A 71,576-nucleotide genomic window follows, 5' to 3' on the forward strand; every position below is an offset into this window, starting at 1 on the left:
ACCGAGTGATTATAAATAACAGGGGCCTAGCATGTGCATGACCCATAGTTTTCACTCAACAAAATATTAGTTCCTTTCCCTTTTTCTCCTATATCACTTCCTTTCCTCTTTCACAATTTCTCTCAGCGTCTCTGTTCTGTCTCTCCCAGTTGTCTCCTCCCCTCCTCTGTTCTGTCTCCAACCTCCATTTACTCCCTCTTATTTCCACCCTCACCCCCCAATTCCTGCCACAGGCTGGTGGCTGGGCCCAGGCTGTGCAGACAACAACAGCAGGGCTGGAAGGGCTGTCTCGGCTTCTCATTAGAGGCCCAAGAATGTGTGGAGTCATGAGGGACAATGGGAGCCAGCAGCAGGAAGAATGGGGCCTCTGTCAGGGCAGGAGAAGTTTCCCAAATCCTCAGCTCAGCTGAATGGGAGTACCTGGGGGCCAGGGAGGGGTGGAAACTCCCAGAGGTGGAGAGGTGGCCACAGGTGGTAGGCATGGGGGACCTGGCAGGGCTCTCTGGGGTCACTAGCATGGGAATTCTTAGCATCTGTTGGCTTTTCCAGGAAGAGCTCAGACCTCAAAGGTGACTGTCTCTTTCCCTGGAGTGGCCTGTCCTGGGGAACAGGACCAGGGAAGCCAGAGAGAGGTCATACCAGTGACCCTGTGGGGTGGCCTATATGCACTGCTCCTTGAGCTGCCTGAACCCCACCCAGTCCTCACCCTCAGCAGAGCTGCAGAAGGCTCAGAGGCAGCCACAGAGGAGACAGGAATTGGGGGGTTGGGGGGGGTAGGTCCTAGCTTGAGAGGGTGAATCCTTGGGGTTCTCACCAAGTGGTGGCCTTTCACTAGAAAGCAGATTCTCAAGACTGGAGGAAGCAGAAAAGGAGGTGAGGCCTAGTGACCTCTTTCCCTTACTCCACATTCCACGGACCTCTTGGACAGGCTAATACCTGAGACTTGATAGCTGTTCTTGCCCCTCACCCCCCAGTCCTTCTGGCCCCAGAAAGATCGTGGAGAGTGGCTGCCCCGCTCTGGAGCTTCCTTGGGCTTGTCAGGTGGGCTGGGGCCGGCAGGCAGGCTGAGCCTTTCCTGTGCTCAGGGCCGGGAAGCCAGGATTGGATCCCAGCTGCGGCCAGGAATCCGAGGGAAGGACCAGACCGGTCTGAGGATCTTCGAAATAGAAGGCGGGCCGAGCGCAGGAGCAGAGAATGTGGAGGGACACAGAGTGGGGGGCGGGGGGAGCGTGGAGAGGAGCTAGGCCCGCAAAGATGGGGAGGGGCAGCCAGGCAGAAGAGGGGGCCCCCAGGGAGCCGCCTCAGGTCTCCTGCCAAAAATTAAACCATAAAAACGCTGGAGGGGAGCAGCAGGGGAAGGAAGGAGAGAAAAGAGATGGGGAGGGAGGGAGGAGACAAAACAGCCCCTCCACACCAATAGCCCAGCAGGGGGACGTGAGTAATACACGGCGGGTTCAGAGGGAGTGAGATCAAAAGCGAGTAGATACAAGAGGTTTGTGCTTCACCAACCAGACAGCCAGAGGCTCAATGAGACCTTTGTTACCCAGGCCCAAGTCAGGGTTGAAGGAATACCTGACCTCCCCTGCCTGCCTGGCCTGCCCTCACCCACCGGCTACCGGCTGGGGGAGGGGCGGCCAGGTCTTCACTAGTGAGTCACGTTGAGTTGGGCACAGCTCAGACCAGGCCAGTGGTGGGCGGGAAGAGGGAGGAGGCCTGCCCTCTCGGGGCTGGGCCTGGAGCTTCTGGGGGTAAGTGGAGGAGTGAGTGGCTGCCTGGAAGTCAGGAAGTGGCTCTGCGGGAATGTGAGGGAGACCGCGAGGGAGAGGGGCCCTCGCTGGGCCCACCAGGTGAGCAGCCCCTTGGACCCCCGCCCAGAGCCCCGTGTCCCTTGGGAGGGGACTGTGGTCATTCTGCTTGGAGCCCACGGTTTTCTACAAGTCCTGGGTCTGGGGTTTGGGGACCCATGGGAGAGGAAGGGAAGGAAAACCAAAGGCTTCCGGGGTTGGGGGCCAATGACCCAAAGTTCAGGTGGGAGGTTTGGCCCTAAGTTTGGGCAAGACTGGGGTGTGCTGTGTGGTGTTGCTGGGGGGTGTGCATGGCCCAGTTGAAGGAGGTTGCTCCAGCCAGGGTCCTGCAGAGATCCAGGGCCTCTGAGCGTGGGGGGAGGGCTCAGGTGGGGATTGCAGCTGCTCCGTGGCAGAGCTGGGGCCTGATCTGGTCCTAAGGCCTCTTACCGTTCTGTTGGGGGTCCCTGAGAGAGGTCAAGGCCATGCGCAGGGATCTGAATCCCTTGGGGCTTCCCTGAACTCCTTTTCTCCGAGGCTGATGCATGCCCACAACTGACGCATCACGGGAGAGGGAGTGAAGAGACAGTACTTGTGCTTAGAGCACATCTTTTCCAGGGTCCTGAGACCTTGGTTCACCTCGACTCAGCCCTTCACCCTAGTCCTAGAGATGCCTGTACCAACCACCATATCCTGCCGATGAGGGAGGCGGAGCGCCCAGAGCCCCCGCCACCACATCGCCCAGGGATGGCGCCAAAGCTGGCTGCCCTCAGCTGGTGGGGATTTCAAGGTCAGGCCCTTTTCCTGCCTCCACTTAGGTCTGAAGACAGAGATCCTTCCGACCACTCCCGCCCTTGTGTCATGCAAGAATGGGTGCAGTTGGTAGCCACCTGGACTAGTCTAGGAAGTGCAGGCCAGCCCCCAGCCTTGGGGATGCTCAGGAAACTCGTTCACCCCTCTAAGCCCAGGCCTTCCTCGGCCCTCTTTGCTTCCTGTGGCTGGACTAGAAAGGGTTAAGCTTTGTAAGGAGAGAGCCTAATATGGGGCTGGTCTTGGGCACCGGCAGCAGTAGCTTTGAAAAGATCCGGCCTTATTCTCTAGAGGAGGAGGTAGTTAAGGACCCTGGGCGGGGGGCTGGAGGCTAATTAAGGAAATTTGAGGAGGTCCTTTATGGCCAGGAAGCCACCCCTCCTCATACCCCGGAGTGAGGCCCATTGTGCGGGGCTTTTGTAGGGCAAGAACTGGAAACTCATTACTGCGATGGCTTTAATGCTTCAGGGGCCCAGGCAGGTGGTGGGGGATGGTAAGAGAATGTGACCTGGGGGGCCGGGTACTTCCAGGGAGGCAGTGTGGGTGTGTGGGTGGGGTTGGTGGAAAGGTGAGTGAGGGCTCCCCAGGTACCCCCAGCTCCCTGCGTCCTTTTGAGATTCCTGCCGCTGGACCCCCTCAGCTCTGCTGTGGCCTATGGCTTTTCATTCCTATGTGATTACTGTTCCAAACTCATGTAGGGCTAAAAGCCATGGGCTACAGTGAGGGGCGCGCTCCTACTCCTGCAGCACCTGCATCTCCCCCCAGGACCAGGCTAGGAGGCAGCCACAAAGGGGGCACCAAAGGGGGTTCCGCTTGGGGGCTGTGCATGCAGGGGATCTGGTAACCTGGGATCGAGGCTAGGTTGTGTGACCTTGACCAAGTCACTTCCCCTCTCTGGACTTGGTCTCTCACTCTGAGATGAAGAGGCTGGATGAGTGATTCCAGAAGGAAATTCCCTTAGGATGGAGGGAAACATTCAGGGGGTGCTGGGATTTCTGAGTTGGTTCCTTTCCCCTTGCCAAGTTAGCGAGGCGTGTCTTGTATCAGAGCTTTGGTGGCTGGAGTCAGGGGCATTGGAACACACGGCACAGCACTCAGGCCTTTGCTCAGTGCCTCCCGTACAGCCTCTGCTTCTTGGCCTTGCTCACGTCTCTGTGGTCAGCTCGGAATCCTCAACCTTTTTCTGTGTGAGAGAGACCTCGGGACTTCTCAGTGGCTGAAATGAGACAGCTCAGGCAACAGAGTGAAACTAGGAAGGCAGCTGCTCCCCATGGGCTGCAAGTTGGAGCCCAGGGTCCCCAGCCTCTGGTCTGCTGCCCAGTCCAGGCATTTGCCTCCCTCCTTCTGGGTCTGTGAATGGTACCTGCTCTCCCTATTCCTTCGTGCCTGCCACTCATCTGGCCGAGCTCCCCATGCCTATTTCTGCTCTCACATTTAAATCTGCCTAACTCCATCCCAGCCATCCTGGAAGACTCTAGCAGATGCAAATAAGGCAGTCTGGCTAGAGCAGCAGAGGAGCAACCCTCGCCTCCCCTTTCCTTCCAGCCCCTGGTCTGCCTAAGACCACTGAAGAATCAGAGGGTACTATATTTGGTATTGAGAATCAGAAGGCAAGTTACTTAGAATGTCTCAGAGCTCTTAATTTCCCCTGCCAACATTTACCAGGCATGATTCTATCTATCTCACCTGTACTAACTCATCTAATCCTGGAAACAGCCCTATGAAAAGGATACTATCATTATCTCATTTTACTTATGGGAAATCTGAGGCACAAGGGAGCTAAGAAACTGGCCCAAGTTCATATGGTTAGAAAGAGGCGGGGCTGGAATTCAAATCTGTGCTCTTGCCACATCATGCTGGGTGTTGGGAGAGCCAAAAGGCAGATGCATGGGAAAGTGCTGTTCTCACACCAGGGCCTCTTCTCACCAGGTCTCTATTGGATGTACGTCCACAAATGGCCCTGTGGTCCAACTCTAATCACCCTTTGTCCATCACAGGTTTTCCTTTTCCAGCAGGAGCAGAGCGGGGAAAATGAAAACAATAGGAGAAGCAAAGAGAAAGCCTGAGCCAGCTGGGTTTTTGCTGGGGCTCATCCAAGCCACTTCCCCTCTTGCCCCAGCTTAGATGGTGCAAGAACAGGGATGAGAATTTGCCAGGGTTTCCCACTTTCCCTCTGGGTTCTCTTGGCCAGAGATCAGAGGTGGCTGGTACCTTCCCCCACCTCCCTCCTTGTCCCGCTGCCCACCCCTGCTCAGAATGAGCCTATCCTATTTCTACGAGGACATCCAGGCACCTGATTTGCTCCCCCTAGCTCCCCATGTCCTAATTGACAAGTCAGGTTGAAGCAGTGCCCCCTTCCTTCTACAGCTGAGTCCCTCCCAGGAATCCTGTTGCACAATTTGCCAGGAAGGCCCCGGCACTGGGCTGGGCCTGGGAAGAAGGGGACAGATGACCCCTTCAAGGATTATTATGCCTCTGTGAAGCTCCAGCAAGGCAAGGCTCTCAGTAGGGGTTGCTGGGTAAATGTTTGTTGAATAAACTGTGAACTGGGAGAACAGGTGGGTGGGGTAAAAGCAGTCAGCTGCCGCAAGCAGGGGCACAAGACCAAGCCCACAGCTCACCTGAGACAGTCCCACCTTGCTGCGCCTGGGCCTGGGGTGCTTCTGGGGTTAAAAAGTTGCAGCTCCTTTCTCTTCTTTGACTCTTGGCCACTGCCACTGGGGCAGGCCTGGAGGAGATGTGCAGTTATATATTTCATATAATTGTTGAACTGAATTGAATAGGCAAGCTGGCCTCATGCCCCCTCCCGGAGGATTCACAGATCAGAGGGCTGCGTATATCCTGTCACCTGCCTGCAGACAGCTGAAACCTAAAATATTCTGAGCCATCTAAGTCTTTTTCACAGTCTTCAGAGATACCCAGCATAAGGCCTCCCTTGGGAGAGTGGGCCCGTGTTTAACACCGCCGTGATTCAAGGGAATCTCTCTGGTTGTATTCGTCCCATGGAAATGGAGTTGGACTGCTAAAACTCTGCTTTCTAAATGCAAAGACTATGGAAAAAAATCTCTCTCCCATCTTCAGAAGGGGATGGCATTAACGTTTGACTTCTGGGGCCCTTATAGCACTGATGGTCTGGACCACCACGTCACCATGTCAAGCTGATGACCCCAGTCATGCTTGTGATGACCCTTGTGATGGGCCAGCCTCAGACAAGCAGGCCTGGAAGACCCTGGAAGACATTACAAGTGTTGGGACAAGCCTGGAACTCTCTGACATTTCAATGTAAAGACATTTCAAGACTTTTAGTGTTTTGACCCCTTGAGCTCCCAAGGCCCCCAAGTGCCCCAGAACCACTGGTAAATTCGAGGCTGCCCTTGTAGTTTTGAAAGGTGGGGGGAGTTTCCCTCTTTCTCCATAAGTGGGCAAGCAAGGAAAGGGGGGACGATTGGCTTAGGCAAGCCATCAAAGGCAGAGGGGACCTTGGCTCCAGATTCCCGGCACTCAGTAAGCCAGAGGCTGGAACTCAGTCTCAAGCAGGCCAAGAAGGAGTTAATCTCCAAGGAGAACTGGGCTTCTCCCAGACTGGAGGCCTATGCCCAGTTTTGCTGCTGCCAACCCTGGGAAGAAGGCCTGGGATCTGTAGTTTGTGCCACCACCCACCCCTGGCCTGCCTGTTTATCAACACAGTGTTGGAGACTACAGTTCCCAGAAACCTACCGAGGCCAGGCTTTGGGGAAAGGGGTGGGGTGTGAGGCTCCGAGGAGGCCCGAGGGAGAGGGAGAGGGGAGGAGGTGGGGAGAGAAAACCCAATTCACTTCCTTTTTAATTCTTTCTCCTGGTGTGTCTGCTCCACCGCCCGAGCTAATCCCCCAAATCCGGTCTCCTAAGCCGCAGCTGCTTCCCTTCGCAGTGATGAATGGCTCGGGGAGGGAAGGTGAATTCATATTTTAATTACTGAGGCGCGGTGCTAAGGGGAGCTGGGGAGGAGGCGGGGGCTCAGCATTGTCCTAGAGGCTGAGGGCACCCCTCCTCTCTGGGTCACTTCTCTTTTGCCCTTTGCCTGAGGTGGCGGTGGGGCAGAGTGAAGATGGGAGGGCCTTGCTGGAAGCTACTCTGCTTCGGGAGGTGAGGGGATTGGGGTGGGGGGCAGGGGAAGGAATATGTCCCATTTTTGTCTGTCAGAGAGTTCCAGGCTTGTCCCAACACTTGTAAATATCTCCCTATCCTTCCAACCCCTACTGCCGCCCACTTTGATGAAGGACGTTGCCAAAATTTGAGACACCTAGGAGTTTGTGGTCTGCAAGCCTGGAGCCCCGGCTTCTTCCTTACCTTAGTTTCTAGCCAGCCCTGACTCCCTTCTTCCTCTTGGTTCTTCCACCATTCAAGCAGTCTCTGACCCACTGCCCCATTTTTGCTGAAGGGGCTAGAATCGGAGGACCCTGGAGGGTGTCTGCAGGGTCCTCTAAGAGTGGAGAAGTGGGGGTGAGAGGCTTGGGGAGGGGGCAGCAGGGAGGCTGGGGAAACTCCTGGTGGCTGGGGATGATGCTCTGTGGCTTGGCAGCGCTTCTGCTTGGCCCCCACAAAGCTGACCAGCAGAGGATCTTCAATGCCCCCGTACCCCACACCATCTCGGACCTGAGCTGGGGCCAGGCCAGAGAGGAGGATGCGAAAGAAACCTGGGCCAACAGCTTGCAGTCAGATGCAGCCAACCGTGGGATAGCAGCCGTCTGTCCAGTGTTCACCTCCCTTTCCTTCCTATTCTGGGTTTTGGGGGGCTGTTTTTCAAATCCTTAGCCCCTCCTGGGCATGGAAATTAAGGTTAGAGGGGAAAGCTGCAGAGTGGGAGGGGAAGTTTCCATAGCGAGCACGGACCATGGATGAGCTGGGGGGCGAGTGAGGAGTGCCCCCAGTCAGTCCACTGGCTTCACTGAGACTCCCAGACTGTTCATTTCAAACATTCATACCCCTTTCCCCTCAAGTAGAAACAGTTAGAGGAGGTTCTTCAGGATCTGACTTCTCCAGGGAGCCCCCCAGCTAGTGTGAAGAGAGTAAGGCAGGGAGCACAGAGCAGAGAGAGGAGCAGAGACCACAGCCCAGGCAAAGGGGGTCCCCAGGTTCCTGCTGGTAGGGCAGAGGGATTCTGAGGGAGAAGGAAGGGGGCTCACAGCAGGCCTGAAAGTGGGATGGGGCTCTCTGCCCCAGGTCTGTCCAGTGCAGGGGCTGGCCCAGGGACCTGTGTGTCACCAGGGCTTGGAGTCGTGCACCTTGCAGTGAAGACCCTGTCACTCCCATCACTCCCTGGTAGAGAGTGGGAGGATAGCCAGGCCCTTCAGATCAAAGACCTGAGCTCCCCTGGGTATACTCTCTGCCCTTAGAAACAAGGACCCAGCACTGCCAGTGAGGCAGTTGGCTTTCAGATACACCTCTCAGATACACCTCAGGAGCCAGGTTGCAGCCCCTAGCCCAGCTTTGAGTGGCTTTACTTGACCCTCCTTTCCTCTGATGTGTAGATCCTGGTTCCTTCCCCCAGCCCTCACCGTCGTCACAGTGAGCAGAAAAAACTCTGGCACGTTCTCATCTTTTCCAAAGCATCCCTGGGAGGCACAGTCACTGGCCTGGCAAGGGGGGAGGGGAATGTAGGGGGTGTTTTTGTGTACATTTTGCTGTTTTTAAGAAAGCAGGCATTGGATGGGGAATAGGGTGGGGACGGAAGAGGATCTCTGAACCCTGGGACCAGAGACTGTGAGGGTGGTGATGGGGGAGTGACGGTCACAGCTACGTGCTGGACTTGTTTTAGTTGTGAATTCCTTCCCCAGATCAAACGTGTTGTGCCTACTGATTCCTCCCCAAATACTTTTCCTGTACTTGTGGGAATGCTTTGTCGATAGTACCCTTGATATACCCCACCTCCTGCAGCAAAGAAAGTGTATGCATTAACAATTACTGATCACAAGGAAACCCACGGCCCTCCCTCCCTTCTTCCTAATCAGGCTGGGATTCCAAGTGCCCTTTCAGCCCCTTAGCTTTGGGGTCTAAGTGTTAAACCTTGATTAATCTCCTGGAACACTGAAATGAGGAAATGAAGGCCCAGAGAGGTGCAGTCACTTGCCTAGGGTGACACAGCATGCTGGCGTCAGAGCCAAGAATAGAACCCAGGCCATCTAAGCCCCCATTAAGATCCCGGTCTTTCTCTAGGTTTGTCACGGGAGGGATCCAGAGATAGCTGCAGTGGATAGATCTAGAAATATAGTAGTTGTTTCTTGGCTCTGTCTATATATATCCTGGAGATTGCTCTCTGCTCTCTATATATACTCTAGGAGAGTGGGTGTGTGGATGGTGCTAGAAAGCGGGTATTTAAATAACCAGTCTACCTACCCATGCTGACTCAAGCTGGGCTTCCTGCCCACCCAGCTGGCCATTGGAAATGCATTGCACCTATTAATTACAGTCATTAGCTGGATTACCAGGACACTGAGAGGGGGAGGGAGGGGAGAATCCTGACAGGACCCACTCCACTGTGGGCACTGTGCTTGGTGAGGGCCTACCAGCTGGGCCCTCTGCTCTGCCTGGAGAAACATGAAGGAAGTTTGTCCAAAAGAGCCAGGTTGGCCAGGCCTGTGGAACTATCCAGAGAGCCACCAGCTGGGCCCTGCCAAGTTCCTCAAAGACAATGGAAACGCTTTGCAGGTGTGCCTAGCATCTGGGGCATTGGACATTCTATGCAATCTCTATTGTAGGAGGGGCTGGGCCAGGGACATGGCTCATGCTTCCTTATTCCAAACCCCTTCCTCTCAGCATCTGGGCTGTCCCTGGTGTTCTTCCCAGAGAGACAAGTGATCAAACCAGGCCCAGGATGCAGGCGTGACCTCAATGCAGTGTGCTTTCTTTTGTCCCGGCTGCCCTGCTGGAGCTGACTTGAATGTATTTCTGCTCCCTCCAGGGCAGGCCCAGGGGCAGGGGAAGGGCAGAGAAGTGAGCTGGAGGCATCTGTGGATGGCTGAGGTCAAGGAGACCTCAGTGAGTGTTTGGAGAAAGGGATACTTTCACAGACTGAGAGCTGGTCTTCTGAAGCCCCCTCCCATGCCGCAGATACCAGAGGGGCCCCTGCTCCCTGTGATGAGGGTCGTGTCAGCCAGAGGTGGGGGACAACATGCCCAGCTGGGGTAAATCCAGCCTCAGCCCCTACCTCAGACTGACTTTTGTGCCAGGGAAGAAAGCATACCCTTACCCTTATATTCTTACCTCCCAACCCCTTTGCCCAGCATAGGTGCTCAATAAAATAGCCTGTTGGCTAAAAGAACTCTGTGCTGTCTGTTCTCTACTGAGGAGGATGGGGATTTGTATTGCCCGGAGTGGTCAAAGGAAGTGCCTTATGTTCCCTATAGATTTCCCTAAGGATTTCAGACAAATTGGGGCTGTTAGGGAAGGGAGGCATCTGAGACTCAGTTCCAGGTGTCCGGGTAGAGGCTGTGCTGGATGAGGGACTTCCTTCAAGGTCCCCAAAGTCCCACACTTGGATCATCGGACTGTGTGATCTAAAGGATCCAGTGGGAACCCCCCACCTCTAACCTGTGCAAGGTGGCACAAGACAGAGCTTATTTTGAGCTGGCTTGCTTCCTGTTCCCAAGCATAGGTGTGTGGTGACGAGGGGAGGCAGAGGGGCGGGAGGGGGACAAAGGTGGCCGCAGCCGGGGCCTTCTCTTCCCTACCCTGGACTCACCCAGGCTCCAATCTGAGGAATGACATCAACTCCACCGAGACCGGGAAACACTGAGGTTTCAAAGAGGCCTTTGTTTGGTGGCGCGCCCCGTCCGCCAGCGGTGTGAGAGGTCTAGTGGGGCCCGGGCAGCCTCAGGAGGGCTCCAGGATGTTAACCCCAGCTTGCTTCTCTCTCCTGCCTCTCTCCTGTCCCCGCTTCCTCCTCTGCCTTTCCCTGCAGATCTTCTCTGGTGAGCAGCCCCCAGCCTGGCCCAGGGCATGCCCCAGTTCACTTTCGCTTGCTTCTGTGGCCTCCACGGTTTCTGCAAGATGAAGAGGAAGAAGGAAGAAGTTCACAGAGAGCGGGAAACGGCGGTGTGAGCAGAACCAGGGCCCCTTCTTCAGCCCCAGCAGGTCCTAGGCCTGAGGCGCCCGCTCCTGTCTGAGGCTTGGAGCAGGAAGTTTCCATCTGGCCAGGGCTCTTCTCAGGCGACCCGACCACCTGACCCCGTCTAACCTGCGAGCTTCAGCCTCCTGTGTGCCCTGGCCTCCTCCTGCCCCTGGGTTTCCAATCCTGAGACCTCCCTGGAGAGAGGCCCCAGTCACACCAGGGGAAGCCCAGGACCTGCCATGTACCTTCCAGAGACTGAGAAGCCCCAGGGAGGCCCCAGGAATGGAGCTTCTTCCTGTCCTGAGGTCCCGAGGGCTCTGGGACTCTGCTCAGGGTAACCGCTCCCATGAGGGACACGCTGCCTTGGGCCAGGGGAGCTGTTGCTAAATGGGAAACTGGCTGCTCTGCCAGAGAAACTCCCAGCAGCCTTGACCGTGGCAGAGGCCTCAGGCAGGTAGACGTGTGAGACAGACCCGCTCCAAGCCCGGGATGGAGTCTCTCCCGGGATGCCAGAACCTGAGGCGGGAGCCTCCCCAGAGCCCAGAGCCAAATCCACAGGAATGTGGCCGGGAGATGAGTCCTTTACCGTCTGTCCCCTCCCGGTGTCCCTTTGGGCCAGGCCTGAGGGAGGCCACCTGGCTGTGAGTAGCGTGGCCGTGCAGGGACAGTGAGAGGCCGGGCAGACGCCTGTCCTCGCCTTGCCCCAGCTCACAGCAGGCTGTGTCTCCCTCGGCACTGCTCTCTCCCACACTCCAGATAGCAGCCTTCCCTCCAGCCTGGCCTCTCTGCCCACTCATCTCCACTGTGTCTCCTCGGCAGCAGCTCAGATGTGGGCAGCCTCTTTCCCAGGCCCTGACTCCCCTCCTCAGGGACTGCCTTCTGGGGCCAGACTGGGGGATCCCTTTCCGGGACTAAACTGAGCCCTCCCTTTGTTCTCCCATCTCCTTGCCTCACTCACCTGCCCCTTCCTTCTCTTCTCAGAAGCCATAGAGGGGGAAATGCTGGCATGTGGTGCCTTTAGGGGACACTCTGGGAGGAGGGGGCCCTCTAAGACTTTCCTTGACTTGTCCCCTAATCTCCTTACCTCCAGCAACCTTCAGGGTCAGAATCTGTCCCCACTCCCAGCCTATTTCCAGGAGGTAGGAAGCAAACAAAAAACCATTTCCTTCCTTCGCTTCCTTCCTTGCCTCCCATTTTGATGAAACTCGGCCTTCTGTCACTGTGCCTGGACCTCTCAGGTGCTCGAGGGTCACGCAGCAATGCCAGTGGCAGAGACACTTTAGGCAGCTTCTGTAGCTTTAGCAATTCTGCCCTCTACTTCATCACAGGAACAATTCAGCCCAGGAGCAAAGTCACATCCCCTCTGGCATCCAGGGACAGAATAACCTTTCTGAAACATAACAAGTGACCTGGGTAGAGGAGGTCAGGGCCCCAGGACAGGAGGGGCTGTGTACCCCTCTCCATGGAATGTGGACCTCTCTGGGTAGTTAGGGAGGACAGCACACCTCCTCCATTGTTTCATCCAGAAGCAAGGGCACATTCTATCCTGGCAGCCTTTGCCTGTCTCCCTCAAGCCCCACACTCAGGGGCATCTCCTGGGCTTTTGGCGGATTTGGTGGTATCCAGGTCCTCTTTGCAAAGCTAGAGCACAGCTTAAGATTTCTCACCTCCCATCCTCCAACCCCCTCCTTTGCCCTTACTGCCCAGCCCCTGCCTTCTGCAATCTGTTATTTCCTTTTATATCCAAAGAATTATAAACAGAAGTCCTTCCCTCAAGGAAGGAGCAATAAAGGCCAGTGGGGTCACAAGGGACAGAAGAAAAACCCCCTGGTTCTTCAGCCTCTTGGACAGTAGAGGCCTCGGTGAGGCAAAGAGATGGGCAGAAACGCTTTCAAGGGTCCCTTGATAGGCGGGAGAGCCCACCTGGAGGCCAGGTACGTCTCTAGCAGTTGCCTGCAATGCTGAAGCCCCAGCGAAGTCACTCCTGTGGTGGAGGATGAAATTGTATCCCTGGAGACAGAGGTGTTGGGTATTCTGTCCTGACCACATGGGCTCACCTGGAGGAAAGGTCAGGAGAGTGGGAAACATATGCAGGAGGGGTGGCGAACGAGAGCTTTCCCCTGTGCTCTCAGGCTTGGCAGGGATTTCAGCTGCAGGGGTTTGGCAGTGAGCCAGTTCAGAGAGCTGCTTCCCCCAGGGGAACTCCATTGGCTCTGGAGGGATACTGGATATCTTGAGCCCCTGCTATGGGAACATGGAGAGGTCCCAAGGTCAAGGCCCAGCTGTACCTGCAGACAGCTGCCCTTGGCCTCCAAGCTGTGGCCCCTTTTTCATCCAGGGCTAAGGTGGAGGCCAACACTGCAGCTGAGTAGGAGGCGGCAGCAGCTTCTAGCCAACTCACCCCACAATCTATCGTCCCTCAGTTTTCTTTTCAGGGAAATGGGGACTTGGCTCCTCTCAGCATCTCGAAGGGGAGCCCAGGGGAGAAGTTTAACCCAAAAAGGCAGAAGCAGCCCCCGCATCCACAGACCATGTGCCCCAAGCACCTGACTTGTAGCCCAGGCTTTTCTTCCTCCCGTTCCTTTTAGGGGCTGGGGGTGGGGTCTGGCTGCCTTGTTTCCTGCCCTGAGTCTCACTCCTTCCCAGAGGTCAGGTTGGACTGTTTTGTCCTCCCTGTTTCTAATTCCCTCCACTCCAGTGTTCTCTCCCAGACCCTGCCTTGAGGTGGGGACCAGGAGCTCCAGGGGTGAGGCAGGTGGCAACGTGAGTAGATGATTCTGAGGAGGGGTCGGGCCTCCCGGTCTTGCTGCGTGGCACTGAGTCCTCCTCGCAGACAGGTGAGACGGCTTAGTTTTCCCATCTATAAAAGGGAGAACTCCCCCGGCTCATTTCCCCTCTAGTTATGTGGGCTGTTATGTGGCGGGATAACGAGATGTGAAGGGTGCTTGAGGCTCTTATGACTTGAGTGTTGTCTGGGACCCTGGCCGGAGGGATCCAGAGGAGCTTCTTGTCTCAGGTCTTTTTTTATTAGAATGTCATTTCCTTCTCCATTCCCAGAGAAGGGCTTTTTGCATGTAGCATATGGGTCAATGGGAATATATAGGGAGATTGTTATTTTTGGAAAAAAAAAAAAAAACAGCAATAATTTAACTAACCGAAATATGCACGAGGTAGCGCAGTGGGATGAAAAGAGCATTGAGCCGGGAACCAGCTCTCCTGGGTTCTAGCCCTGCTTCGTCACTGATGATGGCATAACCTTAGGCTAATTATATCCTATTTCTGGGATTCAGTTTCCTCAACTATAAAGAAGGGACTGCACTAATGTCCTCTGAGTCCCCTCCAGAGTCCAGGGCTCTGTGGGTCTGGGAAATTGAATCTCAGTGGGGCTCAAGGCTATGGAACCAGAGGGGTTGCAGGTTTCCTGTGCCCCAGCTGGTGTGCCTTGTGCATGCAGCAAATGTGCGGGGAGGGTGGATGGGAGTGATATGGTAGATCCAAGAAAGGGTGGGAGGAGTGAGAAGGAAAACCAAGGCACCCAGAGCTTCTCCTGCTAGAATCCTACCCAGCACTCCCTGCTCAGGGAACCAGGATGCCCTAAAGTTCTGTCTCTCCTTCTTGTAGCCAGGACTCCAATTCCAGGCCCTGTTGGGGCCATGCCAAGTGCCACTTTTGTGCACGGTCTCTCTTATACACACACACACACACACACACACACACACACACACACACACACACCTTGCAGATGGAACTCAAGGACCCGCTCCCTGCCCCAGTTTATGTAACCCTTTTGCACAGCTGCTGGTGAGCCCATCTCCAAGCTGACTGACCCACCCCACCTTATTACCTTGCCTTCTGCAAGGGGAAGTGCCTCAGGCTGCAATCTGCTGTCTACAGACTGAATGTGCATTTAGCCCGGTGGTCTGGGATGTGCCGCCGGTGGGATGGGCTGATGACAGTCTTTGGATAGAGAGCTGCAGCCCCCAGTCTCCCAGAGCTCCGCCATGGCTGACTCCTGACCTTGGCAACTTGCTTCCTCTCTCCCAGCCTCTATAAAAGGTGGCGACAAGACCCATTTCCTCCCTACCTCACAGGAAGGCATACATTGCAAGGGTATATTGGATCAGATGTGCCCAGGTGTGGCTTGAACTTTTGGAAACAGACACAAGTGTCTTCCACAACCATGAAGATGCGCTTGCACCAGAGAAGAAAATCTCAGGCTGCTGTGTTTGGTGGGCTCCTTGCATGCTGGCCCAGAAAGCATGGTGTTCACCCTGAAGGTGGCTGCTGTGTCCAGCAGGTGATGGGGCTGACACCACGAGAACCAAGAACCAGAAGCTGTTCCCAAAGAGTGAATGCTCCATCCCTCGGACACAAAAGCAAGAGCAAGAGTAACCCTGTTCCCAATACAAACAGCTCCCTAAGGCCAAGTTGTGAACAATGGAGGAACATGGGAGTTAATCCTCTGTCCCTCAGGCCATACTCCCAAGTCAGTGCGCACTGTGCTGGGCTGTTGTGGCCAGTCCTATCTGGGATAAGAACCACAGACCATGAAGACTAAACAGTGACCTTGGCTGTTCACAGGGGAGCCCAGGATGTCAGGAACATCCACCAGGAGGGTGAAGTGTGGGGGGTACCCTGGACATCCCTGGATGAACTTGTTATACTGAGGAAGAAATTCTAAAACCCAGGAGCCCCAAGACTTGGCAGCCCAGGCTCTGGCAGAAGCCTCAGGCTTTGGAGTTCAAGTGTTTCCTAGTGGGTTACTGGTCTGTCTCCCTCCCCTTGGGCAGCCTTCCCTTCTCCCTCAGCTCATTCCTGTGTTCCATCCGAGAGGCGAGGCGGGAGGAAGGCTGAAGGGGAAGATGGCAGGACCCAGAGATCCTCAGGACTCTCCCAACCTTCGTTGCCATGGCAACACTGCTATTTTTATCCCATTGTTCATGATGCTCAAAGGTCTGACTTTCTCTGTTCCAGAGAGGCCAGGCTGGCTTCTGCCCTCATCCTTCAATGCAGTACCTTCTCCCAGAGGCCTGAGAGGGGAAAAGAGTAATGGAGGAAACAGGAACCCACTGGGTCACCCCTCAACCAGGGGAACTGTCTGACAGCGGTTTGCCTCTGCACTTTTGAGCCTTTGGTTTTCTAGTGGCTTAGGTGCTCAGTTTTATGTTTTTAAGGAGATCAAAACTCCCCATCATCTTCCTGATAGTCTGCTCCAGAGAAAAAAGGAAGAACTGCTGCTTGCAATGAGTTTTTCCCACAAAGCTATGACACTGGGGCTGCTGCCCTTCTTGGGAAAACCAGAGCTGGTTCTGAAGAATGTCCTGTTGGTACAAGCCAACCCCTGGCCCCTTGAAGGGGGCTGAAGAGCTAAGTTTGTTTTATTAGTAATCAGATATACTTAACATCACTAGGGAACCTAAACCGGTACCTCCCTTTCCTTTGCCCCTCTACCAAAGAACTGGGGCAACTGGGCTTCCTTCATGCCTTTGTCCAGTTTTTATGCCCAAAGCCAGTTAGCATATATTCTCCAGGCCGGAGAGCAGACTCATGGGTTTCTCTCCTTCCCTCCCCCCACCACCAGAGGCTTGAGGTCTTAAACTTTGTTGACGCTCTTGAAGGCAGGGTTTAATGAAAGGATTTCTTAGCCTCTCTCCCTGGCCCAGCCTCTGGTCCTCTCCCTATGCACCACCCACCTCAGTGGCAAGGTACCCCTGAGAGCCAATGGTGCTAACCTTCCCCAACTATATGCTTTGATGGTCAGTGAGATTTGAGCCCAATAGCTGGGGTGGTTGGGTTCGGATGGAGCATTTCATGCATGTCCTTAAGACCATGACCCTGGAGACAGGTCCAGGTCTTAACCCAATAAAGTACGATCATATTGTGTCGGGCTCCTGCATTGAGGTGAACTGACTCCTGGATGGCTAATTTTTCTAGGGGGGCTGGGACCCATTCACCAAGCCTCTAATTGGTTTCATTTTGGCTCAAGATGCATGGTTTCCGAAATCTATGCACCTGGAGTAAGCGCTTTTCTGGTTGCCTCTGAAAAGCATGCCGGCAAATGCTGCTCTGTTAATTGCTGTAATAAACAGACTTTATTATATCCCTTTGCAGTAAATGAATTATGTTGTCAGAGTAGATGGGGCATCTACCCTCGTGTTTATTTCACACTGTGATACACGGCAGCAGCAGAAGCTAAACATTTATTTCCACCAAATCTGTTGCGGAGAAGGGAGACTGGGAGGAAGAAGAGCATGAACAGAAAGTGAGGTGATGGGGCCTAGGAGGTGGCTTCAGGGGATACACTGAGCCCCTGGGGCTGTGAGCCTCACTTGTGCTATCTAGAAATTGGGGGAAGGCCGGCCTCCTGCCTCCTAGCATCTCAGAGAAATAGTGGGATAAAGCTGGCTGGAGGAGTTGAGGTGGAGAACAGGGAAGGTGGTTTAGGACTACAATATGATCACACAGATATAAAGGTGCTTTTATTTTTTACAGGAGAATAAAGACCTTTAGTTGTACTTCTCAAGACTAGTGATGTAACAAATGGGAATTTTCAGACTTACAAGGAGAGACAGATGCTGTAAGATGGCATAATATTAGGAAGAAGAATGATTATATCATATAGTATGTGAATTATATATCAATAAAACTATCTTTTAAAAGGATTATTATATCATAACTCCACTTTGACTCGAGGGCCAGCAATTCCAAATTATCACTGAAGCAAGAGGCTCTGAGGGGGCCAGAGAGCTAGAGCCATCAGGTTTAACCCCAAAGCCAGCATCCTGTAAGGCATGGAGTGGCTGGGGCAGGACGAGGCTGAAGTGTCACATGCTGCTCCATAGTTTAGAGGGTGGATTGACTGCTCTTGGGAGGGGCTGCCCCTTCTCCCGGTGCAGCCACCACAGTGCTAGTACATAAGCACTCAATAGTGGTCGCTGATGGTCTGGGACAAATAAGTGCCCCACACCTTTCAGTCTCCAGGAGTCAGCTGGGGTGCCTGCCCCTGGCCCTTCTGCTGTCAGTATCCCAGTCCTTACCCCTTGTGTGGGGAAATGTGTGCTGTGCACTCCTGTCAATTCAATCCGTCCCATCAATATTGAGTCCAGACTGTGCAAAGCCCTCTGGGAAGAGCTGTAGGAGAAACACAGGGAAATCAGACATTGCCCTACCCCTTCAGGAACTCACGATTTAATAAAAAGCAACATGCAAAGGCTTGAAGGATGCGACATGCAGGATGTAGAGTACAAGCAAAGTGTTTGGAGAGTGGGGAGGGATCAGGGAAGGTTTCACAGTGGAGGTGGAATTTGAGCTGAGACTTGAAGGATGGAGCAGAAGGCATGTTCAAAGCACAGATCTCAGGACCCCTCTCTCCACTTTGCTAACGTCTACGACATTTGCCCATAGCTGTATGCACATGCAAAGCCAGCAGTCACCTTGCAAACAGGTGCTATACGTAGCCTCTCCTGTCACAGGTGGGCCCTATTGCTCCCAAATTCCTTTCCTCTCCAGGAGTCTGACATTTCAGTAGTGCTTCCTTTCTTTTACTTCAGCCTTTGATTCCCTGGGGCTTGTCATCCAGGAGGATGGTGAACACTGGGCAGTTATCAGGCATTTGCCCCACAGCATCAAAGAATACATTGGATTCCCTCCCGGAGCAGGTTTCATTAGGATGGGAGAAAAGCATGAGCGTATCAGTGGGCATCTGGCCCCAGGGAGGCATGGGTTGGTGGGGGGAGAGGGCACCTGGTGGGGAAAAGGGGGCAAAGAAAGGGGTAGCTGGGAGCTCTGACAATGAACTTCCCCTGCTTCACAGCTCTGCCTGGCCAGGCTATGCAGTCTACGCCTACTTAAGCTCCTTCACTCTCTAGACCTCCTCCCTCCTATTCCCGTCCTCCTCTTTTCTTTCTCCAAGTACCTTTTCTCCTACCCTCCTTCCAAAGGATGTCCCATCATGTCCCAGCACACTGCCTGGGTCCAGACTGGGGAGAGAGGCATGGGCTGGCTGTCCTAAAGATGCTGTGTTTTTGTCCTGGATCTGCCCCAGCTAAGATGCTTGTTAGTGGCCAGAAAGACGTGTGACTTCATCTGTCTAAACTCTGGTTTCCCTCCTTATAGAATGGGTGGATCTCTGCCTCCACCTTCCTTCGTCTCAACTGGCTATGGTGGGGAAGAGCACAAGACGTGGGTTCTGATCTCAATTCTCTTCGCTAGCTATGGCAGCCTAGAGAACTCAAGCTCCCCAAACCTCTGTTTTCCATATGTAAAATACAGATAATAATGCTCGCCCCATTTTTTTTGAGGATCAAATAAGACAGCATGTGCTAGGGCTTCCCTGGTGGTGCAGTGGTTGAGAATCTGCCTGCCAATGCAGGGGACACGGGTTCGACCCCTGGTCTGGGAAGATCCCACATGCCGCAGAGCAACTAGGCCCGTGAGCCACAACTACTGAGCCTGCGTGTCTGGAGCTTGTGCTCTACAACAAGAGAGGCCGCGATAGTGAGAGGCCCACGCACCGCGATGAAGAGTGGCCCCCACTTGCCGCAACTAGAGAAAGCCCTCGCACAGAAACGAAGACTCAACACAGCCAAAAATAAATAAATAAAAATAAATAAATAAATAAAAATAAAGGAATTCCTTTAAAAAAAAAAAAAAAAAGACAGCATGTGCTAAAATGCTTACTTAGTGCCTGGCACAAAGCAGGAGTTCAATGAGTTAACTGAGGGGGTTAGTTAAAAGAATTAAAAGTGGCAGGAGATTCTGCATATCCCACATATCGTACTGACTCTAGCACAGTAGTGTGGTGTGGTGAAAGTCAGCTGGGGTTCCTCTAACTTCTTATTCTCCCCGTCCCCCCAGGGCTGAGCGGTCTAGGACGAGTCACTTCCCTGGCCACATTTTGGGGAGCACCCTGCAGGCGGCGCTCTCCCATCATTTCCGCGTCAGCAGAGTTGGGGCTGCGGTAGGGAGCGAGGGGTGAGGGGAAGTGTGAAGGAAAAACAGCCCCACGCATCGCTCACATATTTACATCTGAACTGTCAAAATAGTTATTTTAAGTCGAGTTCCGTCTGCTGCGGGTTTAAAATCAAGCAGGGCGGGGGCGGGGGCGCCCTGCTGGGGAGCGGGGGCGGCGGGCGTGGCGGGCCTAGCGCGCGCGCGCAGAGCGGCTCGGGGTGCTGGGGCTCCCTGGCGATGCTTGCACATGAGGCGGTGTGTGTGTGGGTGCAGCCTCTTCCTTTCGCCACTTTGCACCGAGCTTTGGTAGGCGCGGAAACCCAAATCTGCCATTCCTGCTTCTCCGGAGCTGATGGGAAGGCTCCCCCAGTCTCAAGGGAAACCGCGCATCCTATCGTAGCCAAGATGGAGATCTGTCCCGTTCTTACGGTTCAGTGGGAAAGAGATTCCACGGCTTTGGTTGTCCACCACCCCCACCCCAGTCCCTGATAACCTCAGCCTGGAAGTTCTTCTCCCTAGCCTACCATCAGCTCTCCTAGCTACACCTTGGGCCCATTCCAACTCTAAAGCAGGACCTCATGGGCCCCGGATCTAGGTCTCATTTTGAGGACCAGTTCCCCCACCCACACACAGCCATCCATACCAGAGACCTTCCCAGGAAGGAAGGGGCTGGGGCATTCATCAGGAGCTGGTCAGCGTTTGGGTGGGCCTGAAGCTAAGGCCCCCTGGGTCTGCAAGCAGTGGAGAGAATGACTTAGCCTAAAATGTCAGGGATGGCAAGAATTCATTTTTCTCTGCAAAGTGAAGGGCCTGCGGGTTTGACGCTTGTGACGCTTCTTTCTGGCTCTCGCTCGCTCTCTCAGGGGCAGTGGGATTTGAGACAGACGCTGGCTGGCTCTGCTGCCATCAGTATGTGCCCCAGCCCTGTCCAATGTCTGCTCTGTAATGAGTACTGTTTCGGAATGTCACCTCTGTTAATGGGGAAGCGGCACCTGCACACAGCCGGAGCCACCTCTCTGTCTTCATTAGGCAATCCGCAGCCTGGCGGCCGGCTGCCCTCGCTGGGTGACAGATGACAGGATGAGGAGTGAGAGCAGCGGCCTCCTGCTGTCCAGGATTCGTCCCCAGACAATGACCCCGAATGCCCGTCCCTGCCGGCCCCCTCCCCCAAGAGACAGCTGGGAAAAATGCCCTTCTAGGGCAAGGTGCGGCAAGGATAGATAATAGCTAAAAATCAGGCAAAAGAGAGTGGAGGAGTCATTTCCAGAAACAGACACCTGCCCTAGCCCCTGTGGTCTCCTGTCCATATTGCATTTTAGGGTCTTCCCCTCCCCCACCCAGCTGTCTTCACAGGCCACTTTTTATGTCCCTTCTAGTAAATCCATACACCATGCAAAGTCACAGGGTGAGGGTGTAACACTGTTCTAATTCCAGACTTCCCTCTAGGCAGACCTGTATATTGCCTCCCAGCAAAATCCTGCTCCCTTTAAACCTCAGCCCTAATATCCTCCTGAGACAGGGGACATTGAAATGAGCCAAGCCTCAAAATGGCATGAGACACTGACATGGCTTCAGTGGACCCCTGCTATCGTGATAAAAACGTCACCACGGATACCGTATTTCACTGCGTGGGCTCAGTGCTCCCCCTTCCCCTGCGGCTGTGTTATATCATCGCTGTGGCATCTCCTTCATCTCCTTTACTGGCCAAGCAAGTTAAGCTGGACTCACAAGTGTCCTTCTGTACTTGTCTGTGTGTTGGAGGTGAAAGTGGGTTGGTCCTGCTTTGGAGGGTTAGGAGTGGAGGCGATGATCATTCAGAATTGCCTGAGGAACAGTCTCATCCAAAAGTTACACAGCTAGTTGGTTTCTTGACTGGGGCTGGTGGTAGAAGTGGCTTCACTTTGCCAGGCCCTCATTTTGAAAGGCTGTGAGGGGGCCACCTGAGGGTCTGGGCTCTTCCCATTACTCCTCTTCCCTGACTCAGTGAACAGCACCCTTGACCACCTAGATATTCGAGCCAGAAATCATCCTTCAATTCAAGCCAGAGAGTCATCTTGACACCCCCCACTCTCCACCCCACATTTGATCCATCACTATATCCTGTTGGCTCTCCCTCCTAAATCTCCCTCAAATCTACTTACTTCCGTCTCCACGGCTCCCACCTTAGTCCAAGCCGTCATCCCTTCTCACCTTGCCCTCCGGTCTCATCTCTACCACCCTCTCACTGATGCTGCTCTAGCCACCCTGACTTTCTTGCTGTTCCAGGTACAGATGACCCTCCCTGACCACCTATTCTAAAAATTAAACCCCTCCCTCCCAAGTCCTTCTCTGTCCGATGTCAGTCTCATTATCACACTCTGAAATTCTCTTGTTCACTTCATTTGCTTGTTTGTGTGCTTTCCCCTTCAGAGGCATAAGCTCTAGCAGGGCAGGAACCCCTTCTGCTTTATTTACCCTTAAATCCACAGCACCAAGAACTGTGCCAGGCACATGGTGGGACTCAGGAAATATTCGTTGAAGGAATGAATGAGTAAATGAATGAATGGGTTGCCACAACCTAATGGTACCCTGTCCCTGCGCCACTCCTATCATTCTCTTCATCACATCTAGAGGCATCTTCCTCAAACACAGATGTCCTCGTGCCACTCCCCGGCTCAAAGCCCTTCGGTGACAGGCAAAATGTTGGCAACTGTTGAAGCAGAGTGAAGGGTATGTGTGGATTTCATTATACTTTCACTCTACTTGCTTGTAATTTATTTCTGCTGGAAACCGTTTAAAATAAATTGAATTTGAAAACTGTGGAAGCAAAAAACCATCATAAAACCTTCAGTGGCTTCCACTGTCCTCAGGGTAAAGCCTTGAAGCTCCTTCTCATGCCCTTCACTCACCAGCCCCTGAGTCTTCCAGCCTCACCCTTTACCAGTCACCCCATTGCTTTGCACACTGAGAGAATCCCTGTGAAACATCCACACTTCTTTTTTTTTTGGCCATGCCCCACGGCATGTGGGATCCTTGTTCCCCGACCAGGGATCGAACCCGCGCCCCCTGCAGTGGAAGAGCGGAGTCTTAACCACTGGACCACCAAGGAAGTCCCCACCCACACTTCTTAGCACCAGGAACAGTTAGAATTCTCCGGAACAGTAGTTTTGTTTTCATTTTATGAGTATAGAATTGTAGATTTGTGTGCATGTGGCTGCTGGAAAGCTGGGTCAGCTTGGAGCTCCTCCTTCAAGGACAGTAAATGTACATTTAGGCCACTGGGGTTTCCATCTCTCTTAGCCTCGTTCTTGGCTCCATTTTATGCTCCTGCTTGTTCTTCCTTCTTTGCTTCTACCTTGATTATCTTTCTGTGCCTGTCTTCAAACCCTTGCTGGCACAGACTCTCCTTTAAGCTATGGGAATTCACTTCTCCTGGGTTTTAAGGTCAGGAATAGATGTCCCACCATGCCCTCTCCATCTTGGTTTGTCTTGTCTTTTATTAAATTTGGCTATTCTTTTGTGGGTTGTTCTCTTCCTGTGGTGTGAGCCCATTCCCTCCAGTGCATTCTCTCTCTCTCAAATGTCCCTTAGAGGAAAAGCAGATCCCTGCCTGGTCTTTATAGGAGGACAAGCTATATACTTTCAGCTTCCCCTAGTTCACAGGGAAAGGTAGGCTATGATACTAAATGAGGTTGAGAGATGCCCTATCACACCTGTGTCCCCTCCCCACCAAGAGCCCTGGGATAGGACACTGGTGCCCCGGCAGAATAATGGGGTTTTACTCACAGCCCACACTTTTGAGTCCTTACTATGGGCACTACTGAAAATAGTGTATTAAGCACTTGAGGTGCATTAACTCAGTCCTCAGTCATTCTATGAAAAATATACTATTATTATATTTCCATTTCACAGATGTGAAAGCCAGGGCCCAGGGTAACAGAGCTGATAGTAAGTGGCAGGTCCAGGATAGAGACAGAGGCAGTCTGGCCCCAGAGTCTGCTCCTAACCACTCTGCATTTGCCTCTGAGGTCCTCTGGAGGGTCCTGAGCTCCTGGTCGAGACTCTGGCAGTCCACAGCCTCCCTGAATTCCCTTTACTACTGTCTATTATCATTCCATGGGGAGAGTAGGGTGAAGGACCTCCGCGTCTCCCTCCCTACTGGCCTCTCTTCCCCTGCAGTGCATCTTGCCCTGCACTGTCAGATTAGTCTTCCTGATGGCCCTGCTGTCATCACTGAGCACCCTGTCAGAGGCCTCTAGGGGCAACCCATCATTGGCATCAGAGGGCCCCAGAATGGGAAGATCCTGGAGGCATAAGGGACATGAGGCCCTACACCCTCGTAGGAAATCCTAGGCCTCATCTGGTCCAAGCGTGTCCATCCACTTATGTAAAGCGAATCCTTTGCTGAAGCTGGACTGCTCTCATCCCCATCACTACTCCAGGTCTTTGTTCATGATGTGTCTGTCCTTGCCTGTAATGCCCATCCTCCTACTTCTGCGTATTCAGACTTTACTTGTTCGGTATGTCCCACTCCGAGTTCCACCTCCTCCAGGAAGCTCTCCCTGAACACCTCCCACCCCTAACCAGGGGTGATTTTTTTTCTCTGCTTCTGAACTTCTACAGCGTTTATGGGTACTGTGTTGGTATCTGATTATGAACTTTGACTTCTTGCCTTTTATCTTATGTGTTTTTTGTTTGTTTCTCCATTTAGAACGTAATCCCTTTGAGAACAAAAACCACATTTTAGATGTCTTTCTATTGTCCACAGATTATCCAAAGTTTCTTGCACTTGGGTTGTGCACAATAAATCTCCCTATACAGGACCTCTAGGATACCAGAAAGGGAGCCCTCAAGATAATAATTTGTCAGCATCTAAGGGTTGGTTTGTCTTCATAACAGGACTAGAAGATAGATCCATTTTGGTTTTAAGAAGCAGCACAGAGAACAGGGTAGATGGGTAGCTTCCTAACTTTGAGTAGCAGTGAAATTCTGCCTTTAAAGGCAATCCTCATAGGAGCCCAATATGTAAAGCTGGCAGGGGTGGAGTAGTTCTGGCTGCCCTGGAGTGGGGCTGTCCTGTGCCCCCCACCCCTCCATGGCAGGTTAGAGGAAATCTTGGGGCTGGAGTATCATAGCTTGAAAACCACTAGGGAAGATCATGTCTTATTGTACTTCACATAAGCAGCATTTACTAATTTGGGTGCTGAAAGAAGAAACTGTATGCACTCAATCTCATTGAAAGCATATTTGCTGTTGTGTTTATAAAATGCCAATTAAGCGACTTTCTTCTCTTTGTTTCACACAAATTTGGTTTTGTTTTTTTCCATTAACCTTGTTCATGCCTTATTCTCTTGAGAAGATGCTTCTGCCAGAGCCCTCACTGCATTTGATTAAACAATCCGTTCACTCCTCTGTTGTCCCCATTAAACAGGCGGCTCCTTGAAAGCAGACACTCTGCTTTATCCAACTGCTCATCTTCAGTCTTAGCAGGGTGCCGGGTGTGTAGTAGGTGCTCAGTAACCGAACTCCCAAGGGATCTGACTCTCTAGTTACGCAGACACCTCTCAATGAGCCAGGCCCAGCTTGTGGCCTCTGTGGATGATCCACGCGGGATCTTAGTGTGGCGTGGCTTTCTCCTGCTGCTCAGCCTGAGACTGAGCTGAGCCACACTGCCCTCCCCTCCCCTGCTCCCCCCTTCGCATGCCCGACTGTCACGGGCTCTGAGAATATTAGTTAATTTTAATATTAGCCTAAGAAAGATTAATTAGGAAGGCAAATTTGCTCTTAAAAGTGTAATTAATTCCAAAGCCAAATAGAAGAGAGCTATGGATTATCTGCATTGCTGCTGCCTTAAAGTAGTGTGGAGAATCAAGGGCTGACTAGATGAGCACAGAATAATTTTTTAAGTGTCAGTGCTGTGTAGACTAAACTCCAGATAGTTCCTTGTGAAGCGGGCTCATGGCTGAGACAAAAGATTTAGACTGAGGTGGTGCCTGTGCAAGTGAGGCAAAGAGGAAACCTCCAATCAGACATCCTGTCTGGGCTGTTCCAGCTCCTAAATCATTCACGAATCATGTGTCTTCCTCTCTTGTCCTCCCACAGACTGGCCTGGTCCAGGTCTGAGTCAGCTCTTTTCTGGACTATTGCAATAACTCCCCCAAGTAGCCTCCAGCCTCTGCCCTACCAACTCATTCTCCACTCAGAATCAAACTGAAATTGTATCATATGCATAAAATCATCGTCCTCTACCTAGTGTCAAACATAAATTTGGTCATGCCATGTGCCACTTACAAACTTCCAAATGTGCCTAGAGGTGATTAAGTCCTTAGCCTGGCCCACAGAACTCTTCCTAAAGTGACCAGACCTGTCCACCTGGTTGATTTCCCTCTCGCTCACCACATCCTAGAATGACTGTCCCCAGCCCGCTTGTTACAGGGCAAACTACTGTTCATTTTAGAAGTCTAAGCCCAAATGAAACTTTCAACCCTTAGAACCTTCCAATTCTGGGCTCCTGGAGCACTCTGTTAACAGCTTATCTTATTTTCTTGTAGTTATTTGCTTTCTTTTCTCTTTAAGGGAATGAGCTCCTTAAAAGAAGGACTGTAGCTTTTGTATCTTTGTATTCTCTTCTTTCTCCCCTAAATTAGGCCAAGCATAAAGTCTGCCCCATAGGAGATGATCAATAAATATTTGTTGAAATAAATTGGTCAGTTAATGATTTCAACAATGATGCCAACTGGATTAGCTCACAGAAACTCAAACTTCCTTCTTTCTCCCCCAGTCAATAGTAAGTACAGCTTGAAATACCTGGGGAAATGCCTCAGTTCTCCATTTCCTTGTACCTGCCTAGCTGAGGTTCAGAGGCAGGTGGATTCGGGAGGAAAGTTGCAGGAGGCTGGCAAGTGATGCAGACTTCAGCCTGACAGCTGCTGATCTTTGCTTTAGTTGATTTCCCCCTTTGCAAATGGTTATTGGCAATTGAAACTGCAAATCTACTATCTGCTCCCCTATGTAAATTGCATTTACATTTAAATTGTTCATTCTTCCAAAGGATGGGGTTAGTAAATAACAGCAGATTAAACTTGAGGAGAGGAAATTGTGCCCCATGTCAAACCTGAGACTGAAGTGACATCTGGCTTTTACTATTTCCGTTATTTCAGTTTAATAACAGCATGTGGCATTAAGGGAAAAGAAATTGGATCTACATTTTAATGAAAGGAGGAAGCTCTCAGGGTTTAGATACCTTATCATGTTGAATACCTAGTCGATTGGCAATTAAAACTTGTTTCCCTGGAGAAATGGAATAAAACATCTTTGCAGCCGTGGAGAGGATAAAACAAAAAACAAGCTAATGACCAGGACTTCACAGATAAAACCAAGGGAAACGGGTGCTATAAACATCAAAACCAAATATTTCAGGATACTGCAGAGTACAGGAATTCTTAAACAGAATAACACTGAGAATAGAATCATGGATATGCTGGTGGGATCCTCAAGAGAATAACTTCAGATAGAATGGTTTGCAAATAATAGGGGGCTCAACCCAATCAGATCATCTGATTGAATCCTTTGTCAACCTAGCTTGGTTTTAAACCCCACAGGCCTGACCAAGAAAATATTTTAGAAATGCCAGTTTCATCCCAATAGTCTGTTTAAATGGAAGCGGTCCCACCTGCTGGCTGCTTTTTTGTTGAAAGCAGTTCTGGGAAATATGGATAAAACGCTTGTGCATCCTAATAGCCCAAGCCTATCATTTGTTTGCTTTGATAGAAACAAATGTGTCAATTTTCAAAGTCTTTATTTGGTAAATTCAGTGTTCAGATGTTGGCAAATGTTTGCATTGCATGTTTGTTTGGAAACTGATGCTCTATTCAGAAACTCTAGAGCCATAGCCCTTGGAACCACAGCCTGGGATCACCCAATGAGCCTCCCTGACTATGCATGCAAAGATGGTTAGTCCTTTCCCAGTATCTGGAAAGTGTTGAAATGATAGACTCCCATGGGCAAGTGTAAATGGGATGGAGCCTCCTAAGAAAGAGACTGGATGTAGAATTTTTCTGAGGGTAGGGCTCATGAAAAATTAGAACAATGGAAAACATCTATATAGTACTTGCTATGTGCCAAGCACTTTATGTGTATTATAACTCAGTGAATCCACATAACAGCCCTGTGAGATAGGTACAGTTTTCATCCCCATTACAGACGAAGTAAAGGAGACACAGTGAGGTTAGTAACTTACCCCACCCAATGTCACCCAGCCGGTAAGAGACAGAGCTGGGATTTGACTCTAGCCAGGCTGGCTCCACTGTCCCCTTAACCCCTTCCAGTGATTTCCTCCTATCTCTGGTATTTAATGAAAGCATTGTGTTTTCACAAAGTTATATTGTCTTGCATAATTGTTTTTAAAGTCTTAGCAGTTTTTTTTGAAATACCCAAGCTAATTGTCTGAGGGATTTTCCTTAAACAAAATAAAGCAACAATAACAAAAACTAGCCTCTGCAATATGGATAATAATATCTGTGCTGGAGGTCTTACAGGAGTGTGCAGAGGATGAAATGAGATGATATGAGAGTGCTTTGAAAAGGTCAAAGCCATCAAAATTCTGCGACATGTTATTATTTATCTATAGTCTATACTGATTCTTATTCCTACATGAGCAGTTCCTTAACAAGTTAATATGGGTTTCTGCCACTTTCTCTTGTCCCCTAGAGTAATATGGCCAAATTACCCAACTACTACTGTCTTTTGATAATGGCCTAGTCACTTGAGTCTGTTTGATTTCTCCTTTATCTTCCCAGTTTCTTGGCACCGTTTGGTATGGTAGCAGCTCCTTCTTACTCCCTGTGCATAATGATAACTTCTCTATGTCTCTTGACATTTTACCATGGCAGTCCGCCTGTGAAGTCGACCAGTACCTCCTTCTGTTTGAACTCAGGTTAAATTAATCATCTGACTTTCACATCAGTCTGTTGCCATGGGGCTTCTGATGTCACACTGTCAGTATTATGATTACCATAATACCTAACAGGCAAAAAGGGATTGGTTGCTAGTGGAAACCCTTGGGTGAAACTCACACAGTTTTAGTAACCAACCCAACTGCATAGACTTTAGACAACCATGTAAATGGGTAAGTGGATTAATCATTCAGTTGGATTCCATTTAAATATTTTTCTTCCATATGTGTGTTCCCTTTAAGCAATCGTCTAGTGTCACTTGAAACTGATGAGGGCTCTTTTGGAGGTTATTTTTGGGAAGGTGGTGAAACAACAGACAGCTGTTCTTGGGAACAAGTGTCATAGGATCTGCCTAAGCTAGCTTCCAGTTAAAAAAAAGTCTGAGGTGCATTGTCCTTTTCCTTCATAACATTAGGTTGTTTACTAGTGGCCTGAAAGTGTCGATTCAGCTTCCCAAACACATAGGAAAGAAGGAAACTTACATTTACTAAGAACCTACTGTGTGCCAGAATGTGACTCTGGTCAAAGTATAGCTTTAAGGTGGAGAACTGGTAAGCTAGGTGTTCTTGAACAACCCTGTTATACACGACAATTCGCAGCTTTTTCCAGCTTGTATACAATGTTCTTCCTAATCGGACATTGATTGACCACCAATAAAGACAAAGTCATCACTTAAAATTGGTCCAGATCCTCCTATGCTGAGTAATTGTCTTGCAGTCATTTTCACTGCAATATTAAAAAGACTGGAAACATAATAGAAACGAGGTACAATAAATAAACTCCTGAATTAAAAGGTTTGTTAAAAGGTTTGACAAATGCGTCTGTCTTTTTAGGATCTTGTTAAGTAGGTGGAGGGGTCACTTCTAGGGGATAAAGGGATCAACGGAATAAAACTGACTGAACTTGAGGCTGTGCAGATTTGGAAAGCCATATCAAGACTTGCTTAAATCTATATAAATCAATTTGTGTGCCAGAGAATGAATAGCTGACTTTTTTCAAATGCCAATTCAGCAATTACAAAGTCTGCTGGCGGTTAATTAAAAACTACCATCTCATTATGTTCAGAGTTAAATTACAAGTGTGAAAAGACTACTGTTTGCAATAACTGAATGCTCTGTACTCTCTGTGCTCTCATCAAAAGGAGGGCAGGGATAAATAACTTTTATTTAACTCACTGAAAAATCTCTCTCAGCTCTTTCATGTTTAATTAACTTCTTCTCAGAGCTTGGGTCTTAACTTAGAGTTCCTAAGCAGTAATGGAAATATTTGTTCATTTTGTGCAGAAGATTTTTCTTCCATTAGTTGAGTAGAAAAATTAGAAATAATTGAATCCCAAAGACACTGGGGAAAGTGACACCCATCCAAAGATTTGCATTGAGGCCACTAAATCCAGAAGAGATTTATGACAGAAAAACGGCAGAAAATGGTGATTTTTGCTTTATTGCTTGTGTGCCTTCAAGACTGGGGAGCTGGTGTCGTAAACACTTCTGTGGACTGGTAAAGTTTTAGTTCTCATTTGTAAGTCTGTCTTAAGGAACTTAATGTTTTGCTATTTCAAGGATTCCACTGTCAGAAAAGAGACCAAACTTTTATCACCATAGTGGATGTGAAGTGTCTGAGTGACGATGAATTACAGAACGAACTTGACAAGCTTGGATTTTCACCTGGCCCAATACTACGTACGTATGCAGCAAGTATTAGAGACTACTCAATGATTACCTATAAGCTACCTCCAAAGATTGAAAATTATTTACAGTGGAAGGAACCTATGCAATAAAAACCATTAAAATAGAAATAGGAAAAAAATTTAAAACCCAGCTCTTACTCACAGATTAGTAAATTTGGTGCCAAAGAGAAAGGATTGTTTTTTTACAATAGTGAAACACCAGTAACTCTTGATTATATCACCCTGGGCTCTTTTTGCATATCTAGTGTGTGCACTGTGTTAACTGTTTATATACTTATTGTCCACATTTCCCATAGATAAGATGTGCAACTTCGTCAGTCTTGTTCCCTGATGTACCCAATGCCTGACTCCGTGGCCAGTCCACAGAGGCCCCACCTTAAGTGACGGTGGAAGGAAAGGAGTGAGTTGAGTAGTTGTGGGGTCTACCTTATTGTAAAAGCCATAATTAGCCAATAATGTAAGATACAAGAATAAAGACCTGAGTTGTGAAATATTTTGAATCCAGTGAGATCACATACACAAACAGAGCAACTTAACTGCTCTCCACATTCCTCCTCAGCTTCCACCAGAAAAGTGTATGAAAAGAAGTTAGTGCAATTGTTGGTCTCAACTCCCTGTGCATCACCCGAGATGAACAGACCCAGAGAACTGGACAGAGCTCAGGACTATGATGACAGTGAAGGTACCGTCAGAAGCTGTACTGTAGATAGCAGCTGTGCGCTTACTCATACCTTGTCCGGCATGATTTATGCAGCTTTAAATGGTATGCAGGGTGACCTGTGAAATATCCCTACGGGCTCTTTGCACACAGACCCTGGAAAATAGGCCCTTGGGCTGCAAAAGGAATCTGTTAACTCCATGTCTACATTCATGCCAGTGCCTCAGTGGGGTAGACTGTCAGGGGAAGGACTGGTCATTCTGCACGTTCTCTTACTAACCAGAGCCAACTCTGTGTTTGATTTCTAAAACCGGAAGTTCCTACAGGTAATTTCCAGGTCTCTTTTGAGGTCTCAACCTCTGCTTTGCCTCAATCAATAAATTTGACAATTATTTTCTTCATATTAAACGATTGCACATCCATTAAGAAATATGAACTAGGGACTTCCCTGGTGACGCAGTGGTTAAGAATCCGCCTGCCAATGCAGGGGACACGGGTTCGAGCCCTGGTCCGGGAAGATCCCACATGCCGCGGTGCAACTAAGCCTGTGCGCCACAACTAATGAGCCTGAGCTCTAGAGCCCGCGATCCACAACTACTGAGCCCACGTACCACAACTACTGAAGCCTGCGCGCCTAGAGCCCGTGCTCCGCAACAAGAGAAGCCACCGCACTGAGTAGCCCCCGCTCGCCGCAACTAGAGAAAGCCCGCGTGCAGCAACAAAGACCCAACGCAGCCAAAAATAAAATATAAATAAATTAAAAAAAAAAAAAGAAAAGAAATATGAACTAGGTTGCACCTCCCCAAACTCCTCCTGTGCCTACTGCCTTCCTGATTTAATGGGGGCTGACCACAGCTGGTCTCTTCCAGGTCCCAGGGTGGGCGGGAGCAGTGAACTTTGGGATCCGTGGGTTTCCCTTTCAGTGGCCCCTGCCCCAGGTGCGCCGTTCTCCTGCAGGGGTGTCCAGTTTGGGCTCTTAGGGGTGGGCTTGAAGATTCCCGCAATGCATTCCGAGGCTCTTTTGTCCAATAAATATTTATTAGGAGTCCTATGTGAGCCACAGTAAAATAACAGAAACTATCACTTATTGAAGGCCATCAGTGCATTTCTGGCCTAACAGGCATTATCTCATTTAACCTTCACAATACTTAGGTGAAGTTCAGACAGGCCAGGTGACTGGCCCAACATCATATAGCTAGGAAGAAGCCCCGAAAGATAAGCTTCCATTAAAATGTGCTATGAAGAGTAAGGCCCGTCTGTCTTCATTACCACTACGTGTCCAGGTCCTAGAACAGTACTAGGCACATAGCAGGAATTCGCATATGTTGAATATACTGTGACAGAAAAGTGACAGGACTGAGATTTGAACCCGGGTCTGGCTGTCATAATTGTGCTCTTTCTACCACATACTCTACACTTTTCTCATAATTTCTATTATGAGGATGAACATATGACATTTTTGTCCATGTCTGATCTACAAAAAATGGCAGTTTCATATAGTTCAAATTAAGAGCTCAACAAACAATGTAAGTGCCTGGGGCCCTCTGAAAAATCCCCAGTAATGCCTGGTATTGGTGGTGGCGCAGGCACTGAGAGCTTTCCCCGAGAGTCTGGCATGGCCTCATTTGGAAATGGCAGCAGAGTTTGGGGACAGACCCCACTGGCCCCTGAGCAGAACAGTTAGCATGGGGGTACCTCAAGGCAAGTGGTGACCCTAGACCCTTTCTGGATGTGGGATGCGTTCAAAGTCTTGACCCAGACCTGCGGCTGCCTCTGTTTCCTGCCAAAGATAGGAGCTGAGGGGACTCGACCAGCCCTCTGATGAAAAGCAGTGTCAGACTAGAAGATTCCAGAGAGGAAGGCTTGTACACTCACTGCTCACGACTGCCCAGGACTGCAGGTCAGACCTGCACAGGCAAGCTGTTGTGGTCTCAAGCCATCCTGGTTCCCAGCATGTAGCCCTCCACAGAGGTGCGTTTATGCGAGGGCTAGGAGAAAGCTGGGCCTTCAGTTTGCAAGCTTTGCCATTGCTTTAGACTCTCTACCTGATGCTAGCCAACTGCGGGCAATCAGGTCAGAGGGGGAAGCTCTGGTTCAGTCCTACTCTTGTAATGCTATTCTGCAACGTCAATGGCCGGTGGTTAGTACAAACAGAAAACCTGCTTCTCAAGGTCAGGTCTAAATTGGATGTTTGAATTTGCTCGTTGAGGACCCTCAATAAGACCCTAGTGCCATTAGAATGGAGGGGTTGTCATGGAACTCATGGGATCTTGTGGACATTCAGCCTTGGGCATTTCACAGAGACATCCAGGCCTGGGGTGGGGTTGTGGTGGAGGGGTAGGGCAGTTCCAGACCTGAGGCTGATCATTAGGTCATCCAAACAATGGGTGGATTCGATTTTTCTCATTTTCACTCATTGTTTTGTCACTAGGTGGACATAGCGTTAATGATCTCACCTCTTTTCAAACTTCCCAAATATTTGTGACTTGGAGAACTCATTTAAAATCCCCTGCATTAAAACCTCTGCTGAATGTCCAACAGCACACAACTGCTCCAAGTTTATCAAAATGCTTCTTCACAGACTGAAGCCGAGGGTTGATTAACAACCTTTTCTGCTCCTGGCGGTTCCCCTGATTTCAAAGCCTTTTTGCACAGGTTTGGCCTTCCCTCCCCTGGATGCTTCTTGGGATACAGAAGAAATCCTCCTGCCCTATCTTGACAATCAGGGATTCATGAGGCTTACAGCTGCTTTGAAGGGGCAATGACTAGACTAAAAACGCGCCCAGATGAGCAGCCAGCTCAGGCTCTGCAATGTATTTCTCTCAGAGGCATACAAATGTGACAGCCTCCCTGGTAGGAGCCCTCCCTGTGCTCCCAGGGGAAGGCCTGTGTGTTCCACAAAGGCCACTGCAGAAATGCTCCTTTCCCTCAGAAGGGCAAAGTGAATTTTCTCCCTCTCACAAAAATCTTTTGCCCTACAATTGAGAGAATTCACTCCTACCATTGGTGTGTATTCCCTTTGCTAGCTCATATGTTCTCATGGCCTATTTTCCTTTTGTTTCCCATGATCCAGAGCTTAATGTCACTATCATTTTGAAAGGAAATATCATCTTCTCATCAGAAAAAAACAAGGGACCCAAAAAAGTATGTACAATTCTAACGCATGAATACTTTTACACATATATTAAATATAGAAAATAGCACTTTTCATGTGTATTAAGAAGGGAAATAGAGAGTCATTACATTCTGTTATAATGGTAAAATCCTAGTTTAAAAAAGCTCACTTTAATGCAGGTTTCTGTTTTGTGAAACTATTTCCACGTTCTAGCACAGGACCCAGAGTCACAGTGTCCTCCTGCGCCATCTCCTCACCCTGAGATAGCCACCCTCTCCCCTCCAGCTGGTGTCCCCTCTCTGTCCTTTTGCCACCCGTGGTCTCATATAGACCCACAGTGAGCATGGAATAACTGTGAGTTCCTGTTCCCTTCTCTCTCTCTCTCTCTCCCGGACACTGAGGTCATTGAAGCACAAGGCCAGGTGTGTGAGAGTAACAGGTTTGGGTAAGCCCAGCTGGCTTAGAGACCCTGCCCTTCCACTTGCTAGTGGTGCGACCTTAACAGATCTAAGCCTCCCCTAGTGCAGCACTTAATAGCAGCGCCCGTTTACAGGGTGGCTGGGAAGGGAAAGGCCGGTAACGCTCTTAGCCTTGGACCGGGCACATCATTAGCTCACATAATGAACTCCAGGTCATCAACTCTAGGGAACCTTTCTCAGCCTTCTGACCACTGTCCCTCCTTATTTAGAGACACCTGCTTTCTTAGATTTTGGCAGCTCTGTGCTCTCTCGGTTCTTGGTTCTACCCTCTTCCTGTTCTGTGCTGAGTCTTTGTCTTTTGGCCCCTAAAGAAGCTTGCGCCTGAGGTCTGTCTTCAGCCCTCTTCCCTTCCGCTCTGCATCGTTTCCCTTGCTGTCTCCTCACTTCCCGCCTCTGTGTCGTGACTCCACATAGAACCTCCACACAGGACACCCCTCCTAGGCTTAGGCCTGAATATCCAGTTGCTTTCTGTCCTGGAGAGCTCCTTCCTTCTCCTTCTCTTCCCCTCCTGCTTTCCCTCCTTCCCGCATTCACCCAACAAATGTTTGTCATCATGAACATTTCAAAGATTAGATATATGTATTTATAATTCCCCCTGTGGTTATATTCCAGCACCTCACACTCAGGCTATCCAGGATCAAGCTCATTTTCACTCACCCCAACCTGCATGTGTGGCCTCTGTTTATCCTGATGGCTTTACTGCCTTCCCACTGTCCAGGCTCAAAGCCTCCGAGTTGTCTTGGGATGCCACGCCCCTCAGCTCCTTAGGTATAAACAATCGCCAAGTCCCATGGATTAGAATTATGAGTTTTTAAAAAATTATCCCTCCTTCTCTTCCCACTGCTGCTATCTTAGCTTGCATTCAGCTACTTGAAAAAAAATTTTTTTGAACAATTTCAAAATCCTCCTAACTGGCCTCTTCCTCCAACATTTCCCAATTCAGGTTCAAATCTATCAGCAGAGATTGAATCAAATTATTAATTTGCCTGGAGACTTTAGAGCAAGAGGCAAACTTACTATGCACCATGAGGAGACACAAATGTCTCCTGTAACTTTATCTCCCTCATCGTCAGATCCAAACCATAATTACTTGTTTCTGCACCTCTCACACTTTCTTCCTACGTGCCTTTGCCTCAACTGTTCTTTATGCCTGGAATTCCTTTCATTTTCCCACCCCCCTCCCCATTTTTCTTCCTGTTAAAATACTGTGATCATTTAAGGAACATCTCAAAGGCCAATCCTGTGCATCCCTTTACAGTTGCCTTTTATTCCCTTCATTGGCTGTCACGGGCTCTTGCACGTAGTAGGAGTTCAAAGCTCACCTCATCAAACACTCTAGTGACAAATAGGTTAAGTTTACAAGTGTGTTCTAGTATTTAAACTACTTGCTGAGTTTAAATACCAAATGAAAAGGAGACTCCAAGTAAACACTCCTGCAGTACGCTGTAGCTTTAACTTCCCATTAAAACATAATTCAAATTAGATGAAGGAATTCTGATATCTTATAAATTTTCTAAAAGGATTTTAAAAATCTTCTAAATGGCTCATTAAAGGAATCCTTTCCATTCATTAAACCTCGTTTCCACAGAAAACCCTTTTGTATAGTTCCTGCAAAGACATTCACAGGAGAAACGGCAGCCTGAGTATTTAAAAATGCATCAGGTGGGACCAGTGCCCTTCAGTCTTTGCTTTACATAAACCCGAAATAAAACCACATCAATATTTTGAATTGGCAATAGAATTTAATAGAAAGTTTGTGATGGCATAAAATATTTTGATCTGAAGGATTTATATAAGCCATTTTGATTCTCGGAAGGGCCCCAAGACATCTGTTCAACTTTAAATCTGAAAGTAAATGTAAATAAGCACTTAAATTTCCACGTAAAAGGTGGTACAACATGTGTTTATTGAGACACTTGTCGAACACCATAGACTTTAATTACTTAAAAGCAGTGGTCTGTACCTAACAGTCCTCTAAGTACCTGCAAAGGTAGTATTTGCATTTCTTTGAAACACCAATGAACACACATTTTCCTCTCATTTTAGTAGGTTTCTAGTGGAATACAAACCACTTTGAGATTTGGATTATGTCGATTTCTGGACACTTTTTCATACTCTGTGTGTTTTATCAAGTCACATATATGGCCCATTTGATTTGGTGATTAAGACCACCAGAAAGCCAAGTCATTATTTTTTTTTAATTGGGTTTTTTTTTCATCAGATAGACCCTAGACACAGCTTATGTTTCCACTGATGGAGGAGGGAGTTAAGCCAATGTGTATAACTCAGGCTCTAAGTCCCCTTCCCCCAAAGAGGAAAAAAATAGGGTTTGGGGGCAGTAGGGAGGCAAAATAATCTACAACATCGAGCTTGCATAAAGTGGGGTTTAAGTAGGGTGACCATATAATTTATCATCCCAAACAGGATGCTTTTGAGAATGAAAGGGGAGACTAACCAGAAGGGACTCTGGAATAACAGAAGTAAAACAGGACTGTCCTGGCAAAACAGGGCATATTGTCACCCTGGGTTTGGGAGTGGTTCCAAAGGGTGAAGTGTTTGGACATGCATGCTGGTTGCGGAGGACTGATGCAAGCAACACCCAGAGGGCAGCTGACCCTGGGAGGTGTGTGCTCCTGGCCCCATCTGTGTGTTTCCTTATTCTCTCCCAGACAGAGCATGCTGTTTCCTGCCAGAATCTCCGTTCATTCTGTTCTCCCATCCTGGAATGCCTTCTTTTTATCTTGCCACCTGTCCTATACTACATTCCACTAGGAGTTTCTCAAAATGGATTCTGTGGGTCTGGTTCTAGGAATCTGCCTTTTCAATCAACCCCTACTTCCACCCTCTGCCCAGGAGCTTTTGCTCTAGGCTGTAAACTTTTGAGAGTAAAAACCTATGTCTGAATCCTCTATGTTTAGTTCAATGCCAGGAATATGGGGGGAGAGGGAGTTACTCAGTCCCTGTTGACCAAACTGAAAGGAAACTTTATCCTACACTGATGTTGAAGATCTCGCTTTCTGACATCATACCTTGATGTATTCTCTTGAGAGACAATGCTTAGGTCATCACAAATTGATGACCATCCAGGGAATGGTTGTAACAGAGCTTCCACCCCTGGATCTCAGCCTGTGAGTTAACAACTATTTATTGGGTACGGGACGTTGTGCTAGACCTTCTTCAGGAAGAAAATAGGAGCAAAAGGAGCCGTAGTTTCTGTCCTGAAGAAATTTAAATAGAGCTCTGGAAACAAAGAATATGTGTATCAAAAATATGGACTCCAGAGTCTGACTACCTGGGTTCAAATCCCAGTTCTGCCACTAACTTTGACAAGACACTTGCCCTCTCTGTGTCTTAGTTTCGTCATCTATAAATACGGATAATAATAGTCTCAACTTCATAGAGTGTTGTGAGGATTAAGTAGAAATATGTAAAATAGAGTAGTGATGACATATAATAAGAGTTATATAAATACAATAAGTACTATTCTATCATTAATATTATTATTATATAAAAAGCATAATCTTTAATTATCTGCAATACAAAGCAATATATTTAGTGAAAAATAACATAATGGAAACTGAATCTTTAGTATTGAACTCCCAAGTGCCATAGAATGTGATTTACAGGTGCCTACAGATATATTTATATAGTTAAATATACAGATATAATTAAAGATTGTTCTCTGTGAGCACCCTGTGTTGAATGAGGCAGACCAAGCTTTTAAAAAAAGTCATATGTGCCCTCGCAGTATATAGGATTCCTTCTTCTCAATCTTAGGTTTAAATCCATCCCATGCCCCTTTAAACATTTTTTTGAATAATTTATTTTGAGATTAGTTCAAACTTAGGGAAAGTTGCAAGAATAGTACATAGAATTCCCATATCCCAGATAATCTAATTGTTACCTTTTACCACACTTTTTTTTTATTGAACTATAGTTGATTTACAATGTTGTGCTAGTTTCAGGTGTACAGCACAGTGATTCAGTTATACATATATATATATATTCTTTTTCAGCTTCTTTTCCCTTATAGGTTATTACAAAATAACTGAGTTATTGAGTATAGTTCCCTGTGCTATACACTAGGTCCTTAGTGTATGTGTGTTTGTGTGTGTGTGCGTGCATGCAGGTACCCTACCACTATGTCTTTCTGAACCACTGAGAGCAAACTGTAGACATGAAGCCCCTCAGCCTTCCAGCATGTATTCTGCTACCCCCAAAGTATACTTTCCCACATAACCACTGTATAACACTCCAAATAATGAAATTTACATTGATTCAATGCTAACATCCAATATTCAGACCCCATTCAGATTTCATCAACTGTTCCAATAATGTCTTTTGCTTTCTGGTCCAAGGCCAATCCAGGAACATGTGTTGCCTTTAGTTGTCAGGTCTTTTCAGTCTGGAACAACAGTGCCTCAGTCTTTCCCTGTCAAATGCCCTTGACTGTTTTAAAGAGTATAGGCCTTTCATTCTGCAGGTGATTTTTCTGATTTTTCTTTTGACTATTCATAGAGGCCATGCATCCAGGCAGGAATTCCTCAGAAATGATGCTGTGCTCTTCTCATTCTGTTCCACTGCTAGTAACGCCAGCCTTAATCACCTGGAAAAGTTGGTGTCTCTCAGATTCCTCCATAAAGCCATCATTTTCCCCTTTGGAACTGAACAGTATTTAGTGGGGAAATATTCTGAAATGACACCTCATCAAACCTTATCCATTAGCCCAGTACCCATAAGTGACTGCCTAATTCAACTTCCATCATCATGATGGCCCATTGGAAGTTTCTATTTCTATTATTTCTTCTAAATTTATTAGTTGGTATTCTATTGTGAGGAAGACTTTCCCTTCACCCTCATTTATTTATTTATTTGTTGGTTGATTGGTTGGTTGGTTTGTTCATATGTTCGTTCATTCATTCATTCATTCATACTAGTATGAGTTCATTGACTCTTCACTTCAGTGGTTGTACCTATTGATATGATTATTTATCCTAATGCTCAATTTGTCCCAGATTTGGCTAGTGGGAGCCCTGGCAGTCCAGGGGTGAAGACTCCACGCTTCCACTGCAGGGGGCGTGGGTTCAATCCCTGGTCAGGGAACTAAGATGCCACATGCCATGCGGCAAAAAAAAAAAAAAAAAGATGGATACTGTGTCCTTTTGACGTGTCTTCATCATTCCTTGAGGATTTCCTTAATTTCTGGCCCAACAAGATGTTTCAGACCCATCTTGTGCTTTTTCTGCCCCAGGAGCGCTGGTTCCTTTTACTGCAGGATATCAGTTCAGAAACCAAGATCTAGGCCTTCAGTGAGCTCCTGGTTGCTGGGGAGTTGTTGCTTCTCGGCCCTCTCAGCGGACAGAGCTAGAAAATAAATGTTTGTGTATATGTACACATACACATATGCATCTATCACTATTTTTATCTCTCTCTCTCTCTCTATATATATATATATTTTTTTTTTTTTTAATGAGCTGAAGGACATTATTGTAAATTTCTTTTATTTATTTATTTATTTATTTATGGCTGTGTTGGGTCTTCGTTTCTGTGCGAGGGCTTTCTCTAGTTGCGGCAAGTGGGGGCCACTCTTCATCGCAGTGCGCCGGCCTCTCACTATCGCGGCCTCTCGTGTTGCGGAGCACGGGCTCCAGACACACAGGCTCAGTAGTTGTGGCTCACGGGCCTAGTTGCTCCGCGGCATGTGGGATCTTCCCAGACCAGGGCTCGAACCCGTGTCCCCTGCATTGGCAGGCAGACTCTCAACCACTGCGCCACCAGGGAAGCCCTCTATATATATTTTTAAACCATGAGTCCATATTGACCTCCAATTACAATCCAGCGTTGCAGTGTTCTTTCTAACCTTTCTCCTTTCTGTGTTTGTAAGTCACTTCTCTGACAGTGAGAAACCTGCCTTCCATTATCCTCAGTATGTTTACATTTTTGCTCAATTTTCTAATTTTCTCAGTGTAACCAATCTCACAATCATAATAGCCTGCTCCTTCTCTGCATAGTCCCCATCATTTCCTTGACCCCTGGACATGCCAGCACCTCTATGTGGCCCTCCCTTTACTGTCCTCCTTGGACACAGGGCACACTAAAGCCTCCATGCTGTCGCCTCCCCTACTGCTCTTGTTCTTCAACCACCAGGCACCCCAAAGTCCCCTCCATATCCATAGCTCCCTACTCCATTTCACTGTCCTCCAGGCATGCTGACACCCTGAGTCCATGTCCCCTCTGCCACACTTCCAGTGCAGGACACACTGACATTCCAGGGAAGGAAAAGGAAGGGAAAGAAAGCTTCATGTCTCTTTTTCGTTTCCAGTTCTGAGATCTGTTTCATTGTCTTTGTGCCAGGACTTTAATAGGATTTTTACTCTCTGTGTCTCAGTTGCTATTGTTGCTGATAATATACCTTGTAGGCCTATAATTATCATGTGCAGGGCCTACCTCAAGTGCTGCAATCAGAAGGCCCAATGTACGAAGGGAATATACTACCATTAAGACTACCATTAAATGTGTGGTTTGAGTTGCATGTAAAGATTTTAGGAGACCTGATCAGGTTAAACATCTCTACAATAGTTTCTTAATTAATTGAAAAACATCCTTATTCCCAATAGTAGTTGTATATTACAGTTGGGTCAAAGTGAAGAGTAAATTACATATTCTATAACTACTTAATAAGCCCTTTGTTCTTACCTATGACATGTGCTAATGGGAACTAAATGCCATCCTTACAAGGAATGTAATTTAACATTCTTCTTGTAAAAATACTGACCTCCTGGTAGATATGCTTAAATATGCCTAATGATCAATATACCTTTATCTTATTGATTACATGCTGATTCTTTCTGTGTAGTAGAACCCAGTTTTGAAATACAAGAGCAGCAGGAAGAGATAGTGAAACCAAACTGTGATTACAATGATTCTAAGATGATAATAAAGGTAAACTTATTTATTTTCATAAAACCAAATTATGAGCAGTGGTGGTCTTTTTCTGTAGGAAAAATATGAATTTGTTTAGGAAACGCAGCTTTCCTTTCCCTTTCATCTAAGAATATAACCATACTGACTTTAGCTAATTTATAATTTGCATTATGAGTATAGATATATGTATCCATTTTAGGGAGAGGAACTTCCTGTTGTACCTCTCACATGAGGACCCCTGAGTTATTTTAATCTCTCGGGACTTGTTAGGGCTTTGTGAGCACCAGGCACTATTCCTCGCAATTAATGAGTCCAGGCATGATTTACTATAGATAATTATTGATTATGCAATTTACTATCGGAAAGGCTTCTTGGAGGAGGCTATATGGTTCATCTTATAGATGAGGAAACAAGCAGAGACAGCATATGACTTGCCCAAAGCACAGAGAGTTAGAAGAAAAATTGGAATAGAATTCCAGTCTCCCAGTTTCCATTCTATTGCCCTTTCCAGTATATCAAGCTGCCAAAGGGGTGGAAAAACACCAGGCACCTGAGTAGTGAAACAGCTCCCCCTAGTGTCTCTTTTTTTTATATCGCAGAAGGACTCCAGAACATCTGTTCACCCATGGAAGCAAAGGCTTTCTTTCTGATGATTGCTTTGCAAAGAAAGTCCTTGCGAGGCACTTGTTGGTGACCCTTCCATTCACACATTAAACCATGCTACAGAAATCATGAGAGTTAAAATGGGCTGACACATATGCATATGGGTACCTGGAATTTTCCCAAGTGGACAAAAAAAAATCTCAAACCTGAAAAACTTTTTTTGACATTTTATTATAACATATCTTACGCATCTAAAAATTTATAAAGAATCACATAATGAGTAGTTAGAGTCCCACTCCAGAGATTTATAAAAAAATCATTGCTAATTCAGTTGAAGACCCCAATGTATCCCTCCCTGATCATATTCCCTTCCTTCCTTTCCCCCAAGGTAACCACTGACCTCAGTTTTCTACTTTTCATTCTTTTCCTTTTCTTTACAGTATCCACAGACATTAGTTTCTCATGATTTTGGATTTTATTTAAATTATAACATAATGTAAGTATTCTTTGTAACTTTCCTTTATCATTCAGTATTATGTTGTGAGCTTCATCCCATATTTGTAGCTCTAGTTCATTCATTTTTACTGCTGTATACTTATTATGAAAATATATCTATCCATTCTTTATTTATTGGACATCTGGATCATTTCCAAGTTTTTCTAATACAAGCAATGCTGCTACAAACATTGTGACAAATGATCCATTGTGTAAATGTACAAGAAATCTTTTTCTGATTGAATGAATGATCTAGGAGTGGAACTGCTCCACTAGCAGTAGAATCAAAGGATATATCTCTCTTCAACTTAAGACAGCATGCTAAATTGCTCTGCAAAGAAGCTGCAACATTTTATGTTCCTACCAGCAATATATTAAGAGCTCCATTGTTCTAAATCTTCTTCAAAATTTAGTATTGCCAGATTTCATTTTTGTCAATGTAGTGGTTGGAAGATGGTAGTTCATTATGATTATAATTTGTATTTTTCTTATTATTAGTAAGTTGAGCATCTTTTCACGTGTTTGTTGGTCATTTGTGTTTTCTCATCCGTGAAATGCCTGTTCATTTCTCTTGCCCATTTTTCTATTGTTTACCCTTTTCTTGTTAATTTATAAGAGCTCTATATATTTTGGATACTAATCCTTTGTTAGTCATTAAGTGTAGAACATATCTTCTAGTAGCTTGGGATTTTTTGTGTGTGAGAAAAAGATTTTTTTGCAGTAGTCTTAGGTTCATAGCAAAATGGAGAGGAAGGTACAGAGATTTCCCATATAACCCCTGACCCCCACACATGCATAGCCTCTCCCATTACTAACATCCCCCACCAATGGGCTTATCTTTTCACTCTTTTCTTGGTGGCTTTTTTTTTTTTTTTTTTTTGCGTTGAGAGCCCAGAATCCTAACCACTAGGCCACCAGGGAACTCCCCCTAGGTGTCTTTTTTTTTTTTAATGTAATTTTAAAAAATGATTTCAAACTTACAGAAAGATTCCAACAAAAAGTTCCTGTGTGGCCTTAACCTAGGTTTACCAAGTCTTAACTTTTTACCCCATTTGTTTTGTAATTTTATCTATTATTTTTTTCTCAAACTAAATTGTAGACATCATGACCTTTTACTCCCTCCCCAAAACTTTAGTATGTATTTCCTTAGACTAAAGACATAAGGATATTCACAGTACAATGTCAGGAATCAGAAAATTTTTTAATTGAGATTAAATTCACATAACATAAAATTTACTGTTTTAAAATGAACACTTTAGTGGCATTTAGGACATTCATAATGCTGTGAAACTGCTACCTCTATCTAGTTTCAAAACATTTTCATCATCCCAAAATAAAACTCAGTACCCATTAAGCAGTTATTCCCCAATTCCCTTCTGGCAACTACTAATCTACTTTCTATTTCAATGAGTTTACTTTTGGATTTTTCATTTGAATGGAATCATTAAGTAAGTGATGTTTTATGACTGACTTCTTTCACTTAGCTTAAGGTTTTCAAGGTTCATCCATGTTGCAGCATGTATCTGTATCTTTTTATGACTAACAGTTCATTGTATGGATGTACCACAATTTGCTATTCATTCATTCATTGATGGACATGTGGATTCTTTCCACCTCTTGGATATTGGGAATAGTGCTACCTTGAACATTCACATACAAATATTTGAGTACGTGTTTTCAGTTCTTTTGGATATATACCTAGGAGTGGAATTGCTAGGTCTTATGGTAGTTCTATGTTTAACTTTTTTAGTAATGGCTAGTTGTTTTCCACAGTGGCTGCAGCATTTTACATTCCTACTACCTATATATGAGGATTCTAATTTCTCATATCCTTGCCAACACTTCTTATTCCACTCCAACTTTTTTTTAAAAGCCAGCCTGGTGGGTGTAAAGTAGTATCTCATTGTGGTTTTGATTTGCATTTCCTTAATGATTAATGATGTTGAACATCTTTTCATGTGCTTATTCCCCTTTTGTATATGTTCTTTGGAGAAATGTCTATTCAAGCCATATGCCTATATTTTAACAAGTTAGTTTGTCTTTTTGTTGTTGAGTTGTAAGAGTTCTTTATATATTCTGAATACTAGACTGTTATCAGATACATGATTTGCCAATATTTTTTTTCCCATTCTGTATGTTGCCTTTCTTGATGATGTCCTTTGAGATCACAAAAGTTTTCAGAAGTTTGTCTATGACAAGTCTTGGCATAGATTTCTTTAGGTTTATCCTGTTTGGAATTCATTCAGCTTCTTGAATCTGTAGATTACTGCTTTTTGCCAAATTTGGAACATTGTCAGCCATTATTTCTCCAAATACCTTTTTTAGCCTGACCATCTTCCTCTGATTTAGGGACTCTGATTATATACGTGTTAGATCTTCTAATCCCTTAAGACTCTGAGACTCTGTTTTTGTTTTGTTTTTAGTCTATTTTCTCTCTCTTGTTTGGTTTGGATTATTTATATACGTCTATCTCCAAGTACATTGATTCTTTCCTCTGTTTTCTACATTCTGCTGTCAAGCCCATCTAAATAAATTTTTTATTTTGGTTGTTGAATTTTTTTCAATTCTAAAATTTACATTTGGTTTTTCTGTATATATTGTACTATCTGCAGAGAATTAATATTTTTCATTTGTTTCAAACATGTCTCATATCGTTCCTTGAAACATTTTATGATGGTTGCTCTAAAATCCTGGTCAGATGATTTGAATATTTTTGTCATCTTGGTGTTGGCATCTGTTATTGTTTTTTCTCACTTGAGTTATGAGACTCCAGATCTTATCTAAATCTTTTGCTTTAGCTGACCTCCTCATACTCCACACTGGTGGGGAAGAGGGGTGCCAACTCTTTGCTCTCATGTGGGGGTAGAAGTCCAGTTCCCCCACTGGGCCTCCACTGATGCCCTGGTGTGTGTATGTGTGCCTTATTATTGCTGGGATGCTGCAGGGGCTCCCACGTGGCCTCCACTGACACCACCCAGCTGGGGAGGGGGCTTCTGACACATGGAAGTGGAAATCCAAGCTTCCCATGTGCCTTTATGTTGGGAGTGGAGTGTGCCATTTGGCTGAAGTAGAGCAGTTACTGTCAAAAAGTTTTCTGTCTTGCTAGGCTGCTCCTTTTCCCTTTCTTTGTCCTTTGGCTTTTGTGGGGCTTTTTTGTCTGAACCCATTGATGTTTCCAGGTTACGGCTTCTCCAGCACCCAGTCCAGGGTTTGTGAGGTAAAAAGAAAACTCAGAGCACTCACCACATGTCATTCCTCGGGTCCCAAGGTCCCTAGCCCATCTGCTTCTCTCCATCTTTCAGAGTCTTTTTATGTCTGCTTTGTATATAACATCCAGGTTTTTGGCTGTACTTAGCAGAAGAAACTGGGAGAAGCACATCTATCCCATCTTGTTCCCAAAACCATTTTTGAGCAGTCTGTCCTTTCTCTTCTTAGCTGCAGTGTTAACTCTTGTCATATATCAAATTTCTATACATACATGGGTGTTTTAAAATGTACATAGGATTTGTTTTAATCAAGTATGGTAAGGTGATAGACATGGAGACAACTGCCTTTGAAAGAAGAGTTTATTACCTACAGTTCCCAAGAGGAACAGGCAGATCATGCCATGCAGAGCCACATGGGGAAGTATCAGGGTCAGGCAGGAAGCAGGAGTGAAAGAAAGCATGGGCTCATGCCTTTAGTGTGATGTTTGCAGGAAGGAGTGGGTCAAGCCAGGTAAACATTTTAGGATTAGCTAGTTTGAATAATTTTAGTGGGCTCTGGGCTATAAGTGTGGTCCCTAGTTGTCCAATATCTGGCCAACTAGGAGAAATAACGGCTTGGTGTGTGAGAGTTAGGTAGGAAGGTGTTTGGGGTATGCGTTTTGGATTGGTTGGTTTGCATATGAAAGGCTTGTTTTACTATCTTTAGGAATTAGCTAGCCCTTTGAGAGGCAGTTTTTCAAGGATTAGCAAGGCCCCAAGATGCCAAAGCATCATAAAATACAGAAAATAAAAACTATGATTAATACAATGGGGTCTCTACTCTGATTAATTCATCTAGCCTGTGCTGAGAGCAGAATGTCTTAATTCCTATAGCAACCCTTCCCCCACCTTGTCGTTGTTTTTAAATGGTGTCTTTATTTTACTTGTCCCTTTGTTCTTCCATATAAATTTTAGAATGTTTATCAAGTTCCATAAAAAATTCAGATTGGAATTTTGATTGACATTTTATTGACTTTATAAATTAATTTGGAAAGAGCTGGCTTTTCATTCTGTTGAGTCTTCCTGTTCATGTTCTTTACGTTTATTGAAATTTTCTTTAATGTCCTTCAGTAAGATTTTATTATTTTCTCAGTGAAGGTCAGGTTCATCTTTTGTTAGCTTTATTAGGTAGCTTTGTTAGGTAGGCTTTTAAATTTTGTTGCTATTGGGAATAGTATCTTTTTAAAATTATGTTTTAAATGGTTTGTTGCTAATAAATAGAAATGCAGTTGATTTTGTATATTGATCTTCTAAAAATGAACTCTTTGCAATTACAATAATTTTTCTGTAGATTCTTTTTAGTCCAGTTTGATTACCTTTAATTTCTTTTTGTTTTACTGTGCTGGCTAAGATCTCTTTATTGCAATATTAAATCAGAGGGATAATAGTAGGAATTCTTTCCTTGGTTCTTATTCTAAAGAAAATGCTTTTAATATTTTCCCTTTGAGCATGATGTGAGTATGATATTTGGTATAGGTGTTAAAGACACCTTTTATCAGGTTAAGGAAGTTCCCGTTCTATTCCTGGTTTGCTAGAGGATTTTTTTCAAAATCAGAAATGAAAATGATCACAAGGTTTTTAACCTTTCTTTTGTTAATGTGATGCAGATTATTTTAAAAGGCTTTAAATTAATTCAAAATCATTACTTAGGTTAAAAGAACACAATGTTTTAGATGAGAGTTTTATTAAATCGAGGTTGAGGTAAAAACAGTGAAGTAAGGGTCTGAAATTATTGTAAAATCTTTTATTAACTTAATCATTTTAGTCAATAAAGGGATTTGGGCTAACTCAATTTTAAACCGTTCTAAATCAAAAGGTGTTTTCTGCCTGTAATCAGGGTTGCAACTGCCAGTTTGCCAAGTCATCGGTAAAAATATCTGGTAGTGAAATAAAGTAATTGGAAAATGTAACACATTTTAGTTAGGAGAGAATTTCATTCCCACCCCCTGGAGCTTCACTGCTCCTGACTGCCCAGAATCCAACAGTAAGAAGTCCTGGAAGAATAAGAGAAAGGAAGGGTGGGAAACCCCTGCAGCACCCCTTTGATTGCCTGTAATTGTAAGTATCAGCCTAGGACATTTCTGGCTAGGTTTGGGTCTACAGTGTAAAATATACTTCTCGTGGATATGCAAACAAACTTGTATTTCTTTATGGGCAAATATGAATGGCTTTAGTCAAGGTAGATTATTTTTCAAAAACCAAATATATTTTCAGATGAGTAATGATTTAATGAGAATACAAACTGATTATTATTCTTTCTGGCTCTGGATATCAGCCCAATGTTTTGTAGTTAACCGTAATACAGTATGACATAATAGTTCATACACAATCCACTTTCAGATTCAATATGATATACATAAGTAGGCCAGAATTAGCACAGAATAGTCTACCTGGAAAAATCTTATTAAAAAGCCAATTTCCGAAATATTTAAGAAGAGATCTGGCTGCAAGTGTTACTTCTACAAGAAATTAATTGATGATTAGATAATTTATCAACGAACAAAAACAGTTTTTAGAAATATGTTTTGATATATTTGTAATGATAAATTTCCCCAATAGAAAGATTCCAAAACAAAACCCTCAAAACATAGACGTTGAAGCCAGAATATCTGGATTTAAATTGCAGCTATTCCTTTCACTAATTGTGTAATCTGGGGCAAATAATTTAGCTCCGTTAAGTCTCTCTTTCCTCATCTATAAAATGGTGATGATTAGCTCTTAGAGTTGTTAGAAAGATCAACTGAATTGAGGCATGTTCAATGCCCAAGATGTTAAACATTCAGGCATGGTATTTCTAACTCCCTTCTAGTAAAGCAACACCATCATCCTGCAGTACGGCATGGTATGAGGGGGAGGGACTCCGAGGCTGCACAGCCTGGGTTGACTCTTGGCTCCACCATCTCACCAGCTGTGTGACCATGGGCACACTACTTAAACTCTCCATGCCTCAGTTTTCTCATCTGTAAGATGGGCATTATAAAAGCATCTTCCTCATAGGGTGGTAGGATTAAGTGAGTTTATTTATGTAAAATGCTTAGAGTGGGGCCTGACACCCAGGAAATGCTATTTAAGTGTTAGCTAGTATTGTAGTGAGACACTCATGGTTTATTGTACTGGTATACCTAGAACTATCACATTTATAACTACAGCTGATCAGTAATAGGTGGATGGGTATACTTTTCTTTTTTTTCTTTTTTTTTATAAATTTATTTATTTTATTTATTTATTTTTGGTTGTGTTGGGTCTTCTTTGCTGGGCGCGGGCTTTCTCTAGTTGCGGCGAGCAGGGGCTACTCTCCGTTGCGGTGCATGGGCTTCTCATTGCGGTGGCTTCTCTTGTTGCGGAGCACGGGCTCTAGGCACGCGGGCTTCAGTAGTTGTGGCACGCGGGCTTCAGTAGTTGTGGCTCGCGGGCTCTAGAGCGCAGGCTCAGTAGTTGTGGCGCACGGGCTTAGCTGCTCCGCGGCATGTGGGATCTTCCCGGACCAGGGCTCGAACCCGTGTCCCCTGCATTGGCAGGAGGATTCTTAACCACTGCGCCACCAAGGAAGCCCTACTTTTCTGACTTGAATGCCAGGGATGTCCTGAAGAGAGTGGAGCAGTAAAGGAGGCCACACATTCCCTTGCTCTCTGCTGTGAATGCTTTGCAAAAACAGCTGTGTTTGTAGAATCTAGCTCTGAGCATGGGGAGAAAGGAGCTGAAATATTCCATTTCCCCATGGGTGCCATTTGCCCTCACTAAGCCACTGCTTTAATGAACACCAATATTTTTTAGTTCCATTGTAAATGGTGTTTATAGTGAAAATCATATTACAACAACATTAAAGGACTTGTTTAAAGATGAAAAATAAATCAGCTACAAATATGCCACCTGACACAAAAACTGATTTAGTTTTTTCTGATTTAATTTTTTTCTCTCTAGGTTTTGTTTATGTGCATGTGCAGTATGTATTTACACAGTTGCCATCACTGCGTACATACAATTTTATACTGTTTACTGTGTTTAACATTAATCGATAACTTTTCCCTGTTATATAGTCATTATAATTATTATTATTATTGATGGCTGCAGAGTCATGTTGATAGGCCATAATTACTCTTTTTTTGAAAATCAAAATGTCTACCTTTTACATACTGTAGGAGAACTCTAGGTATGTTAGTAAGGGCAATAAATTATAGAAGAAAAGGAAATCAAAGACCTATACCTCCTTATGGCAGGAGGAAAGAGAGGGAGTATCTGATTGCCTAAGAGCTGTGAAATCCTATAATTTGATTTTGCAACAGATTTCTATCCTAATGCTTTACTTAACATATCTATTTTTAAATTTAAGAGAATTAAAAAGAAGTTGCATGTGACAGGTACGTGGAGGTTCATTTTACTACTGTCTACTTTTGTATATGTTTGAAACTTTCTGTAATTAAAAAGGTTAAGAAAAGAATGTGCTTATAAAGGATTTTTCCGACACCCTTGGAAATCATTTGGAGTGTCTCTTCGTGAGCAGACCCCCCCCCACAGCCCACGCACATGGGAAGTTTCAAAGTCTCTCTACCTCAAGAGTCTTTGCTTCCTTCTTCCAGGAAACTGATATAGTGTATGTGCAGAGATGTCCATGCTGGGAACAGTGCTCCCTCAGATGTGGCGCTCTTGTGCCTGGCACAGCTCCCACCATCTGCAGAGACCCTGCCCGGGTATCACTAAACCACTGTTGAGAACATCTTCTTTAAGAGGGTGGGGCAGGGAGTAGAGGGGAAGGGGTGGAGGCGGTAGCTGACTCGTCATTGGTGGCCTAGGCTGGGAAGGGGTGACCCATAGTAAATGGTCGTAGAGCAGGCCATGCCCTCTCTACCCCACCTTGGGCTGAGACCATCACACCTGCTGATACAACACACCCTGGAGGTGATTGTCCAGACTCATTAGAGTTACGTGCTTTTTTGGGGTGTCCTGATGACACACTTGCTAAGACCAGGGCTCTCCTTTCTCCTGGTAACTCTGTGACTCACGTGAATGCTCAGGTGCCCCCTGTCCTGTCCTACCCTCCATCACACCCTAGTCAGTCTTTCTCAATATTGCTGTCAGAACATCTCCTTTTGGGACTTCCCTGGTGGTCCAGTGGTTAAGAATCCGCCTTTCAATGCAGGGAACGCGGGTTAAGAATCCGCCTTCCAATGCAGGGCACGCGGGTTCAATCCCTGGTCAGGGAACTAAGATTCCACATGCTGACGCAACTAAGCCCGTGTGCTGCAACTACTGAGCCCAGGCCCTCTGGAGCCCGCACACCACAACTAGAGAGAACCCCTCGCACTGCAACAAAAGATCCCACGTGCCGCAACTAAGACCCGACGCAACCAAAAATAAATAAATAAATAAAAATATTTTTTTAAATTACATTAAAAAAAAAAAAGAATGTCTCCTTTTGATTTTCCTTCTGGTTCTTGTTCTACGCTGGTGTCGGTCAGTCCTTTCCCTGTCTGAGGCAAGTCCCATCTTGCTCCAGTATATCTGGGAGTTCTTGGTGCCTGACTCCTTGGCCCTCAGCCTCTGGCAGTATCATGAGGCCTCTGGCAGCATGGCAGGTGTCAGAGGCTCCTGTTGTGTTCAGGGGTCCTGAGCCCCTGGGAGGGGGGCAAGTATCTACACCCAGTGGTAGATATTATGGGTTGATTAAAGAGAAATGGAAAATCAAACCATCATGTTGTACACTTTAAATTTATACAGTGACGTGTGTCAATTACTTCAATAAAACAGGGGGAAAAAGAGAAATAGAAAACAGCTCTGTGAGATCCAACAGATGGTCTGATTGGAGAGAAGGAAGTCAGTGCAGAATACTTACAAAATCCCCATGCTCAATGGTCAGCTGTTTAGGACAGGGATGGTGTGGTGGTCCCTTCAGAAATTCTCACTGCCAGCATGGGGACTGGTACTCAGCAGCACAGTACAAATGTTTGTTGAATGAATAAATAAAACTTCAGGTCAATAAAGTCAGGTACAGAACATGTATATGAGCGCCAAAGAAATATAGACCAGATGAGTGATCTGAGTGGATCGAGTAATAAAGAAGACTTCTTGTAGGAGGGAAATTATTTTTAGAAACTGAAGGGTAGAGGGGAGTCTAGTGTAGAGTTCCACTGATAATACTGTATGACCTTAGACAAGTTACTGAACCTTTCTGTGCCTCAAACTTATCATCTTCAAAATGGAGCAACGAGAGTGCCTACCAGATGGGGGCAGCGTGGTCTAGGAGGCTCAGTGAATTCATGGGAAATGGGACCTGGAACTTGATAAACAGCAGTCAGCAACATCATCTGATACCACATCTTCACATTCTTAGGGGTCACCCTGGACAATGCAGACATTTGAGGATGATAAGGTCTGAATCTTATATAATGAATGGACCGTCAAGGAAAACCAGACATATGAGGAGAAACAGCAACATGAAATTAATAACAATTATCATTATCACAATCATTATGACTAATGTTTATTGAATGCTTTCTATGTGCCAGGAGATGTTTTCATCACTTCGCGTATATTAAGTCATTTAATCTTTACAACTCTATTTCACAGGGAGGAAACAAAGGCCTAAAGAGCTATACCTTTTCACTTTACTGAAAAAAATACCATCATGAAAGAAATCTGGGGGAAAAGGAAAAAAGAAAAACGCCACGACTGTCTTTCCTTCTACCCCTCTTACAGAACATTTTCACTTTCCTAAATTATTTTCTAGTCCTCGTTCATCGCCAACTTGTTTTTTAAAATAACTTTATTCTTTATATAAAAATGGCGCAGGCTCATAAAAAAAGTTCCAAGCAATAAAAAAGTACAAATAAGAGAGCAAAAGAAAGAGTTGATATTTAAGAACAGAATGCTGCTGGCATCATGTGACCCTCGTCACTGGCATGTCTATTGTGTGTGAATCATTGAAGTAAAATATTACTCTGCGGAACTTGGATGTTTTTACTAATTACTGAATAAAGGAAGGCAAAGTTAAAGTCTGTGTTATGAAGTACTAAACAACCTGATATACCAAAAACTTATCACTTCTCAGAGTATATGACTTTTTCTAGGAAAAAAAAGATTCTTTGTACAAAACATCGGAAACAATAAATTCTTCTTGATATATATATATATTTTTTTGATTCATTAGAGACCCAAGGCTTCCACCAGTAAACCAAAAGCCCTAGAAGGCTTCTGCCTGGATTCTAAGCGTTCTGAGGGAAGAAGGTAATGCTTTTCTTAACATATGAGGAGAAATTATTGTCTTATGTAACTCCAGGAAAAAAATTCATTTTTCAGATTTCCGTGAAGGGTTTGAGTCTGTAAAGAATGTGTTGAGAAAGAAGAAAGATTGGTGATATCTCACAATTTCGAAGCCGAAGGGGCCTTACATACTGTCCAGTTCACCACCCATGTTTAGAGATAAGGAAACAGGCCAGAGAGGCTGAGGAGGATGCCATAAATCACGGTGAGCTGAGACCAGATCCCAAGTTTCTTGATTTGTAGTCATTTAGAGACATTTATTCCTATTTGTGGGAAAGGGAAAAGAGAAGAAAAAAAAAAAAGAGCAAGTAGTTGAAATAAGTGCTCAAGACAGGACATTTTATGGGTCAGAGAGTAAAGCCTTCTGGAAAGTTCCCTTACTTCTGAATAAACTTTCGCCGATTTCCAGGATTTGACTGGCAGATCAGAAATTACCCTCTTGCCCTTTTAAATGCAAAATAAGCAGATTTCAAAAGTAGTTACCATCTCCACCCTGAAAGGCAGTGCTTATACCTGTGGAGAGAGAAGGAAGAGGGCCAGTGTACTGATGCCCCCCCATCAGCTTGTACCCATCCCCACTGGGGACCAGGGGATCTGTAAGTCCCTAAGCTGGCCTTGCACCAGCATTGAAAGACGTTACACAGTGGGTGATAAATAAATGCTCTGTGGGATTTTGGAGATCTCACATCCTGGTGATACCCTGTTAGCATTACTCATTGAAATTAGCACAGGTTTTTAAATGAGTGGCGCTCTTCCCTAAAGCCCCACCGTGGTTACCCCCTTGGGCCCAAAGGCCCACAGATTTTAAGGGGTGCTCAAGTAGCAGTTGTACACAACCCTAAGAGCCACTACTGTTTTCACAGGTGTGCTGCGGGAGCATCAAACATCAGATTCAAATCATGGAATAACATCAGAGAGAACGCGTGCTGCATAGTGAACAGGAGAGCTGGGAGCAGGAATATAGAAACGTTTCCAGTAGGCTTGAAACTTGCTGTGTTTGGCATCTTCATCATTGTGATATTTGTCTACATAACTGTGGAAAGGAAGCCACTCTTTGTTTAAGTGCTTTAGAAGCAGAGCGATGAGCGCGTGGCTGAGAACTGCTCCAAGCCCTCTTTCTTCAGGAAAGAAGAGAGGCTACTCTTAAGGGGGCGGGCCCAGCCCCATAGCCAGGTAGTCTTCCCTTGCACTGTGTTGCTCTCAAGGATCTGTAGCCAGGCTCAGACAGGTAGAAGCAATGAGGGAGAGAACAAGGCACTTGTGTCAAAGGGCTTGATGGTAGGAAATTCCCCGAGTCAGGTTGGCTACCATTAAAGGTACTTTCATGTTTGTGCAGACCTCTAGAAAGGAAACTGTGCCTGGAGTTTTTCTCTTTAACTATGGCAATAAGCCATGGATCACATTTTATTCACTCGTCAGATTGTACAGTCAATTATGGGAAAGGCCACAACAGGTAATTAACAAAAAAGGAATTGTCTGGTTTGGCAAACATGAAGAACTAGCCAACATCACCAGTAATGAAAGGAAAACCACTTAGAACAAGATCACATATTCGCCATTGAAACTTAGCAAGGTTTGAAAAAATTAAGGCCTGGTGAGGGGGTGTAATGATCATGGCCCCTGGGAGCAGGTAGAGCTGAGTAGGCACCTGAGCTCCTCTGTTTATTGGCTTTGTGACCTTGGGTGAATTAGTTTCTTCTCTGAGCTTCAGTTCAACTTCTGAAAATAGGGATAAAATAGACCTCTTAGGGTGATGAAGAATTTGAAGAAATGATATGCATATAAAGTACTTAGTGTGGTCCACACCTGACTGGTAGTAAACCCTCAATAAATGCTCAATAAATGCTTAAGCAATGTTACACTTTGGCATAATATTTTGGCTTCTGGGAGGAGCTAATTCTAGATACAGAGAAGTCTTAGGTACCAGGAAGTTGACTGTAGCAATTTTCGTGGCAGCCAAAATGTAGAACCAATCCAAATATCCAACAATAGGGGAATGCTTTAATAAGTTGAAGTATAGCCTCTTGATAGATGACTATGCAAGAATTAAAAATATTAGTTTATCATGACAGAAAATGCTTATATAAAAAATTTTATAGCAGCTTTATTGAGATGTAATTTACATGCCATACAATTCATCTAAAGTGTACAATTCAGTGATTTTTAGAATATTCATAGGGTTGTACAACCACCACCACAATCAATTTTAGAATATTTTCATCACAACTAAAATGCTTTTTTTTAATGGTAAGCAAAAAAGGACAGAAATTTGTTACTACTGTATTATCGCAACTATACAAACAACACTGGAAGAAAATATGTCAAAATGTTAACAGTACTTCAATGATGGGACTCTGATTTTCTTTTCCTTATTTCTATTTTTCCATGTTTTTAAAGATTTCTATAAGCAGGGTGTGTTAATTTGCTAATGTGAGGAAATTTTAATTTTAACAAATTGTATACCATATTACAGTTTGGCTGCAGGGAACGTAAAAACTCTGGGAAAACTGGCTTAAACAAACAGGGATTTATTTTTATCTCATAAAAAGAAATTTGGTGTTTAAGCATATAATATTGTTAAAAATAACTAAATATAATATGAGCCTGATTCAAATAAACGAACTGTAGAAAAATTATGTTCAAGAAAATTTGAAACTGACTAGATATTTGGTGATATTTAGAGATGCTTGATCTTATTGAGCATCAGCAGCTATTCTGTGACCATGAGTTAAAAAGCATAAGAGGAAGGCAAAGAGAATCACAAAGACATTGGCCTGCTATCTTTGTTCTGTTTTTTGTTTTTGGCTATGCCGCAAGGCTTGTGGGATCCTAGCTCCCTGACCAGGGATTGAACCTAGGCCCTCGGCAATGAAAGCACGGAATCCCAACCACTGGGCCACCAGGGAATTCCCTGGCCTGCTATCTTTGAACTCCTGAAATTAGTTCTGCAACTCAGGCCATTGCATTAGCATTTAAGGCAGAACTTAAGGGCTCACCACATCCCATCACCAGCTCTGTGTTACATATTTCATCCAGAACAGTAAGAGAGGCTGGGAGAGTGGACACTTGAGCTTTTGCAGCCTCTATTTTAGACAAGGGAGAAGAGGATTGGGCATAAGAATGGGAGAAAGCAACCTATAGTAACAGCCACATGTTCAGTTGTTAATAAGATCAAGCATTATAAAAAATAAATAAACCTCCTAGACAGGGTTCTTCAGTACTTTGAATTTTTGCCAATTAGTTCTTTTAAATCAGCATCCTGGAATCAGTTTAAAGAGACTGCACAAGACTTCTAGTTAGTGCCTTACCACTCAAGGTGTGGGTCCCCCAACCAGTAGTATTAGCATTTCAGGCCCTACCCCAACCTACCAAGCTGGAGTCTACATTTTAACAGGATCCCAGGATTCCTATATGTATAAAAGCTTGAGAAGCACTGCTGTGGTCCCTGCCCATCAGACGCTTATGTAGGAGGAATCCTAGCTGAAGCCTAAGCCAGGCTGAGGACCTGGAGTCCACTTAGGAGTGCCAGGCCAGAGGACCAGTAGGGTAGGTCCATCAGGGGTCTATGCACACTGGGGACTGCTTCCCTCTTTGAGAAAAGTGTGTCTTAAAGGAAGATACTCAGGCATACAAGTTTGTTTGTAAACAGTAAATGTTTCACTATTCATCCATCCAATAATTTGCCTCCTGTATACCCTCAATAGAATGGCAAATTACATCAATATAAGATATAATCCCTGCTCTTAAAGAACTGGTAGGGGAGATGGAGATGTCAACAGACATTGCAGTGTTAAGTGATCTCCTTGATGGTAGGACAGGGGGCCCTGGGAGCAAAAAGAGGGCAACTTTCTCAGATGTTGGGAGTGGACATGGGTGGCTTCCTAGAGCAAGTGGTATCATAGCTGAATCCAGAAGAATGAGTAGGATTCAGTCAACAGAAGGGGGAGGAAAGTGGGTGAGGCTAAAGGTGAAGGGACTGTCTCCAGGCCAAGGGCACAGTGTTTACAGAGATTGTTATGTGAAAGAGAACAGGCGAGTTTGGAACCACTAGGGAAAATGAAGGTGGTGGTGAGGGATAGGGCTGGAAAGGAAGGCAGGGTTCAAATCATGGTGGGTCTTGGGGACCATACTAAGGAGTCCTAACTTTAATCCTGAGGCTAACGCAGAAGAGGAACTCTCCTAAGAACTAACCGTCCCTGCCTCCCTGATTGTCTTCCACATCAGTTTTCACAGCTTCCCCTGAGAGCTGGAGAGAGAGGGCTTCTAAAGAGGAACCAAACCTAAGGAGCCGTCTGCCCAGCCCCCTGAGGGACGTTGGGCGCGCAGGGCAGTTCTCGGTGTTGGGCCCTGGCAGCAACGGGAGTGGGTAGCCCAGCATCCATGGGAGGGAGGGAGCACACTCTGACGTGCTCTTCAACATGTGTGCCCTTGACAAGGGCAGCAAATGTAGCAATGCTACAGGAGCAAAGGCAGCAGAGGGGAAGTCGGAAGATGCTCCCCGGTGTTGGTGAGCAGACATGAAGCACATTTATGGGACTCCCGGAGAGGGAAGGAAGGAGTAGCTGCAACTGCCCCGCGCAAATAGGGTGGGGGAGTGAAGGTGAGCAGTTGAAACACCTCTGTGTAGAGAACTCTAAAACTGCACTGCCATGTCTTGTGAATATTCATGATGTGACACAAGTATTTTTGACCCTTTCTTTAAGGCTCACCTTTCCCTGGTAATCCGGGGAAAGTGTGTGTGGGGAGTGGGGCTACTGTCCTCCCAGGACCACCGTCCTCCATCTCTCGGAGGCTGCTGCCACCAAGCTGACCTCAGCAGAGGGCTGATGCAGGGAAGCTGTGTGTGTAACAGGCTTTTCTGAAATTTTAGACATAATGAGGAAACTGAAATGTGGGGAGGAAAGAACTGGGCCTACTTTGGTGCCTTTCCCAACACATAGTCATCTACCCACCCCCACTCCACCTTCAGCTACTCACTGATGCAGCAGAAGCCATGACACTGAGATTTTCTCTTTTTTCTAAATTAATTAATTTATTTTATTTATTTTATTTTTGGCTGCATTGGGTCTTCGTTGCTGCAGGCAGGTTTTCTCTAGTTGCGGCGAGCGGGGGCTACTCTTCATTGCGGTGCACAGCCTTCTCATTGCGGTGGCTTCTCTTGTTGTGGAGCACGGGCTCTAGGCACGCGGGCTTCAGTAGTTGTGGCACACAGCCCCAGTAGTTGTGGCTCACGGGCTCTAGAGCACAGGCTCTGGAGCGCAGGCTCAGTAGTTGTGGTGCACAGGCTCAGTTGCTCCGCGGCATGTGGGATCTTCCCGGACTAGGGCTCGAACCCATGTGCCCTGCATTGGCAGGCGGATTCTTAACCACTGCGCCACCAGGGAAGCCCCGAGATTTTCTTGACTTTGGGCCAAATCAAATTCCCAGGCAGGGCTCCCTCTCCCACTAGTCTCAGCAATAGGAAGGGAATTGGTATAGTGATTTATTCTCTCGTCAAGGGCAAACTCCCAGCCATCAGGGTGTTTTATTTTTCCAGTTCTAACTGCTCGTTTGCCTTCCCTACAAATTCTGGAGCTCCTTGGATTGGGGACTGTATCTTAATCATCTCTGAATCTCTTCTCAAAGTCTTAACTCCATCCAGAATGAGCCCACTTCCTTTTCAAGCCATTTCCAACCCAAATAGACATTGGAAACCACAAAACCGATACCCTAGATATCACCTCCTACTTATTCCTATGAGGAGAAGTTCCTAAAATGAGCAAACTGCTGCTGAGAGGCGTCCCCATCAACCTCATTATGCATGTTTATCCTTTAACAGTCTGTCCTTCCTGGGCATGGGTAGTGTTCATGCGGGTAAATGTCACTATTTACCTCGGGTTAAGACCTGCCACCCAGAGAGGATGTTCTCCCTCTGATTGCCAAGCAGTTAAGGGAAGTGCTGGCTGGCGAAACAGGATTCAGCTAATTGCACGTCCCGCGGGGCATTGGATTTTGTGGGCATGTGTTCTGCATATGGGGCAACGAGGCCTATTCTATCACGTGTGCTGTTGAAATCTCTACCCAGCCAAAATTCAGGCTGGCAGATGGAAGAAATTCTTAAAGGCTCTATTTCTGGTTTTCAACATTCAAAGAAACAGTGTGCTACCACCTCTTAAAAATAATTGGTTAAGCACCAAGTTATATTCATTGCCACAGTCATAAATAAAGAAGTGCTAGACCACATTATTCACATCTAGAATATTGATAATAATTCTTACATGCAAGAAAAAGGATTACTGATGTTTGGGAGGTTGTCTTTTTTTTGCTTTTTTTCCCCCTTTCCTTCTGTCCTCAAACCCCACCCGTACCCCCCAGCCAAGAAAAGTCTTGTTGATTAAAGTGAAGAGGCTGATCTTTGAAGTAAAATTAAACTTTACTCTTTTCCGAATCAAGAAATAATCTCAAGACTAAAATAAGAAAGTGCCAAACCAACTTAGCATTTGATTCTGAGGAAGATTCCCCCAAGAAACTTGGATGGCAGAAAATGAAAGGGAAGCCAATTAGCTTGTGTGAAGCCATGTTAACTTTGAACTAGCTTGCTCCAGAAGAAATGCACCCGTTAGGAAGGTACACAAAAGTAAGCACGACTGCCATCCAGGCTTCTTCCCGCCTGGTGCACACAGACAGCTTCCTGCCCGTTTCCTGCTGGCAAAGCAGGTGAGTGGAGAGCAGGAAAAAACACGCAGAGGTGTTGTAGCTACGCACCAACCAGCATTGCTTCCACGGGCCCTCCGGCGTTACAGGACCACGTTCACTGAAAAATGATGGCTCCCTTGAATGTTCTCGTGTGTGGGTGTAACCTAAACACAACCCTGCCTAATGAATCACTCTCTGGAGAGCCAGAAGGGGGCTATTCTAGGTATACTGCCGATGTGGATGAGGACGCCTCTCTTCATTTCCTGACAACAGGAGAATGCTGTGACGACTCCAGTTCCTAGAGAGCCACTGTTAAAATCCTCTTTGGAGTTGAGGGACTAGCTAAAAATATGTTAGGGGACAGAATGAGTTTGCCTGTTTCTTCTTGGTGTTGTTGTTTCGACTAGGGTTTTTTGGCCTCTTGTGGAAAATGGGTTACTAACGTCCACTACTGTTCTGATTAGAGGGCAGCTCTTTTGCTTTTCACAAGACTGATGTCAAGCAAAAAAGAAGGGTAGGTTTGCAACCTGCTTGAGTAAGGATGGCTCTGCTGCCACGAAGAGCACGTCTTTCTAACTGATGGCACTGGAGAGTTGAAACCTAGTCTAAGGAGGACAACACAGGGGAAGGTGACTGAGCAGGAACTCAGGGGATCCGGGTTCCAATCCCACCTCTGCCCCCAGCTACCTGTGGACATGTAGGGCTTTCCTGGGGCTTCAGTTTCCTCCTCTGTAAAATGAGCACGAGAATTCTAAGTTAGAAACTACATTGATGAACCTTAAAGACAGTGTGCTAAGTAAAGTAATCCAATCACAAAAGGGCGAATGCTGTATGATTCCACTTCTATGAGTCACCTAGACTAATCAGATTCATAGAGACCGAAAGCAGAATGATGGTTGCCAGTGTCTGGAGGGAGGCAGACTGGAGAGTTGTTGTTTGATGGGTACAGAGGTTCAGTTTGGGAGGATAAAAGAAGTTCCGGAGATGGATGGTGGTGATGGTTGCACAGCAGTATGGGTGTTTAGGATCACTGAGCCACACAGCTAAAAACGGTTAAAGTGGTACATTTTGTGTTATGTATATTTTGCCACAATTTAAAAGAATGAGAAAAAAATGAAGCAATTATTCACAGCATTAGTGCACAATATCAGGGGTTCTCAAACTCAAACATCCACATGCCCAGGCAAATTGTGTAAATGAATGAGTGAGCCCTGTGACTTGCAGGATGCACATCACGCTGGAGGGGGCAGCGGCTCCCCAGCCCAGCCAAGACCGGCCATGTAGGAATGTGGGTAGATTTTTCAAGAAGAGTGAAAATTCTGGATATTTAGGTGAAATCTCTGAATTCTTCAAATTGGTAACTAACCTAAAAAAATTTTTTAAACCCACAAAACTGTGGGCCAGACAAATTCGATTCTGCTTGCAGGCCTCTAATTTTCTCCCTCCGTGTAGATAACCCATCTGCATCATCTGGTTTCCTTTCTTCTTTGCATCCCACTCCCCGCTTCCTCCTCAATAACACATTGTGGCCAAGACAAGCTGTATCTGGATTATTCCCTTGACTTTCCACTGTGTGCCCATGGAAACGCAAGCAGAATATGCCAGAACAGGCAGGATATACTCCACCTGTAACAGGCGGGTACGCTGGCGTCAACATTGTGGTGGTTCTAACAGGGTCCATCAGAGATGTGGGGGGCACTTATGTGCATATTCTAGCTCCAAACTCCACTAACCCTATCTTTTTTTTTTTTTTACTTTCCTTAATGGAGATCTAGTGAAATAGTCCCTGACTCTCTCATCACACTTGATGCCTTCCATCTTTTCATTTCTGTTTTGAAACTGATCAACTTCCTCGCTATATCTGGTGTCCATTCTCATTACCATATTCAGAAGTCAGATGATATCATGCATATTTCTTGATTTTTGATGACTGTGGAAAATATCAATACATCCCAGTATGTGAGACCTCAGGGTAAAAGGGATTTTATGTTATCAGAGTAGTAACAGCCACGTAGATGCTAGAGGTTGCCTGTACTGTATTTCACTTATAAGCCCGATATTGCAACTTGGCAGAAGAACATAGGCAGTTTTCCACGTTTCCTAGCAGCTTTATTTAAAGGTGGGACATTGCTTGCAAAAGTAGGCCATTTGGAGAGGTGTAGGGAATACATCGCTAATCACCTGCCAGTCTATTTCTTGCTTATACCAAAACTGGTAGCAAAAAAAAGGAGAAATCTGGGCATTTCCTTAGGCGAGATTTTCTACAATTAATTCTCAGTGACAGCACAGATGTCTCCCGCTTGTGAGAAGCCATCAAAAGGTTCTTTTTGATGTGATATGCTCTCCCAAAGTGGGGAAGCAGAAGTATTGCTTAGATGAACAGATCTGCATTCTCAGCAAATCCTGCTGGTGATGGGAAGGTTGTGGCTCTGTATTCAGAGAGTCTTTCTGCCTGTCTACTCCTGTGGTCCAGCATGGCCTTATGCCCAGTGATTCCTCATTCAGCTGGCAATTTTTTCCAGATAACTTCAGTTTGCCTCTTTGAGAGCAGTGGCAATTTCCTTCCTAACGGTGTATCATTTTGTTGACATTTATGAAGCGCTTACTATGTACCAGGCCCTGTACTAGGAGCTGGGATATAATGATGATCTAGTGGGAGAAGCAGAGTCATAAACAGAGTTAACTTGTCCGGAGTCTGTGTGAATGGATGCTGCTTTGGTGCTCTGCCCAGGTCCCCTTCCCTTGCCCAGTGTACCCACCCCTGCTGTGTGGGTTGGCTGCCAAAGGCTCATGGGTACCACTCTCCTCCTAAGAGTTGTCCTCAGCTGATGGGGGCTGCTTCTCCTGATCAGTCAGACCCACCCAGGGTAGCCCACAGCCAAAGACTAACTGATCTGGAAAAACAAAAGGCCAGCCCTGTGACATCAAGAAGACACCTCTATGATGTTAATTGTGTTCCAGAGGGCTCCACTTCCCACCCATTCACCTTGAATCAGGCCAGGGCTTGACTGTACCTGAGCCCACAAGAGCTTAAGTTCCATGTGGCTCTTTCCCCTTATCCTGCTTCAGACCCTTACAGGTTTTCTGAAGAGCACTTCTGCAATAAGTCACAGGCCTCAGACTCTGCTTCTAGGAAGCCCAATCTGTGACAGGGTTATGAAGACGATATTTTATAGGAATCTTCATGAAATGTTATACCTTTCTTTGCCTTTTTAAGCAAAGAATCTGAGTATATAATTTTTCAGGAGAAAATATTTGCGAATCACGTATCTGATAAGGGGTTAATATCCAAAATATATAAAGAACTCATAGAACCCAACAGCAAAAAAACAAAACCAATATGACTAAAAAATGGGCAGAGGGTCTGAACAGATATTTTTCCAAAGAAGACATACAGATGGCCAACAAACACATGAAAAGATGCTCAACATCACTAACCATCAGGGAAATGCAAATCAAAACCACAACGAAATATAACTTCACACCTGTTAAAATGGCTATTATCTAAAAGACAAGCAATAACAAGTGTTGGCAAGGATGTGGAGAAAAGGGAATCCTTGTGCACTATTGGTGGGAATGTAAATAAATGCAGTGACTATGGAAAACAGTGTGGAGATTCCTCAAAAAATTAAAAATAGAGCTACCATATGATCCAGCAATCCACCTCTAGGTATTTATCTGAAGAAACAAAAACACTAATTTGGAAAGATACATGCACCCCTATGTTCATTGCAGCATTATTTACAATAGCCAAGATATGGAAACAACCTACATCTCCATTGGTGGATGACTGGATAAAGAAAATGTGGTATATATATACAATGGAGTACTATTCAGCCATAAAAAAGAATGAAATCTTGCCATCTGCAACAACATGGATGGACCTAGAAGGCATTATGCTAAGTGAAATAACTCAGACAGAGAAAGACAAATACAGTATTATCTCACTTACATGTAGAATTTTAAAAACAAAACAAAAAGCAAGTTCATAAATATAGAGAACCGATTGGTCATTACCAGAGTTGTGTGTGTTTGTGGGTGCATGGTGGGCAGAATGGGTGAAGAGGGTCAAAAGGTACAACTTCCAGTTATAAAATAAATGTCATGGGCATGGTAACTATAGTTAATAATACTATATTGTGTATTTGAAAGTTGCTAAGAGAGTAGTTTTTAAAAACACTCATCACAGGAAAAAATTTTTTTTATAACTATATAGGAACAGACTTATTGTGGTGGTCATTTCACACTATACACAAAGATTGATCATTATGTTGTACACCTGAAATTAATGTATGTTAAATTATGCCTCAGTAAAATATATATAAGTATAATTTTGCATATTTTGGAATGCCTTCTCCTTTTGTTTCCTCCTCAGTAAAATGAGGACATTGAATGAGATGCCCTCTCTGCGAAATCTTATGTGTCTTTGACTTTGTAACCACGAGCATCACTTTGGGGTTGAAGTGGAAAGAGACAGACCTGAGTTCAAATTCTGACCCCACATCTAACAGCTGAGGGTCCTTGCAAGCTGCTTGGCCTTGCTGAGGAGGCCTTCCTTCATCTGCTGAATGGGAAGTGATATCTATCTCAGCATTGCTGTGAGGACTAATGAAATAATCTATACTGAAACACATGGTGCAGCACCTAGCAATAAGTCATACTGTTATTATTACTAATATGTTACTTCCCTAGTAAAATAGGGACACCTAAATAGGCCTATAAGACAGCTTGCCCTACACTACATGGTCCCAGACTGCTGTGCTCTCTGAGTTGTTGGATTTGTTTGTTTTTCCTCTGCCTTCAGGCTGTCAACTATCTTGAGCAATTTTTTCCTGCATTTGAATTTTCTGACTAATCTGCTATGGATTGGAGAAACCCTCTAACCAGACTTATTAGAATTGACTGGGTTATTATTATTATTTTATTAAATTTCTTGGCCTGTCTGACTCGTCTCATGGTAAGTTGTAGATGGGCAGCTTTCAACTAGATTGTGGCCTCTTAGAGCTCGAGGACGATGTCTTAATCATCAGTCTCTAACACCTAGTCTAGTGCCAGCAGAACCAATAAATGGGATCTAATAAATTCAAGTTGGAATACACTCAATAAGGATTGAAAATAAAATGTAAGTAAAGAGGCTCAAAGTGAGGGCCTAAACCTCTGCTACAAAGTCAAGTCCATAAATTTTTGTTCTGGATAATTGAGACTTCTAGGTAAAAGATTTTGAGATTGAAAAAGGTTTTATTACATAAGTGGACATTGTAAGGGGAAAGGAGAGGGTGAATTTTATCTTCCAATCAATGTTAATAGGAGGACTAAAATTCTGAATGTTAAAATTCTGCTTTTCTTTTCCACAATCCCCATGATGGGCACAGTGTCTTAATACTATGGGTTTTGCAAACAATAGAGAAACCCAAGGGAAAAGCCACATGGTGTTTGTCCCCTGTAGCTCCTAATCATCCTCCTGTCATTCTCCTTTGATGTCTTCCTTGTCTGTTTCCCTAAATGACACAGATACTCCCGGCCTGTTTCTGGGCAGAGTTGTTTCTTGCTCTTGGAGAGTCGGACAGGAGCCAGATGAGAGAGAGCTAGGATGCTTAATCAGCTGTCTTTACTGCTCAGGCCATCAGGCAGGGATGGGAGGAGAGACAGCCCCTCTGAGATCAAATTCTACAAAGTGCTGCAGTGGTACATTTTGTTCACACAACAATTAAACTGGTTAAACACTGCCTGACCCTGGGATTGCTGGCTGGGGGCCCGGGTTTGGGCTTCTTATTTGTCTAACAGGAGCCTACAAAGCAAGAGTCCTTCTGGGCTGCCTTTAGGACTAGTAAGGAGGTATATTTCTTCCTTATCTTAAAGGCCCAGCAGCTTCTGTACAAAACTCATCTGGCCATAGCTCAGTGGAAATTGGAGCATCTCCTCTCAGAATCATTACCACACAGATTCCCCAGATCCAGTGGTCCTCAACCTGGCAGCCCATCAGAATCATCTGGGGACCTTTTAAGTGCTGTCTGGTACCCAGGCTGTCCCCCAGACCAGCAACCTCAGAATCTCTGGGGGAGGGACACAGGCATCAGTGCAGCCAAGGTTGGAAATGAACTGCCTTGGGTGAAGACCACTGCAGAGAAGGTTAAAAGATTTCAAATGATTGAGCTCAGAGAAGAGGAAAGAGTGTGACCTTAAGATTCGTGAAGGCCCCAGTGATGTAGTAGAAGAAATTCTACATGGTATCAACTCATGGGGCTTGGGCTCTGGTGCTGCTACCTGCTACCTCTAGATCTTGGGAAACTAACTCTGGGCTTCCATTTTCTCATCTATAAAATGGGTTTTGTGCGGTAGATAATACATAGAAAATACCTGTACATAACAGGTATTCAAAAAGTAGTAGTTACTAGACTCACAGACTTAGAAAACAAACTTATGGTTACCAAAGAGGAAAGGCGGTGGGGGAGCATAAATTAGAAGTTTGGGATTAACATATACACACTACTATATATAAAATAGATAATCAACAAGGACCTACTGTATAGCACAGGGAACTCTACTCAATATTCTGTAATAACCTATATGGGAAAAGAATCTGAAAAAGAATGGATATATATATGTGTATATGTGTATATATATGTGAATCACTTTGCTGTACACTTGAAACTAACACAACATTGTAAATCAACTATACTCCAATATAAAATAAAAATTGAATTAAGAAAATAAAAGGAGACAATAAGAGGATATATATTTTTTAAAAAGTAGTAGCTATTATTAACACAGGCAGTGCTTCCTTAGCCAGATTGAGAACACTTTTCTTGGTTGTCTTTTCTCCACTTGCAAGCTTTTCCCCATTTAAGTTGGGAAGGAGGATTAGAAGAAATTTAAATTGTTAAAGTTGCTATTCTAGATGACTTCTTTTTTGCTATATACTTTTTTACATTATTTTCCAATCGAACTAGTTAACAAAGTCTTTTCATATGTTCATAGGCAGTTATGCTTTCATGGCATGACAGGTAATTAATTTTCACAGTTCATTTAAATGACAGAAAAATAAACCTACGTGGAGGCTACAGAAATTGTGGTTGGACTTTTCCTTGCTTTTCTGGTCCTGGTTATACCCTCTTTTAGTCAATCACATACCCACCAAAGATACCTTCATAGCATTCCACTCAAAGGATGTGAAGTTAATATAAATACCGCCTGCTAAGTTTGCTGTGAAACCTTTAACCAAAATTAGTTTAACTCAGGGTGTCTTCTGAGTTTGTTTTTTTTAATTCTGAGGATTGTGTTTCAACAATTGAGAGGTGTATTTCCTAATTTTGAAACGCTATATGGAATTGCACAGTTGTAACTTCCTCAGATGTGTACACAGTCCCATGAAGTTTTCAGAGGATACTTTTGTATAAATTAAGATGCTACAATTAAGCATGGTCTGTGGTCACGCACAAAATTTGGTACTCATCTAAACTTAGTGGCATAAGTAACATTAATTAAAATCTTATTATATGCCTGGAACTGTGCTAAGTATTTTACATGCATTATCTCATTTAATTCTTTCAGCAACCCTGTGAAATAATAATATAATAATAAATATATATTATATTATTATAACAATATATATATATTATTATAACAATCCTGATTTTACAGCTAAAGACATTGAGACCCAGAAAGTTGATTTATTCAAGATCAAGTGGAGAACTGGGATACAAACCCATATCCATCTGATGCTAAAACCTTCACTTTTAAAAAAAAAAAAAAGCTTTATTGAGATATGATTAACATACCATACAATCCAACCACTTAAAGCGTACAGTTCAATGGCTTTTACCAGAGTTGTGTAATACTCACAACAATCAATTTTAGAGTATTCTCATCAATACAAAAAGAAACTCTATCAGTTAACTAATGGATAAAAAAATGTGTGTCAGGGGCTTCCCTGGTGGCGCAGTGGTTAAGAATACGCCTGCCAATGCAGGGGACACAGTTCGATCCCTGGCCTGGGATGATCCCACATGCGGCGGAGCAACTAAGCCCGTGCGCCACAACTACTGAGCCTGCGTGCCACAACTACTGAGCCCATGCGCCTAGAGCCCGTGCTCCGCAACGAGAGAAGCCACCGCAATGAGAAGCCCGCACACTGCAATGAAGAGTAGCCCCCGCTCACCACAACTAGAGAAAGCCTGTGTGCAGCAATGAAGACCCAATGCAGCCAAAAATAAATAAATAAATAAATAAATTTAATTTTTTAAAAAATGTGTGTCATATCCATACAATAGAATGTTATTAGGGGAAAAAAAAGAAATGAAGTTCTGATATAAAAGATTTTTTTCTTTTGATTCTGCTTTTTGTGTCATATCTAAGAACCTATTGTCTGACCATAGTTAACAATACTGTATTATACCCTTGAGAGTTGGTAAAAGAGTAGATTTTAAATGTTATCACCACACACGCACAAAAGGAAAGATAATTAATGTGAGGTGATGGAAGTCTTAACTACCCTTATTGTGGTAATCATTTTGCAATTTATACGTGTATTAAATCACCTGTACACCTTAAACTTACGTATGTTATATATCAACTATATCTCAACAGTTGAAAAAAAAAAGAAATAGAAAAAAAAACCATAGCCAAGAAGATTTGTGCCTATGTTTTCTTCTAAGAGTTTTTTTTCTTTTATTAAATTTATTTTTTATTGAATAGTTTTAGTTCTTATGTTTAGGTCCAAAGCTTTTACTCTTAGCCACTACACTTTACTGTTTTGTGTGTGAATAGACAAAAATACGTCTACAACCCGTGGAGGAGGGGGTAGATAGAATGAAGCAACTGAGTAATTGGAAGGTAAAGTTATCTCTGGATTTTAATGATCTGCGTTTGTCCCATGCCAACTACGCTTATAATTAAGAATTAAATCACTTGGTCATGTCCTGAGTATATTTTAAAATCTTGTTTACAAAAAGCACTATACATTCCCATTTCCATGACCCTAGGTCCTCATCCCTCCCAAGACTGTGTGGATAATCTTCTGAGTAGAGCAAGTTCCTCTTCTATAAAACTCATTACCCTTTATTGAAATCAGTTGCATGTTAATTTATTAGGCTATAAGACAGAGACTGTGCCTTTCTTTTTCACCATCGTGCCCTCGGTGCCTAGCATAGTGCCTGGCACCTGTTAGGGGCTCCACACATCCCTGTGGAAAGGAAGGCTGCATGAACTCCTCATCTCTAAACACTTCAGCTGGACCAAACCAGTTTAACAGTCTGCTGCCAAGTTAATATTCCAAACATTGCTCTGATCATTTCACCCCTGGCTCAAAGACCTTCAAGGACTCTCCATTGCCTTCTGAGAAGCCTGGCTCCTTAGCCTGGCATTCAAGCAAGGTCTGTCTCTGGCTCTACCAGTCTTCCCTTCACCTGAACTTTCAGTACTCCAAGGCATCTTTGGAGCTAGTCAGACCTAGAGTGAAATCCTGTCACTGCCACGTGTTAACTGCTTGACTAGAGCCACACGTTGCTTAAACCCTAGAAGCCTTAGTTTTCTCACCTTTGAAATGGGAGTGTTGATACTCACTCTACAGAGGTAGTTGCAGGGGGTTACAAATAATACATTTAAGCATCTGGAATATTGCAGGGACTTGACATGTGAGAGTGGTCATTTGCTCCTGTCATAGGGTTACCAGATTTAGCAAATAAAAATACAGGATACCCAGTTAAATCAGAATTTCAGATAAATGACCAAAATTTTCTAGAACAAGTAATCCTAAATATTCAAATTTAACTGGGCGTTCTGTATCTTATCTGTCCACCCCCGATGTGTGGTTTATCAACCACACCCCAGTCTGCAAACGTGGATCTACTTTGTCTCTGCTTGAATGCCCTCCACTCCACTTTGCCAAAATCTGCCACCCATTTGAAGGACTGGCTCAAACACCTCCTCTCTCCAGAAGTGTTCTCTGGCACCCTTAGAGAGTTATGGTTTCTTCCTCCCCTCCACTCCCAAAGGGCAAAGAGCACACAGATCATGTGTCACTTACATGCTTCCTTCTACTCTGGACATGTATGTCCTGTGCCTTATTCTCCCTGGAGCCTGGAAGCTTCCTGAGCCCACAAACCAGACCTGGTATGCCACCTCATGCTTTACACTCAAAGGTGCCCCATAGCTATTTATTAAATGAAAAAAATGAGACTCGATTGTCCTAAATCAGAGCTACTTTCTATTTTCATTTTCAGAGTAGATTTCCCCTTTTAAATCCTGGAATCTGGGCATCACTGGCATATGGGGCTTTTAAGAGACTTTACTGAAATCTTCCAATTTAGGATAAAGGGGAGAAATGTTAATCTTTTTCTTCTCTGGACAAGGAAATGAGAGTTTATGAAAAGGAAAAAAAAAATGAATTGGCAAACCACTGGTTACAAAATAAAATAATTACAGCGTTAAAGGAAAACGTCTCCACGTGAACAAAGTTCTCTTTTCTTGCCTGCACAGGCAGACAGATGTATTCCAGCATCTGTCTGAGTAGGTTTGTACTGAAAAGAGGAAAAATGAAATCCCCGGGGCACTATTTGCCAAGGGATTTGCTCCCCTTCTTTGTTTGTTCTGACTAATCCCAGAGTGGCTGAGAGCTGCCCATTTTGTCTCTGGGTTCAGGCAGAAGGGAGAGATATTTTCCAAAATAGCCCATGAGATGGCTGGGCTCCCTGAGACAGGATTTGGGGAAGGACAAAGGAATCGTGTGGGTATTTTGTGAAGGGTGTCTGGATTGGCGGCCTGTCATTTGGAAGGCATCTGCTCCTGTCATTTGCAAATCTTAAGTAATCCTCTATCGACAGCCGCCTGGCGCTCCTTCCTGCCCACTTAGACTGTCCCTCCCTGCAGTGCCCTCTGATGTCAGGCCCCCTATTTTACTGCTCTAATTCAATGGCTTCTTATTGGAGGCTCTGCCTGGCTAATGGCTTCTTCCCAACTGCAGAGCTGACATTTACTTACTTGATTTCCACCCCTCCCTGTCCTCTCTGGCCTCCTTTGTGAGCAGAGCTTAAATCAGGCAGGATTTCAGATCCAGCACCTTTTTATATTCCAGTTTGGGCCTCCTCTTTTGGGAAGAGGAGGGTGGCTAAGTTGAGAAGAGCCTTGGAAATAGACCCTGGGCTGATCAATCCTGACACCTGCAGATAAACCCAGCTTTGTGACTTATCTGTATCCCAGAACCCCAGCTGACTCTGGGCTACCTTCCTTCGTTTGCTCTTTAACCTGGACCCCAGCCTGCTAATTTCAACTGGAACACGCTTTCTTTAGTTCATCACCTAACAACAGACCACTGCCAAAAGAGCCATTGTTCATTTTCATCATTGGAAAGGTTCCGGGCTGAACATTAGACCCTCTCGTCACTAGGATTTCACATTCAGAACTGCAATTTAGGGCTATGATCTTCTTAATGGCTATCTTAGTTGTCACAATCCCAACTCATCCCATTCTCTTCCCTGTCCCTAGATGTGAGCAGCTTTGGAGAGATGAGGGAAGTAATCCTGAAAGGATTTCACATTTGAAACATCTTCACTGTATCATCATCTTTGCATTTGTCTCTCACTCAGTCTTGTATCCCCAAACAATACAGAGAAGGAAGAAGAGCCAGTATCCCCGAACACTTGCTCAGAATGGATAGCCACAGATTGAGTTTAAAATTATTCTCAGATTATGGATTATGGTATGTATTTATTTATAGGCATCACTCCATAGGACAAACAAACAAGGAAGTTCACCTTTGGTCTGGGGCCGTTTGGCAGCACGGCTTCCATCTCCAGCATCGCCTGAGCAGCTATCATTCAGGCAAGCTGTTTGCTTGAGGTCTATCATCTGTCCCCAGGGATCAGTTTTACTTG

At 45.4% G+C, this 71,576-nt stretch overlaps 2 protein-coding genes across 2 annotated transcripts; both read left to right on the top strand.

The window, feature by feature from the left end:
• The first annotated feature begins 10,571 nt into the window (after positions 1 to 10,571).
• Positions 10,572 to 10,673, top strand: BLACAT1 (BLACAT1 overlapping LEMD1 locus). The gene has a single exon (XM_061185485.1). The coding sequence runs from the start codon at positions 10,572 to 10,574 to the stop codon at positions 10,671 to 10,673; it is 102 nt and encodes a 33-aa protein (XP_061041468.1).
• Positions 10,674 to 14,942: 4,269 nt separating this feature from the next.
• Positions 14,943 to 54,093, top strand: LEMD1 (LEM domain containing 1). The gene is made up of 8 exons (XM_061183723.1): positions 14,943 to 14,980; positions 19,540 to 19,642; positions 20,665 to 20,722; positions 30,128 to 30,247; positions 30,815 to 30,937; positions 33,987 to 34,057; positions 52,919 to 52,995; positions 53,895 to 54,093. Exons 1-8 carry the CDS (start codon positions 14,943 to 14,945, stop codon positions 54,091 to 54,093), a joined length of 789 nt encoding a protein of 262 aa, XP_061039706.1.
• The last annotated feature ends 17,483 nt before the right edge of the window (positions 54,094 to 71,576 follow it).

Source organism: Eubalaena glacialis, chromosome 3 (assembly GCF_028564815.1).
Source record: "Eubalaena glacialis isolate mEubGla1 chromosome 3, mEubGla1.1.hap2.+ XY, whole genome shotgun sequence".
Classification (NCBI taxonomy): domain Eukaryota; kingdom Metazoa; phylum Chordata; class Mammalia; order Artiodactyla; family Balaenidae; genus Eubalaena; species Eubalaena glacialis.

Bases quoted from the DNA above. Each gene is read 5' to 3' on its own strand.
- BLACAT1 (XM_061185485.1), top strand. From the start codon at position 10,572: ATGCCCCAGTTCACTTTCGCTTGCTTCTGTGGCCTCCACGGTTTCTGC.
- LEMD1 (XM_061183723.1), top strand. From the start codon at position 14,943: ATGGTGTTCACCCTGAAGGTGGCTGCTGTGTCCAGCAG. The intron at 14,981-19,539 runs GTGATGGGGCTG...CCGTCCCCCCAG, and splicing joins GTGGCTGCTGTGTCCAGCAG to GGCTGAGCGGTCTAGGACGA. The intron at 20,723-30,127 runs GTGAGAGCAGCG...TGCTATTTCAAG, and splicing joins GACAGATGACAGGATGAGGA to GATTCCACTGTCAGAAAAGA.